Source organism: Procambarus clarkii, chromosome 14, assembly GCF_040958095.1.
Source record: "Procambarus clarkii isolate CNS0578487 chromosome 14, FALCON_Pclarkii_2.0, whole genome shotgun sequence".
Classification (NCBI taxonomy): Eukaryota; Metazoa; Arthropoda; class Malacostraca; order Decapoda; family Cambaridae; genus Procambarus; species Procambarus clarkii.
This window is the reverse complement of record NC_091163.1, coordinates 5,673,203-5,745,291: the sequence shown is the minus strand read 5'-3', so window position 1 is coordinate 5,745,291 and position 72,089 is coordinate 5,673,203. Positions and strand designations below refer to the sequence as shown.

At 44.4% G+C, this 72,089-nt stretch overlaps 1 protein-coding gene and 1 long non-coding RNA gene across 2 annotated transcripts; one reads left to right on the top strand and one right to left on the bottom strand.

The window, feature by feature from the left end:
• Positions 1-24,322: 24,322 nt before the first annotated feature.
• Positions 24,323-46,249, top strand: LOC123772386 (uncharacterized). The gene is made up of 11 exons (XM_069324270.1): positions 24,323-24,782; positions 30,324-30,459; positions 31,340-31,505; positions 34,468-34,582; positions 36,648-36,899; positions 39,304-40,158; positions 40,886-41,055; positions 41,664-41,818; positions 43,731-43,874; positions 45,147-45,316; positions 45,857-46,249. Exons 1-11 carry the CDS (start codon positions 24,768-24,770, stop codon positions 46,106-46,108), a joined length of 2,430 nt encoding a protein of 809 aa, XP_069180371.1. The 5' UTR covers positions 24,323-24,767; the 3' UTR covers positions 46,109-46,249.
• A 10,875-nt stretch (positions 46,250-57,124) lies between these two features.
• Positions 57,125-70,800, bottom strand: LOC138364576 (uncharacterized). Its single transcript, XR_011228442.1, has 3 exons — positions 70,378-70,800; positions 59,048-59,238; positions 57,125-57,773 (listed from the first exon to the last, which is right to left on the bottom strand). It is a non-coding gene; the product is annotated as an uncharacterized lncRNA (long non-coding RNA).
• Positions 70,801-72,089: the final 1,289 nt, after the last annotated feature.

Genomic DNA, 72,089 nt, shown 5'->3' with positions numbered 1-72,089 from the left:
AATTTAAAACGGCTGTCTTTGTCCAACTTGTCTATTCCCATCAATATCTTGAATGCCGTGATCATATCGCTTGTTTACTTCCTTCCTGTCCTATAAGGTTAGAAGATCTAGTTCCATTAGCCTCTCCTCGTAGCTTAACCCTCTTAACTCTGGCACCAATATTGTTGCAAACCTCTTTGTTTCTTTAGTCCAATTTTGGTTTTATGTTTGACAAGGTGCGGATTTCAGGTCGGTGCTGCACATTCCAGTATTGGTTTGGTAACACGGGACAGGGTAGATGTCTCTCTCTTGTCCACTACCCTGCCCGTAGATCTCTTAACTCAAAAGCCCCCAGAGCCCTACTCTTCCAGCCCTCAGTCCACGCCTCGTGATCTTACACGATTGACCATCTTAGATATTACAAACACGTGCACTTGTACTTACGTGTACTTTAACAAACGTTGAAAGATTAACTCGAAAGATTTAGACTTCTAAACGTTGTTCTAATGTAGACGAGGAGTCACAGTAACGTGGCTAAAGTAAGTTGACCAGACCACACACTAGAAGATGAAGGGACGACGTTCTAATGTCTGCCAGCGTTCCCATACGCTTGTTTATGAGAGCTTCTAGTTTTAGTGCTGGAAGTATAATGTTGACCAGACCACACACTAGAAGGTGAAGGGACGACTCTTCGGAAGTATATTCACTCTCAACTCTCTCTCTCTTTTCGATTCCTGTACTTGCTTTCCTTTATAGTGTAGCTGCCTCCTTAGTCTCCTATCTCCTTCCCCCCCCCCCATCTTCACTACCTTACATTTGTTGAAATTGAATTCCAGCAACCATTTGTTTGTTCACTCCCTGGGGGGGGGGGGGGTGTTTGTCAAGGTCCTCCTGTCATTTCTTCCAGTCCTCATTTGCTTTTCCCACTCACAATTACCTCGTGGTTGCATTACATGTCCTCAGAGTCTTCGACTTGCTTCAAGGTTGCAATGCGCAGTTCGTCACTCCTCGTCGTAAGCTCAACCAGAGTAACAGCGAGTGTCAACAAAACCCGGCTCTGTGTGTGTGTGTGTGTGTGTGTGTGTGTGTGTGTGTGTGTGTGTGTGTGTGTGTGTGTGTGTGTGTGTGTGTGTGTGTGTGTGTGTGTGTGTGTGTGTGTGTGTGTGTGTACTCACCTAGTTGTACTCACCTAATTGTGTTTGCGGGGGTTGAGCTCTGGCTCTTTGGTCCCGCCTCTCAACCGTCAATCAACAGGTGTACAGATTCATGAGCCTATCGGGCTCTGTCATATCTACACTTGAAACTGTGTATGGAGTCAGCCTCCACCACATCACTTCCTAATCCATTCCATTTGTCAACCACTCTGACACTAAAAAAGTTCTTTCTAATATCTCTGTGGCTCATTTGGGCACTCAGTTTCCACCTGTGTCCCCTTGTGCGTGTTCCCCTTGTGCGTGTTCCCCTTGTGTTAAATAGACTGTCTTTATCTACCCTATCAATCCCCTTCAGAATCTTGAATGTGGTGATCATGTCCCCCCTAACTCTTCTGTCTTCCAGCGAAGTGAGGTTTAATTCCCGTAGTCTCTCCTCGTAGCTCATACCTCTCAGCTCGGGTACTAGTCTGGTGGCAAACCTTTGAACCTTTTCCAGTTTAGTCTTATCCTTGACTAGATATGTGTGTGTGTGTGTGTGTGTGTGTGTGTGTGTGTGTGTGTGTGTGTGTGTATGTGTGTGTGTGTGTGTGTGTGTGTGTGTGTGTGTGTGTGTGTGTGTGTGTGTGTGTGTGTGTGTGTGTGTGTGTGTGTAGGGAGGGGGTGCACCTCCGCGTGGGCTGTAGCCAAGACTCGCGTGTCACAACACAACCTGAGAGGCTACAACATAAATATTTAAATACTTGCATAAAGCACATGTTTTTGATATGGATAAACGCATGTAATTAGGCCGCTTATCAATGAAAACTCAGTTGGTGTAATTAGATGTTAATATGAGGCATATAGAGATGTAGTATAGATGATAGACGACTGGTGATATGTATGGAGACACGCAGCTGTCAAGTGAATGATATGTAAGAACAAGAGATGACAAAGAAGCAGCTGAGTGCCCCTGAGTGCTCTGGCCGGAATATAGATGGCGCTGCCACACAAAGCAAATGCAAAGTAGTAACATGAGCTACTGACTAGCTATTGTCATTCCACGTCCAAGATTGACAATATATTCTGGAGCTGTAACCGCCCGGCTAGAGGTCATATACGCAGTAATCCCTTCATACCCACGAATCGTTTCAAGATATAACACTAGGCGTGGCCAGGATGACCTGCAGGATGCCTATGCCCACTCTCCCTCAATTATTTCACGCTCCACATATAATTAGGTAACCCGGGATGTTGACCAGACCACACACTAGAAGGTGAAGGGACGACGACCTTTCGGTCCGTCCTGGACCATTCTCAAGTCGATTGTGAATGGTCCAGGAATGTCCCAATCGACTTGAGAATGGTCCAAGACGGACCGAAACGTCGTCGTCCCTTCACCTTCTAGTGTGTGGTCTGGTAAACATACTTCAGCCACGTTATTGTGACTCATCGCCTGCATAGGTAACCGGGAGGTCAAAGATACACATAAAACTGCCGTGATAAGCGGTCAGTGGTGGAGGAAGTACACATGTACGGTGCCCCACATACCCGGCTCCCTATACCCTGTGGGTGGTGCTCCCTGGCAGGATAGGAAAAACTACCCACTTGGATGCTGCGTGTGTGTGTGTTCTGTACCAATACGGGCATAGTTGTGTGAACTATCCTCCCCACTTGCTGGCGGGCCGCGAGTCGTCAAACATTTACCTATCCACTCACCAAACCTGTACATCGTTCCACAATTATGGCGGCTTTGTTTACATGTATTAAACACTTTATGAGCTCCGTAGAACTACGAGGTTGTTTATAACAATAATAACCATGGTTACCTTGCGATGATTCCGGGGCTTAGCGTCCCCGAGGCCCGGTCCTCGACCAGGCCTCCTAGAATGTATACTAATGTAAACAAAGCCGCCATTTTATTGAAAGACGTACAGGTTGCGTAAGCAAGTGTTTGCGTTAATACTTGGTGAACGCAGGCTTCCCCACTCACCCAGATGGAAACAAACGAGCAGAGTTTCTTTCACCCTGATGCGTTTGTTCACCTAGCAGTAAATAGGTACCTGGGAGTTAGACAGCTGCTACGGGCTGCTTCCTGGGGGGGGGGTGTAACAAAAAGGTAAGCCTGGTCAAGAACCGGGCCGCGGGGACGCTAAGCCTCGAAATCATCTCAAGATCTCAAGAACAAGGGGCGTGGGTTCGAGGAACACATTCCAGGCTCCCGGATTCAATACCCGGGCAGGACAACAACGGTTCGCCACGTTTCCTTTGACCTGATGCCTCTATTCACCGAGCAGTTTAACAGGTCCCCGGGAGTTATGCAACTGTTGTGAGCTGCGGTCTTGGGAAGGTGAGTAGTGGGCCTAGGAAGGGTCTGTGATAAAGCCTATATATAGGCTCTCTCTCCCCACCACCACGGTAATAATACCACTCGCTCACTCACACAAGTACAAGTACGTTAATGGAGACAATACAACACATCTCAAAGGGATAGAGTAGATTAGGCTATTTCTACCCTCCTGGGGCCAGATTCACGAAGCAGTTACTCAAGCACTTACGAACGTGTACATCTTTGTTCAATATTTGACGGCTTTTGTTACATTTATTAAACAGTTTACAAGCATGAACATTTCCCAATCAACTGTTGTTAATGTTATAAACAGCCTCCTGGTGCTTCGGAGCTCATAAACTGTTTAATAATTGTAAACAAAGCCGCCAAAGGTTGAGAAAAGATGGACAGGTTCGTAAGTGCTTGCGTAACTGCTTCGTGAATCTGGTCCCAGGTCCCTCACACTCCGCTTGGCCAGGTGTCAGGAACACACAAGCCTGGGTTCAGCCACTCCCAACACTGACTACTGCCTCACTGCTTCACCTACTTAAACTATTATGGTAAATCAGTCCGTCCTCCTAAGGTCTCCCAACGTCAAGAAAACGGTACATTTAAAGTGTCCTCTCCTAACCTACCTGAGGACATGAAACAGAAAACGGGACAGTACGTCACTTTCGCCAGCCGCTTCTATTTTCTTGTACGACAATTTTTGGCCGTATGTAACGCATACGATCGAAATGCGACGTTCTTTGTAAGAGGACAGGTTGGGTAATTAGCCGTGATAATTATTTTTTCCCAGCTCTTTTTCCTTCCCATTTTTACCTCTAAGTTAGTTTATTTCATTTATTATGCACCCCATACCCATCTTGTGGGGGGTAGTGGAAGGGGTTACAGAGGCACATAATGGGCTCAGGGACTGAACCCCACAATTCATTTAGCTAAGCAAGTTACAATCTTGATGAGCTAGTTACAAAACTCAATAAAAGTCGTCACATCATCAATGGGTTCGAGATCGACCTCAAGTACAGGTTCTAAATTAAGCAACTGACATATGTGGAGATCTAGTGTCACAATTTTTACATCTAAAACGTCTAAATAGACATCTTAATGGTCTATAAACATGGGAATGTATTGATGTTGGCTCTTTTATCTCTTAAGGGTGACAAGTCTTCTTTCAGCTTATGAACGAATCCACAAGGGCCGTGACGAGGATTCGAACCTCGTTCTTTTTTTCAGCCTCTAAGTTCTTTTGTTCTTCTTTCAGCTTCTTTGCATTGGCTAGTTATAAAATACATTATGACTTGTGTTGTTGTCTCTCTTTTGTTTTGTTCCCAGAGTATTCTCTTAACAATTGTCTAACCTTCTCGTACTCACCATTATGGAACGTTAGTTTCCTACTCCCCTCTTCTCTTCCTCTTGGCACGGCCTTCATAACAACTACGTACTCAAAAGATTAGTACTCAATGGCCACAACTGCCTCCCCCCCCCCCCCTCCAATGTGGCATTTCATGCTCAATGTTCTCAATGTCTATTTCACTTTCCGTTCAATCTTGCTGGTTGGTCCCTCCCTCGTCTATGCGTTTCCTCACTAACAAACATATTAGGGATGTGTTTCAGTCGATTTAGGCAGCGTTTGGGATGCTCTCGGACGTAGGTTCGAATCCTCGTCACGGCCCTTGTGGATTTGTTCATATTAGGAAGTTTCTTTCTGCAACTTCTACCACTTTTGCTCATCATGTTCCTCCCCTCCCCCCTTGGTCCATTGATTCCCAGTCAATTTGTCCACGATTGAAATCTCCAATTACTAGTAGCTTTCTGCTCAATCAAAAGGATAACTCAGCCTCACTTCCTGTATGATATTTATACAAAATCTGTTTGTATTCTCGTATTCTTGTTTGGGGGTCTTCTATGATTCTCTGGGGAAGGTTATCTTGAGGTTATCTTGAGGTTGTCTTGATAGTGTACATTACACCCACAACCATTTCTTCCTTCCACTGAGACGATTCCTACGACTCCACTGAAAATTATTTCTTTCCACTGAAATTGCGTGTGCATGCACAAGTGTGCGTGTGGACGCGTGAGTGCGTGTGGCGAGTAACGGAAGTAACCAGGTCCCGTTACTCACCACCACCACCTGTCTACTTCTACCTTTATCTACTTCAAACCTCTTCTTATATTTATTTTATCTACCCTTATCTATTGAAACAGCCATTTATGCTGTCTATACCTACAGTTATCTCATCGTTGTATCTATCTTCCTTCAGCACTCTCTTAACTGCCGCTCCACCTTAAAATCAATTTTTAGGTAGACTTTCAGGTTCATATCCCTGTTTACTCTTCCCTGGAACAACCGAGTCCTTTTATGGGACCCCTTCCTTCAAGTCCTTTTATGGGACCCCTCCCTACAAGTCCTTCCCTTAGGACCCCCTCCCTTCAAGTCCTTGTTTAACTTGCGCGCAAGTTAGTTTTGATTTTAATTCAGTTCTGTAAATATGCAGGTCATAGCCATTCTAGGAGAGGCTGTGAACCATGTTAGAGATGTAAACACAGTGCTATGTACCCTCACAAACATAATGTACCTTTTTGTATATAAATAAATAAAAAATGTACGATTACTGAAACAGTCAGAACTTTTTTAGTGTCAGAGTGGATGACAAATGGAATGCATTGGGAAGTGATGTGGTGGAGGCTGACTCCATACACAATTTCAAGTGTAGATATGATAGAGCCCAGTAGGCTCAGGAACCTGTACACCTGTTGATTGACAGCTGAGAGGCAGGACCAAAGAGTCAGAGCTCAACCCCCGCCAGTACAAATAGGTGAGTACACCAAGATAAGTTGCTACGGAACTTCCTTTCATAAACAACTATCTTAATTGGAAGGTCAAACAATTCTTGTGTTCAACAAAACATCGCTCATCTGTTTATATTCATAATGTTATAAATTCATGGTAAGGAAATAGCTATACCTGCTTTAAGCTTTTAATATTTGTTTACATAAGTTATAGCTGAGAATGTCTGCTTCCAGCTCTTGTTATAGAAAATGGTTACTTTCGTTTTAAGCAATACTAAACAATTTATTAAATTCTTGATTTTTTTTTTATTTTTTTACCTGAGGCTTACCATCTCTCTAGTGGCCTCGACGGGGGCTATGAAGTCGGCGGTTTGTCAACGGTCACCACATTTTTACCAGGGATTTTTTCCAACTGAATTTTGAACTGTAGTAATGCCTTGCTACCTACGGCTTCAACGGGTAGGCGGTTCCATGGGTTTATAACCCTGTGGGTGAAACAGTATCTCTTCTTTTCTGCCCTCTATTGTGACTTGTTGAGCTTGAGGCTATTGCCTCTTTTGTGTTACATTTGACCTTTCAAAGAAATAGTCTGGATTAAAATCCTCTTAATATGTTCAGTATTTTAAAGATGTGGATGAGCTCAGCCTTGTCATGTCTGGTTTGTAGTAATTACCTAAGTGTAGTTACCTAAGTGTAGTTACAGGATGACAGCTACACGCTCGTGGTGTCCCGTCTTCCCAGCACTTTTTGTCATATTGCTGTTAGTCCCGTGAGCCTCAACCTTTCCTGGTATGAGAGTCGACTTAGTTCCTGGATGATTTTTGTTGCTGTGTTGAACTTTCTCCGAAGTCGATAAGTCCTTTTGAAGTCAGAGATTCGTTTGACTATTCCTATAGTTTGACATTTTTGTTGTTTGCAGCTCTCACCTTTTTGTTCAACTTCCAGTAACTAGTGGATCTTAAGTCCTAGGTCCTAACACACAGAAATCACGATTGCGTGATGCATCAAATGAACAAATCCACAAGGGCTGTGACGAGGATTCGAACCTGCGTCCGAGAGCATCCCAGACGCTGCCTTAATCGATTGAGCTACGACATGGTAAAACCCTGGTTTGTGTCTTAGACGCTGCAGGATCCAGTAAGTTCAGTAGAACTTCGGTTTCAACTCCTTTTGACCATGTCGTAGCTCAGTCGATTAAGGCAGCGTCTGGGATGCTCTCGGAGGCAGGCTCGAATCCTCATCACGGCCCTTGTGGATTTGTTCCTAGGTCCTTTTCTTCATCAATCATCTGCAGTGTTGTTGATTTGATACTTGTGATGAGTATTGTTATACTCAACATGCAAGGTCGTGCATTTTCAATATGTTACTGAAGAGGACTTGTCTGTCTTCCGACCATTTGAGTTCATGTCGATCTCTTTGTAAGACCTCATTATCGTTTTCAGTTTTGACTCTACAATAAAACTTCACCTGCAAATCTGAAGATGTGGCTTATAATATTGTTATGCGTGTCCTTGATGTACAGTATATGACATAAAGGGTTGGCGCCAAGAAGGATCCTTGGGGTACTTCCCCTTATCCCCCTAACTAACTATCCCCTTAACTCAGGTACTCTACTCACCACATTTCTCCAGACACTCGTTTCCGCTTAGGATAACTCTTTGCTTTCTTTGTTTTAACCATTGCTTTATCCATTCTAGTAGTCTACTGTTTATTCCACGTGCCTGTAGTTTCCTTCCCAGTCTTTCATGTGGTACTGTATCAAACGTATGGATTCCCTAAGGTCGAAGTCAGAAAGTCTCGACAGTTCTTCGAGGTACTGACTGGACCAGAGTTCGATTCCCAGACCCGTGGAGTCGAACTCGGGGTCTAGTCGGTTGTAAGCCAACTGAAGAAGCTCCGTTTTGTTATATATATAACTGTGACTCGGTTCTATTTCTAAGGGGAACTTGGCCAGTTCCCCTAAGAATCTTGTATGTCGTTCTCACGTCTCCACAGTTCCTCACTTCCTCCTGTGTGGTGACCTCCAGTAGGTTCATTATGACATAATATTCCTATCCTACTGCCGTATTGGTGCATGTTTATATACGTAATCTATTCCTCTCGAGATGTTTTAGTCATTCTATCCTTATTATTCCAGGTAGTGCTTTACAAGATATACCTATAAGGGACACTGGTCTGTTGCTACGTGCCTTCTCTCTCTCTCTCTCTCTGTCTCTGTCTCTCTCTCCACTTTCTTGGATATCAGTATTTTGTCATCTTCCAACTTTTGGGCAACTCTTCCCAGGCGGCTTCTTTCAACATCTATATTGTTGCCCTATTTCAATATTTCAAAATCCAAATTATGCGGGATGCATCATAGAGGTTCTGAGGGCTCCTGGTGTTACCAGACGCACCAGAGAGGTTCTGAGGGTCCCTGGTGTTACCAGACGCACCAGAGAGGTTCTGAGGGTCCCTGGTGTTACCAGACGCACCAGAGAGGTTCTGAGGGTCCCTGGTGTTACCAGACGCACCAGAGAGGTTCTGAGGGTCCCTGGTGTTACCAGACGCACCAGAGAAGTTCTGAGGGCTCCTGGTGTTACCAGACGCACCAGAGAGGTTCTGAGGGTCCCTGGTGTTACCAGACGCACCGGAGAGGTTCTGAGGGTCCCTGGTGTTACCAGACGCACCAGAGAGGTTCTGAGGGGCCCCTGGTGTTACCAGACGCACCAGAGAAGTTCTGAGGGCCCCTGGTGTTACCAGACGCACCAGAGAAGTTCTGAGGGCCCCTGGTGTTACCAGACGCACCAGAGAAGTTCTGAGGGCCCCTGGTGTTACCAGACGCACCAGCGAAGTTCTGAGGGCCCCTAGTGTTACCAGACGCACCAGAGAAGTTCTGAGGGCCCCTGGTGTTACCAGACGCACCAGAGAAGTTCTGAGGGCCCCTGGTGTTACCAGACGCACCAGAGAAGTTCTGAGGGCCCCTGGTGTTACCAGACGCACCAGCGAAGTTCTGAGGGCCCCTGGTGTTACCAGACGCACCAGAGAAGTTCTGAGGGCCCCTGGTGTTACCAGACGCACCAGCGAAGTTCTGAGGGCCCCTGGTGTTACCAGACGCACCAGAGAAGTTCTGAGGGCCCCTGGTGTTACCAGACGCACCAGCGAAGTTCGAGTTCTGAGGGTCCCTGGTGTTACCAGACGCACCAGAGAGGTTCTGAGGGCCCCTGGTGTTACCAGACGCACCAGAGAAGTTCTGAGGGCCCCTGGTGTTACCAGACGCACCAGAGAAGTTCTGAGGGCCCCTGGTGTTACCAGACGCACCAGCGAAGTTCGAGTTCTGAGGGTCCCTGGTGTTACCAGACGCACCAGAGAGGTTCTGAGGGCCCCTGGTGTTACCAGACGCACCAGAGAGCCGGCCGTCAGACAGTCATTATTAATTGAATTACTGTCGTTATTGTTGTCAGCGTAAGTGGAGCTGGAAGCGGTTGGGGCGTCACCGTCTGAATATCTCCTGGAGCCCCTCCCTGGGCGGGGTGATGGGCCCTTATTGCTCTCAGCCGAGCCGTGACAAGGAATTTTATAATAACGATGAAAGGAAGTGTCGACCCGTTGTTGTGAGGTGTCGACCCGTTGTTGTGACGTGTCGACCTGTTGTTGTGACGTGTCGACCCGTTGTTGTGACGTGTCGACCCGTTGTTGTGACGTGTCGACCTGTTGTTGTGAGGTGTCGACCCGTTGTTGTGAGGTGTCGACCCGTTGTTGTGACGCGTCGACCCGTTGCTGTGACGTGTCGACCCGTTGTTGTGAGGTGTCGACCCGTTGTTGTGACGCGTCGACCCGTTGTTGTGACGTGTCGACCCGTTGTTGTGACGTGTCGAACAGTTGTTGTGACGTGTCGACCCGTTGTTGTGACGTGTCGACCCGTTGTTGTGACGTGTCGACCCGTTGTTGTGACGTGTCGACCCGTTGTTGTGACGTGTCGAACAGTTGTTGTGACGTGTCGACCCGTTGTTGTGACGTGTCGACCTGTTGTTGTGACGTGTCGAACAGTTGTTGTGAGGTGTCGACCCGTTGTTGTGACGTGTCGACCTGTTGTTGTGAGGTGTCGACCCGTTGTTGTGAAGTGTCGACCCGTTGTTGTGACGTGTCGACCCGTTGTTGTGACGTGTCGAACAGTTGTTGTGACGTGTCGACCCGTTGTTGTGACGTGTCGACCCGTTGTTGTGACGCGTCGACCCGTTGTTGTGACGTGTCGACCCGTTGTTGTGACGTGTCGACCCGTTGTTGTGACGCGTCGACCCGTTGTTGTGAAGTGTCGACCCGTTGTTGTGACGTGTCGACCCGTTGTTGTGACGTGTCGACCCGTTGTTGTGAAGTGTCGACCCGTTGTTGTGAGGTGTCGACCCGTTGTTGTGACGTGTCGACCCGTTGTTGTGAGGTGTCGACCCGTTGTTGTGACGTGTCGACCCGTTGTTGTGACGCGTCGACCCGTTGTTGTGACGTGTCGACCCGTTGTTGTGACGTGTCGACCCGTTGTTGTGACGCGTCGACCCGTTGTTGTGAAGTGTCGACCCGTTGTTGTGACGTGTCGACCCGTTGTTGTGAGGTGTCGACCCGTTGTTGTGAGGTGTCGACCCGTTGTTGTGACGCGTCGACCCGTTGTTGTGAAGTGTCGACCCGTTGTTGTGACGTGTTGACCCGTTGTTGTGGCGTGTCGACCCGTTGTTGTGACGTGTCGACCCGTTGTTGTGACGTGTCGACCCGTTGTTGTGACGTGTCGACCCGTTGTTGTGAGGTGTCGACCCGTTGTTGTGGCGTGTCGACCCGTTGTTGTGACGTGTCGACCCGTTGTTGTGACGTGTCGACCCGTTGTTGTGACGTGTCGACCCGTTATTGTGACGCGTCGACCCGTTGTTGTGAAGTGTCGACCCGTTGTTGTGAGGTGTCGACCCGTTGTTGTGACGTGTCGACCCGTTGTTGTGACGTGTTGACCCGTTGTTGTGGCGTGTCGACCCGTTGTTGTGAGGTGTCGACCCGTTGTTGTGACGTGTCGACCCGTTGTTGTGACGTGTCGACCCGTTGTTGTGACGTGTCGACCCGTTGTTGTAAGGTGTCGACGCTTTGTTGTGACGTGTCGGTTAGGGACGGCCACAACTTAGAATAGAGTAAGGATTGGTTGGGGACAGGCGCAGCTTGGACGGGCATGCCCTCAGGACGGGAGGGAGACGGGCGCCTCTTGGACGGGCATAATCTGAGAACGGGTTCCAGCAACATGTAAAGTGTCTCTCATTCATAAACAATGAATCCGGATGCTTGACTGACGAACACTTGGCCAATATCTTAAGAACGTGTTATTCCCAAAGGGGCATCCGGTAACATTTTTCAACAAACAAATACACAGTGACATTCTCAAATACAAATTAGGATAGACTTAGGATGATTATAGGTAAAATTAATTTGAAAACTGTCCTACGAATATATGACAGTAAATGAAGACATGTGTGTCTTCACATGAGACCTCCGAACACTTCCGGAACAAGTGCTTCACTGACGACTTGTGTTCGAACCACAACGCTGTAAATGCTTCACCCACGTACTACAAATAATCGCCAACAGAACCTAAACACCTAACCTAACCTATGCCTATATATGCGCAATATGCTAATATATTATAATATTAATTTATATTGGAGAACAAACAGTCAGAGCTATCAGAGCTCTGACTGGCTATCAGAGCTATCAATCAGTGCTTTAATATACTTACTAATCTCTTTTATCTCATTTTTTTCTTCAATGTATCTGTTATCATTTTATTAATTCTGCTAGAATTTACCTACTTAAAATTATCTGTTAGATTAAGGACCTGCCCGATACGCTGCGCGTACTAGTGGCTTTACAAGATTGTAAATACTATGCTATGTATTCTCACAAACCCAATGTACCTTCTTGTATATAAATAAATAAATAAATAAATAAATAAATAAATAAATAAATAAATAAATAAATAACAGCATGTTAAAACTTATGACTGCGTCTGTGGGGTCGACCGCTGGATGGAATGGACTTGAGTCGAGGACGGGTTGGACGACCTCTGCTCGAATTGCAACTGTGCAAATACTTCACCCACGTACTACAAATACAAATAATTGCCAACAAAACCTAAGCACCAAACCAAACCCACGCCTAATTATACATAGAACCCTAATGTATAATAATAATATTAATTTACATATGAGAAAAGGGGCTAGATTCACGAAGCAGTTACGCAAGTACTTACGAACGTGTACATCTTTCCTCAATCTTTGACGGCTTTGGTTACATTTATTAAACAGTTTACAAGCATGAAAACTTGGCAATCAACTGTTGTTATTGTTATAAACAGCCTCCTGGTGCTTCGGAGCTCATTAACTGTTTAATAATTGTAAACCAAGCCGCTAAAAATTGAAAAAAAAATGTGCAAGTGCTTGCGTAACTGCTTCGTGAATCTAGCATAGTTTGGCGACTGGATTAATAGGCACTTGGCCTTTGTTCATGAGAACGGGCTGTAAAACTGCTGAATGCGTCTTTGGGTCGGCCGGGGCATGCCATGAACACAGCCTGAGGACCGGTTGCAGCTACAAATACTCTCCATTATAAACAAATACCTAACTACTGGGAGCCGGTCGGCCGAGCGGTCAGCACGCTGGACTCGTTATCCTGTGGTCCCGGGTTCGATCCAGGGGGCCGGTGAGAAGCAATGGGCAGAGTTTCTTTCACCCTATGCCCCTATTACCTAGCAGTAAAATAGGTACCTCGGTGTTAGTCAGCTGTCACGGGCTGCTTCCTGGGGGTGGAGGCCTGGTCGAGGACCGGGCCGCGGGGACACTAAAGCCCCGAAATCATCTTAACTAACCTGACCTGATCTAACCAGACCTATGTTACCTGTTAAGTGACTTTTCTATGGTTAACAAGGCCACAAGTGGACCAGGATTTACTAAGCATTAAAGTGTCCACTAACGAGAAGTTATCTTTCTTCAATCATGGCGACTTTCTTTGCATTTATTAACACCTTGTGAGCGTGGACACGCTGCAAGGTCGTCGTTGCCTCTAGAGCGGGTGTTGTCAGTGCTGCAGTCACCCTCACACCGTCACCAACCTCGTCAAACGTGTAATAAATAGAGCCCAAGTCACCGCTACGACTGAGGAAGGATGTACAGGTTCAGCTATGTTCTCTCTCCCCTCCTCCTCCTCCACCACCCCTGTATGTCTCCCCCCCCCCACCCGTTACACGCCTTGAGGGAGAAATTCTCTCCTTCCGTTGTTTCTTGCCACTTCCCCCCCTCCCTTTATCTCTCTCCCCCCATCCCCCCACCAGACCCCGCCACCTCCTCACCGTACTTGTGGTCAGCGCGGGAGTGCGTTCACCTGGGTGACGATGTCACCTGCTCAACTTTACTACCTCGCCGAATATTTCCACTTTTGAGGTCTGAAACTGTCCAGGAGACGCTAATGGCTTCTGACTACTATATTCCTTAATTGTGCTTGACGGCATCACTCTACCACTCAGTATGTATACACCAATTAATAAATAAATGTAAGTGTGTACTCCTCTGTTTGTGCTTTCAGGATTGAGCTTTCGCTCTTGGGCCCCACCTTTCTAGCCGTCGATTGTTTAATGTAAAGATTCCTGATCTATTTCCATATTATATTTGCTTTAAAAATTGTGAAAGGAGTTTGCTTTATCAACCCGTTCTTTTAGTTCATTCAATTTCCCGGCAACTCGTACGGTAAATGAAAACTTTCTAACATCTTTATGACTCATCTGAGACTCAAGCTTTCATCTATGCCCTCTTGTTCTATTGGTTCCATTGTAAACATTTTCTGTTTTTTCCACTCTTTCAATCCCCTTAAATCGTTTATTCGTCTGTCATGTTTCCCCCAAACCTCCCCCCCCCCTCTTTCTGTCTCTCTCCTCTCTGTCTCTCTGTCTCTCTGTCTCTCTCTCTCTCTCTCTCTCTCTCTCTCTCTCTCTCTCTCTCTCTCTCTCTCTCTCTCTCTCTCTCTCTCTCTCTCTCTCTCTCTCTCTCTCTCTCTCCCTCCCTCTCCCTCTCCCTCTCCCTCTCTTTCTCTCTCTCTCTCTCTCTCTCTCTCTCTCTCTCTCTCTCTCTCTCTCTCTCTCTCTCTCTCTCTCTCTCTCTCTCTCTCTCTCTCTCTCTCTCCTCTTACTTGCGTCGTCAGGTTTAATTCTTTCAGTCTCTCTTCATATCCCATGCCTCACAATTCTGGAACAAACCTCGTTGCAAACTTCTAAACCTTTTCGAGTTTCCTTGTGCTTTTTTAAGATGGGGAGTTCCACGATGGGGCAGCTTACTGGGTCATTAGTCGGTGTAAGTAATCTAAATGCCTCCTTATTCAGGATCCTGAAAATTGTTTTAACTTTTGTCTTTTAGAGAATGCTCCTGCCGTTATGTAATTTATATGAGCCTTTGGAGTTAGGTTTGGTATTATGTCCGCGTATCTTTTTCTCCAGTAGTTGCAGGGAGGTAGTTTCCCTTCATTGTGTACTGTTCTTGTCGTTTCCTGTCAAAATTTCCATCACCTTTTCCAAAAAGCCCAAAATTTCCAAAAGCCCCGAAATCATCTCAAGATAACCTTACACTTGGCTGTGTTGAAGGAGGGTGGGGGGAAGGAAGGGGTCTCAAGAAGTGGTAATATTTGTTAAAGCATTTAACTTGGAGCGACCTTGACCAGCCTAAGGTCGGTCCTGTACCCCAGACCTGGCCTCCTGCAAAGTTGGGTGTTGCTATTCCCAAGCGTTTGGTCTCCCACTGTGGACAGACAACCGCAAAATAGACATACTGGGTATACATATATAAAATAATAAACCTGAATGCACACAGAAATCTCAATAGCGTGATGCATCAAATGAACAAATTCATAAGGGTCGTGACAAGGATTCGATGCTCTCGGACGTAGGTTCGAATCCTCGTCACGGCCCTTGTGGATTAGTTCATAAACCTGAATGGTACACAGGCTGCATTTTAAATACTTGATAATTCCAAACACGCTTGCTAGGGCCGTTTAGTTAGTTAAGTCAAGCAGTAGTAATACCTAGAATGTTGCCAACCTTACTGGATGATCAACTGATGTCCGGTTCTTCCTGCGTAACAATGACGATAGCTGGAGTGACTGGCGTGGCGTGATGTGACGTGAGCTGGATCGCAGGAGACTGCATTCCTGGGAGTGCATTTTGTTTTCTCTCAAGTGGTGGCGAGGCGAGAGGGCGTGGAGGACAAGGGCGGCCGCCCGCCACACCCGCTGACGGCAGGTCACCACTGTACGCTGGCACACCTCTCCTCTCTACCACGGCTCACACCTCGGAAACAAACCGTACTAACATGAAATATATGTTACAGAATAGAAGTATTAACAGGAAAACAGAAACAGCATAAAAGGAGCTGCCGTCTGTCGAAAGACGTGTTCCCCCGAGGAAGAGATCAAGCTCCCGTCAGTCACTTGACACATCCATTGGGCTCAAACGTTGACCAATCCACTCACTAGAAAAAAAATGAAGGGACGACGACGTTTCGGTCCGTCCTGAACCATTCTCAAGTAGATTGTGAATGGTCCAGGACGGACCGAAACGTCGTCGTCCCTTCATTATCTAGTGTGTGGTCTTCAGCCACATTATTGTGACTCGTCGCCTGCATATGGCTCAAACGTCTTTTCCTAGCCAATGTTATATGTTTGTTTGGGACAAGAAAACTGCAGATGTCAGAAGGAGTTAACCATGAGATGCAGAATCGTTGCGAATGAGAATACAATTATAACAGCGGCAAGTGTCCGTCTGGAGTTGTGAAGATCACTAACAACTAAGGACCCCAAAGGGATCGGTCGTTCACCGCCAGACTACGAACGATGAAGACGTTCCCCCGTTTTATCAGCCAGGAAGTAAGTAAGTAATTATCAATAGAAGGCAGCAAACAGCCAGGAAGATTCCCAGCCACACCTCGAGTGGACGCCAGCCAGATGACACGGGTCTAGCCTGATGACGCTCCCAGGTTGTCTGCACATTGTACCAGTTTCTGACCCTCTTGTCAGCCACATATCTGTTTTAGGATAGATAATATTCCCATTTTCTTTGCCAGTAATTGTTTTATTGTGATTATTTGGGAGTGCACTAGGATACGTCAGCACTTTAGCCCTGTCCTTTTATAATACAAAAAATATGTATATACTGGTTAGAACGGTAATTTGTCAGTGTTAGATCATGCAGTCTGTGGACCAGTTCTCAATAACCCACTCCACTGTAGAGGTCTAACATTGTTGTTGTTACTGATTTAGCTACTCAGAAGGAAGTGTTCATGTAGCACGGGCTATGGTGAGCCCGTAACAAGGTGTAACAGACCTGGAGTGTCCTGGAGGGATGTGATTGATTGATTGATGAAGATTAAGCCACCCAAAAGGTGGCACGGGCATGAATAGCCCGTAAGTGGTGGCCCTTTTAAGCCATTACCAGTATCAAGAGCTGATACTTGAGATCTGTGGAGGTGCGAATGCACCCTGCGTGACGGGAGATGTCTCCCTTGTGAATGTGTTAAGATGAAGATGAAGCCACCCAAAAGGTGGCACGGGCATGAATAGCTCGTAAGTGGTGGCCCTTTTAAGCCATTACCAGTATCAAGAGCTGATACTGGAGATCTGTGGAGGTGCGAATGCACCCTGCATGATGGGAGATGTCTCCCTTGTGAATGTGTTAAGATGAAGATGAAGCCACCCAATAGGTGGCACGGGCATGAATTGGTAAGTGGTGGCCCTTTTGAGCCATCAGCAGTATCAATAGATGATACTGGAGATCTGTGGAGGTGCGACTGCACCCAGCGTGACGGGAGATGTCTCCCGTGTTTTAAACAGATGAAGAAGATGAAGATGAAGCCACCCAAAAGATGGCACGGGCATGAATAGCTCGTAAGTGGTGGCCCTTTCGAGCCATCACCAGTATCAAGAGCTGATACTGGAGATCTGAGGAGGTGCAAGTGCACTCAGCGTGACGGGAGATGTCTCCCATGAATGTGTCCAAGATGACGATTAAACCATCGAAAAGGTGGCACGGGCATGAATAGCCCGTAAGTGGTGGCCCTTTTGAGCCATTACCAGTATCAAGAGCTGATACTGGAGATCTGTGGAGGTGCAACTGCACCCTGCGTGACGGGAGATGTCTCCCGGACCAAGTGTCGGAGGGATGTGATGAGCGCTGACATAATATACGGGTTTCCTGACAAGATGTGAGGTGTGGCCGGCCTCCCAGCCTTCCTTCCCTATCCTCACACTGTAAGTCACGTCTTGGCCTCCAAATGTGAGAAACCTATTATGATTATTAAAGAAACGACAGGGATGTGCTTAACTTCTTACCTAACACGTCTTCCTGGATGCTTTTGTAGAACTAAGCTTCAGCTTTTACAACTGTGAGTTCTCTAATACAAAGACTCCTGATCCCTCTGTTTATTATGCCTGCTTGTAAAATCCACAAGGGCCGTGACGAGGATTCGAACCTACGTCCGAGAGCATCCCAGACGCTGCCTTAATCGACTGAGCTGGGCAGCGTCTGGGATGCTCTCGAATGTAGGTTCGAATCCTCGTCACGGCCCTTGTGGATTTGTTCATTTGATGCATCACGCAATTGTGATTTCTGTGTGCTTGTAAAACTCTGGTCGGAGATAGTCTCCACTATTTACCCGTCTCGTTCCTTCCACGTGACTGCTACTCTTACACTGATGAAATATTCCCTCACGTCCCTGTGGGTCATCTGCTGGTCTAGCCTTCGTACATGTCCTCAAGTTAAGCTACTACTCAATCTTAACCCCACCCTCTCTATCTGTTATTATTACCAGCAGAGTGTACTTTGTATGTCTGGGTTATGCCCCCTTTATTTCTGCTAGTTTCTAGTGTCATTAGGTACAGTTCCCTCAATATATTCTCGTTACTCAGTTCCTTCAATTCTGGGACCTAGTCTTGTGGTAAATAAGTGTCCATTCTCAATTTCCGTTGAAGCAGAAGCAGTCTCCTGGCCGGTATTGCCTATTCTACTCACAGGTTGGATATATGCTGCGTATAAGCGTTATGAAAGCATCCTTAATCTATGTTCATCAAGGTTATCCTGATGGTCGTCAACTCAGCTTATGATGCTGAGTGTTTTGTCTACTGCCAGATCCTCTTCCCTCACTGACCTTGGTAAATGCCTCTGTTTCATTATGTATTGTTCCTCCAGCTTTCTTTCACCTGTTCCCCTCCTCATGACCTTGCATTCATCTGAGGTGAAGTTCAGTAAGCATTCGTCTGACCAGGCATGCCATCAAGGTCTTACAGGAGTGTCCTACGGTCCTCGTTCGTCCTCAGTCTCTTCATAACTCTGCGTCATCAGGAAATAGTGTCACTAAATAGTCATGTTCATCGGCTAAGCCATTTTGGTACACTAGGTCTACGGGCTCACCATAGCCCGTGCTACTTGGAACTTTTTGTCCCAGGAAGCGAATCTTAAACAACAACAAACAACAACTGTACACTAGGAATAAACTGGGTCCTAGCTATGATATTTGCAGAGATCCGCTAGTAACATTTTTACCAAGGGGATATTAATAGGGTATTAAAAGTATCAACTCAAGACAGAACACGAAACTATGGGTATAAATTGCATAAGTCTAGATTTAGGAAAAACCAAGAGAAAATACTGGTTCGGTAACAGGGTTGCTGATTTGTAGAACCAACTACCACGTAACATAATAGAAATAGGATCCCTTGATTGTTTCAAGCGTAGGTTGGACAGGTATATGAGTGAGATTGGGTGGTTGTAGATAGGAGCTGCCTCGTGTGGGCCAGTGGACCTTCTGCAGTTACCTTCATTCTTATGTTCTCATTCCTCCAGGTCGACTTTCTCACTTTGCTACTTTTTGTGAGGTGTTGAGTGAGTGTACACGCGGGCAAGTGGGTCACCGCCAGGGTGTAAGACACCACCCAGTGGACACACCAGGGGCCAGATTCACGAAGTAGTTACGCAAGCACTTACGAACCTGGGGCCAGATTCACGAAGTAGTTACGCAAGCACTTACGAACCTGGGGCCAGATTCACGAAGTAGTTACGCAAGCACTTACGAACCTGGGGCCAGATTCACGAAGTAGTTACGCAAGCACTTACGAACCTGGGGCCAGATTCACGAAGTAGTTACGCAAGCACTTACGAACCTGGGGCCAGATTCACGAAGTAGTTACGCAAGCACTTACGAACCTGGGGCCAGATTCACGAAGTAGTTACGCAAGCACTTACGAACTGGTACATCTTTTCTCAATCTTTGGCGGCTAAGTTTACAATTATTAAACAGTTAATGAGCTCCGAAGCACCAGGAGGCTGTTTATAACAATAACAACAGTTGATTGGTAAGTTTTCATGCTAGTAAACTGTTTAATAAATGTAACCAAAGCCGTCAAAGATTGAGGAAAGATGTACACGTTCGTAAGTACTTGCGTAACTGCTTCGTTCCCCAGGACAGGAACACTGTACACCTCCTCCGTCTCACTCAACATTTAACACTTCCTATACATCATTAACCATGTCAACACAAAGGAAAAAAAAAAAAAAAAAAAAAAAAACATAAGACGAGTGGTGTTTCAAATTCGATTTCTCGAGGCTTTTACAAAGGTATAAACAAAGTACTTATATATTACTCAAGAAACCGAGAAGGTAAGTTTATAAGAGATCAGATTTAATTAGGAGTGAACCTAATCGCATCTGGCTTGAAAGAATTAATTATAATTGATTGACAATTTGGGCAATAAGGGGTACGTTCCCTTTCCATCAATGACCATGAGTTAACCTAGAATAGGCAGTACTCAAAGAGGGTTCGTGATGTTTCCCATTTTAAATTATGAGGAAAAAATGACGTTTCCCATTTTCAATTATGAGGAAAAAATGACGTTTCCCATTTTCAATTATGAGGAAAAAATGACGTTTCCCATTTTCAATTATGAGGAAAAAATGACGTGTCCCATTTTCAATTATGAAGAAAAAATGATGTTTCCCAATTTCAATTGAGGAAAAACATGACGTTTCCCATTTTCAATTATGAGGAAAAAATGACGTTTCCCATTTTCAATTATGAGGAAAAAATGACGTTTCCCACTTTCAATTATTATGATATGAGGAAAACCAATCTGAAACCTCCGGACTGACTGCGAGAAGTTTATCATCTGACGCACTAACCCAGTTCTGTCTCAATAGTGTAAATAAAGCTGAACGTATTATTGGGAGGTAATAACGATAAGACAAGGCTTATCCTATCGTTCTTCTGTCCTTGCTTGTTCGACAATTAGGCTTCAAGAGCAGACCATATGTCTGAAGACAGAGATTGCTATATTCCTTTTCATTAGGCAGCAATCAAAACTGTACATGTTGGTGCAACTACAACAAATAAAACTTATACAGTAGGTCGCAGTGTTGTATATTAGGCTGTAATAGAATACCAATAAAACAGGATGTGGATTTTTTGGTGCAGAAAAATGAGCTGAAAATTATACATGTGGCTCCTGTAAAGATTCCTGCAGACACAACCCTCCCTGCCTGCTGGACTATGGTGTTCCAGCAGACACAAACTCTCTTTGCCTGCTGGACTATGGTGTTCCAGCAGACACAAACTCTCTTTGCCTGCTGGACTATGGTGTTCCAGCAGACACAACTCTCCCTGTCTGCTGGACTATGGTGTTCCAGCAGACACAACTCTCCCTGCCCGCTGGACTATGGTGTTCCAGCAGACACAACTCTCCCTGCCCGCTGGACTATGGTGTTCCAGCAGACACAACTCTCCCTGCCTGCTGGACTATGGTGTTCCAGCAGACACAACCCTTCCTGCCTGCTGGACTATGGTGTTCCAGCAGACACAACTCTCCCTGTCTGCTGGACTATGGTGTTCCAGCAGACACAACTCTCCCTGCCCGCTGGACTATGGTGTTCCAGCAGACACAACTCTCCCTGCCCGCTGGACTATGGTGTTCCAGCAGACACAACTCTCCCTGCCTGCTGGACTATGGTGTTCCAGCAGACACAACTCTCCCTGTCTGCTGAACTATGGTGCTCCAGCAGACACAACTCTCCCTGCCTGCTGGACTATGGTGTTCCAGCAGACACAACCCTCCCTGCCCGCTGGACTATGGTGCTCCAGCAGACACAACTCTCCCTGCCCGCTGGACTATGGTGTTCCAGCAGACACAACTCTCCCTGCCTGCTGGACTATGGTGTTCCAGCAGACACAACCCTCCCTGTCTGCTGAACTATGGTGTTCCAGCAGACACAACCCTCCCTGTCTGCTGGACTATGGTGTTCCAGCAGACACAACCCTCCCTGTCTGCTGGACTATGGTGTTCCAGCAGACACAACCCTCCCTGTCTGCTGGACTATGGTGTTCCAGCAGACACAACCCTCCCTGCCTGCTGGACTATGGTGTTCCAGCAGACACAACCCTCCCTGCCCGCTGGACTATGGTGCTCCAGCAGACACAACTCTCCCTGCCCGCTGGACTATGGTGTTCCAGCAGACACAACTCTCCCTGCCTGCTGGACTATGGTGTTCCAGCAGACACAACCCTCCCTGTCTGCTGGACTATGGTGTTCCAGCAGACACAACCCTCCCTGTCTGCTGGACTATGGTGTTCCAGCAGACACAACCCTCCCTGTCTGCTGGACTATGGTGTTCCAGCAGACACAACCCTCCCTGCCTGCTGGACTATGGTGTTCCAGCAGACACAACCCTCCCTGCCTGCTGGACTATGGTGTTCCAGCAGACACAACCCTCCCTGTCTGCTGGACTATGGTGTTCCAGCAGACACAACTCTCCCTGCCTGCTGGACTATGGTGTTCCAGCAGACACAACCCTCCCTGTCTGCTGGACTATGGTGTTCCAGCAGACACAACCCTCCCTGTCTGCTGGACTATGGTGTTCCAGCAGACACAACCCTTCCTGCCTGCTGGACTATGGTGTTCCAGCAGACAACTCTCCCTGCCTGCTGGACTATGGTGTTCCAGCAGACACAACCCTCCCTGCCTGCTGGACTATGGTGTTCCAGCAGACACAACTCTCCCTGCCTGCTGGACTATGGTGTTCCAGCAGACAGAAGGATACACTAACAAAGACAGACAATCTACATATGGTTCCTATAAAAAAAGTCAGTGTATTCGAAGGTTTCTCATAAACTACAAAATAATATATATGTATTTGCACAACGTCCAGAGTAAGGCCAGGTGAATGTATGATAAACTGTACGATATTCCAGCGTTGCATATCGTACAGTTTCCCTCAGCCAGTGACGGCCCACGAAGGAATATCCCAGAGAAAAAAATCTAAAAGAACCTGCCTAAAGTTATTGCCAGGTTACTGAGGGTCAAAGAGAACTTAACAGGTAAGATTCGCTTTACTGGACACACACCGTGGCTGCTTGAGGCTTCCTCACTCCGTGTCTTGGCTCATTTCCAAGATGGAGAGCGACAGCCTCTTGCATGAACCAACTGTTTTATAGTTCTACCCTCCCTGTAGTGGGTAGCATGGAGCTTGTGTTTACGCTTCTCGACGTTCATCTTGGTCCACTACTGACCTTCCCCCCTCGATGATATTCCACAACAATTGCTTATCTCCCGGCTACCTATTTACTGCTCGGTGAAATAAAACTTGCCCAATCATTTCTGTCCCGTCCGGGAATCAAACGCAGGATCCTGGATTGTGAGCCGAGGACGCAGACCACTGACAGGGAGTGTAAGATGATAATAATTATAGCAGTCCCCCGTGGCGCAGTGGTAAAACACTAGACCCACGCATCGCCAGCGATTTGGCCTGGGTTCGTTCTAACCAAAGCTGTGTAGATGGCATTGAAAGAGCCCTGGTGTAGCAGGCGATGAGTCACAATAACGTGGCTGAAGTATGTTGACCAGACCACACACTAGAAGGTGAAGGGACGACGACGTTTCGGTCCGTCCTGGACCATTCTCAAGTCAATTGAGAATGGTCCAGGACGGACCGAAACGTCGTCGTCCCTTCAACTTCTAGTGTGTGGTCTGGTCAACAGCCCTTGTGTAGGTTTCTAAACGACGTTCTAATAGTAACCATCATTCCAATTGTAAATAAGGCACCCGTGTTCATGTGTACCTCTGGAGATAGTGGTGGAATTATACATCCATGCCCAATAGCCTTTTTCTCACTCAGACTCCTGCAGTTGCCCTTATGGTGCAGAGATCTCCTAGTCTCCTTTCTCACTCTCCCATCTCACACTCAGCACTGAAATGTTACAACCATTTGTTTGCCCCATTGCTGGAGTTGGTTAAGGTCTTCCTGTAACTTTCTGCAGTCGTCCTCTGTTTTTACATTCCTCATTTCCTTGGCGTCGACTGCAACCATTTGACATGTACGAGCTTACTGCTTTGGGCTACGTCATTCACATCAAGTAGGAACAGTATAGTGGCGCCAGGACCGACCCTAAGGAAGAACTCCACTTGTTACATTTCTCCAACTCGAAACCTCCTCTCATGACTCTGTTTTCTGTCCCTCAGGTACTCCCTTATAGCCAGTTCAGTGTCCTCTTCCATACTGTTCCTTTGTTACAAAGTTTATACTCTCCAGGAGTTCAATTATCTTATTCTAATTACTTTGTCTAGCACTTTACATGGAATATTTGTTAGTTCCTCTGGGGTAGTGGTGGTGGTGGTTGAGTAGTGGTTAGTTGTGGTGGCAGAAGGGGAGAGGTGGTAGTAATGGGGTAGTGGTGCAGGGTTACTGGTGGTGGTAGAGGGGTAGGTGTTGTAGTAGAGTGGAAGTTATGGTGGTAGAGGAGTAGTGGTGGTGGTAGTAGTTAGTGGTGTTGGTAGCGGGGTAGTGGTGTTGGTAGCGGGTTAGTAGTGGTGGTAGTGGTGGTGGTGGTGGTGTGGGAGAGCTGCCAGCTACCGCCAGTGAGGGGCAGTGACTGGTGGTGGTGGTGGGAGGAAGAGAGTGTTGTCCTGACCGAGCCGTGCGAGGAGCTCCTGCAGTAGGTCCACCAGCACCTCTCAGTCTCACTCCCAGCTCCCACACATGCACACACACACACGCGCGCACACCACTCACTCTCCACAACACATCTGACGGCTCATATACCTCCCGCGCCTCCACCGAGTGTTACAAGTGCCGAACATGACCTGTAGACAATGTGGCCTTTGCTAGGCAGTGAGAGGGTGTTGTGGTGTAGTACAGTGTGTTGAGGGTGTGTGTGCAGATGTGTGAGGTGTAGTGAGAGGTCTAGTGGGTGTAAGGTGGTGACTTCTCAGGTGTAGAGGTCAACACCCTCCGGCCTGCCTAGAAGAGGGACCAGCTCACGCTGGGTCTGACCAATGACACAATCTCATTGTCTCAAACTTCGGCCAGCTACCTAGTGTACATCGTTATTCAAATATCGCTGAACTTCAAGCTATTTTACGGTTATTTTTGCTCTATCGAAGGCGAGAGGACCTCGGGGAATATCGCCAAGCGTCACCGCTCTTCTCCAGACGTCGCCGACATCTTTTAAATCATCACAATGATCTATCTTCAGGTAGGTCGAATTCATTTGACATCTTGTCCACTTTTGTTTCAGATTTCTATTTCGGCGAATTCTACCTCACTCTCTCTCTCTCTAACTGTACTTGACATACTGACAAAATCTCAAAATACATATTTTGTCAGCGCGAAGCCGGGCAAAATGACACGTGTCACCTGCCTGACACTAGTGTGAGGAACGAGAAAGCAGCAAGCCGGGAGGACTGTGCAGCACAGTGACTGTGGCACAGTATTCACCTTCCTGGGGTGTGGTTGACACGGCCGGAACGAGACCACCAAAACAAAAGACGAGCGATGCCAAAGGTTTAACAATTGAGTTGATGTTTTATGTAAATTGGTGGCGCGCGTGCTAACCTAGATGTACTGAGAGGATCACGCTCCAGTAGTACAACAAGTACTTTACAAGGTTGTGCTTTATCTTGGAGCCACGGGAGACATCTCCCGTCACGCAGGGTGCAGTCGCACCTCCACAGATCTCCAGTATCAGCTGTTGATACTGGTAATGGCTCAAAAGGGCCACCACTTACGGGCTATTCATGGCCCTGCCACCTCTTGGGTGGCTTAATCTTTATCAATCATCATCATCATCTTGGAGCCAGTCTATCAGTGACTACGAGGACATGAGGTCTATAGCTCTTTATGTTGCGCCTAGCAGCCTTCTTCTTGTGCTACAGTTTTATCTCACGTTCGAAATCTTTCTCGGGTCTGGCCTTAAAGTTGTGGCTGGAGGTGGCTTCTACTACTTCTCTCAGTGCTTGCCACTTGTTCACCTCCCGCTGGCTACGAGTACTACAGTTTTTCGACTAAGTTATTTAAGTGTTTTTGTTACTATTATTTTTCTACCACAGACGTGGCCACACATTTATAATGGTAACCATTAACACATATATATTTTCTTCTATCCTCCAAGGACAGTTAGAGATCTGTTAAACATAGAGTTCAGTGATTTATTGAACCATCAGCCAAAGAACGTGATTGTAATTCTGTTAAAATATATAGATTTATGTCTGTTCTACATAAAGAGTGTTCGGGGTATGTTCTTTTATACATAGTGATTCAGGTGAACGGTCTTCACACCGGCTAGCGGCCGTTCTGGTAACACGTTCTCAACCGACCTATTTATTGCAACCCGTCCTCGACTCAAGTCCATTACATCCAGCGGTCGACCCCGCAGACGCACTCATAAATTTTTACATGCTGTTCATTCCAAACGGGAATTTTCTCAAATATAAATTAATATTATGATATATTAGCATATTGTGCATATATAGGCATAGGTTACGTTAGGTTCTGTTGGCGATTATTTCCATTTGTAGTACGTGGGTGAAGCATTTACAGCGTTGTGGTTCGAACAAAATTCGTCAGTGAAGCACTTGTTCCGGATATGTTCGAACGTCAGCAGTTGTGAGTCGTGTGTAAACCGTTTTTCATTCATAAACACCTGGGGGGGTTTGGCGGGTGGATGGAATCACTTTTGGGTCTTTGGAGGACGGGCTGGTCATCCATGGTCTCTTGTCCAGTGCCTCGATTGTCCCTCTAGTGTCATCAATATACAAGATCAATCAAGAGGGTCCCGGGGTAGTACAATCGGGTTCGGTCTCGACGCCCAATCGAGAATACGGGCTTCGAATCCCGACGGGACAGAAATGGTTGGGCACATTTCCTTTCACCTAATGCACATGTCCACCCAGCAGCAAGTAGGTACTCAGGAGATAGTCAGCTTGTTGTGGGGGGGAGGGGAGGGTTGCCTCCTGGGCGGGGTCAGTAATACACTCTGGCTGCCTGTCCCCCGACACAATGAATTATTATTATTATTATTATTAATACCTCTTGTCCCGGGACCAGATTCACGAAGCAGCTACGCAAGCACTTACGAACGAGTCCATCTTTTCTCAATCTTTGGCGGCTTTGTTTACAATTATTAAACAGTTAATGAGTTCCGAAGCACCAGGAGGCTGTTTATAACAACAACAACAGCTTATTGGCAAGTTGTCATGCTTGTAAACTGTTTAATAAATGTAACCAAAGCCGTCAAAGATTGAAGGAAAGATGTACACGTTCGTAAGTGCTTGCGTAGCTGCTTCGTGAATCTGGCTCCAGGTGTCTAGTGGCACGTGTGTAACTCTAGTGTCATCCACGGATGACACTAGAGTCACACACACGTGCGCCGTCTGTCACTCTAGTGTACCAGACGTGTTCTGGTGTCAAGTGGCACTATAGTGGCTATATGGTTGTGGGGAAGATATAGAATGGCTGGGAGGGGGGATTGTGGAGCAGGTAGGGGGGGGAGAAGTAGGGGGGGGAGAAGTAGGGGGGGAGAAGTAGGGGGGGAGATGTAGGGGGGGGAAGTGGGGGATAAGGGAGAGGGGGGCGTGTCCGTTATGCTGGACTACTGCTGCTGCTGCTGCTGCCCCCCCCCCCCCCGGGTAATGGCGGGAGAAGCAGCGGTCACCTGTAGCCGCTCTAGCTGACTATACCGCTGCACCCGATGTCGTTCTTAATAGTGGTCGTAGTTATTAGGGAAGTTGTTGTAGCAGTACTGGTTATAATCTATATATATATTAACACCAGTAGTGATTGATGCAGCGTAGTGGTCGGCACAGTCGGCTCACAACCGAGCGGTCCCGGGTTCGACACCCCAGGTAGGGACGAGATGTATCCCGTTTACATAAACAAAGGCCAAAAGTGATTCCATACGGCCACCTAACCTTCCCTGTTGATGAATGTAAACGGTTTACACACGACTCACAACTGATGACGTTCGAACACTTCCGGAACAAGTGCTTCGCTGACGAATTGTGTTCGAACCACAACGCTGTAAATGCTTCACCCACGCACTACAAATACAAATAATCGCCAACAGAACCTAAACACCTAACCAATGCCTACATATGCACAGTATGCTAAGATATAACAACATTAATTTATATTCGAGAAAATTCCTACTTTGAATGAACAGCATGTTAAAATTGATGAAATGCATCTTTGGGGTCGACCGCTGGATGGAATGAACACGGCCTGGGAACGGGTTAAGATGTGCGTTAAACTTAACTTTCCGTTCCACTCAGCTCTTCCTCACACTAGAAAAATCATATATTTCATTCTCACTTCCGAAGCTAAAATAAATCTGGAAATAAATTCACACGACTGAAAATCGCTACAAAAACTACAAAATACAAAATAAAAATACAGCAAATACAGCGTAATGCTGACAATTACAGGGGTTAAGACCTCAAAAATATTAAAGAGCTGCCAAACATCAGCGGTAAAATTTACACATTGCCAAGTCTGAACATGAAACAAAAGATTGACATTTATTTACATTTTGCTCCAGCAAAGACGCGTGTAAATACTTTGTTGTAAATACTGTGTTGTAAACACAGTTGCAGGTGTATGGAAGAGGTAGGCTGCAGGTGTATGGAAGAGGTGGGCTGCAGGTGTATGGAAGAGGCAGGCTGCAGGTGTATGGAAGAGGTAGGCTGCAGGTGTATGGAAGAGGTGGGCTGCAGGTGTATGGAGAGGTGGGCTGCAGGTGTATGGAGAGGTGGGCTGCAGGTGTATGGAAGAGGTAGGCTGCAGGTGTATGGAAGAGGTAGGCTGCAGGTGTATGGAAGAGGTAGGCTGCAGGTGTATGGAAGAGGTAGGCTGCAGGTGTATGGAAGAGGCAGGCTGCAGGTGTATGGAAGAGGTAGGCTGCAGGTGTATGGAAGAGGCAGGCTGCAGGTGTATGGAAGAGGTAGGCTGCAGGTGTATGGAAGAGGTGGGCTGCAGGTGTATGGAAGAGGTGGGCTGCAGGTGTATGGAAGAGGTGGGCTGCAGGTGTATGGAAGAGGTGGGGCTGATGAGTCCAGAGTCTGAACGTTTACCGTTGATGAGTGAAGAGTCTGAACGTTTACCGTTGATGAATGAAGTCTGAACGTTTACCGTTGATGAATGGTCTGAACGTTTACCGTTGATGAATGAAGTCTCAACGTTTACCGTTGATGAGTGAAGAGTGTGAACGTTTACCGTTGATAAGTGTAGTGTGAACGTTTACCGTTGATGACTGCAGAGTCTGAACGTTTACCGTTGATGACTGCAGAGTCTGAACGTTTACCGTTGATGACTGCAGAGTCTGAACGTTTACCGTTGATGACTGCAGAGTCTGAACGTTTACCGTTGATGACTGCAGAGTCTGAACGTTTACCGTTGATGACTTCATTAACTAAAAGTTCCCCATTTAAAGGTTACTCTATTATTACTTTTATTTTTGTTATAGAATGTGAAAAGAAACATAATACAACCCAAATGTTGTTGTTGTTAATTACTGATGTTGTTGTTAGTCTTCTTGTGGTTCTTGTTATTGTTGAAGCTGTTGTTAATGTTGTTGTGGAGGTTGTTAATGTTGTTGAAGATGTTGTTAATGTTGTTGTGGAGGTTGTTAATGTTGTTGAAGCTGTTGTTAATGTTGTTGTGGAGGTTGTTAATGTTGTTGAAGATGTTGTTAATGTTGTTGAAGATGTTGTTAATGTTGTTGAAGATGTTGTTAATGTTGTTGAAGATGTTGTTAATGTTGTTGAAGATGTTGTTAATGTTGTTGTGGAGGTTGTTAATGTTGTTGAAGATGTTGTTGTGGAGGTTGTTAATGTTGTTGAAGATGTTGTTGTGGAGGTTGTTAATGTTGTTGAAGATGTTGTTAATGTTGTTGAAGATGTTGTTAATGTTGTTGAAGATGATGTTGTGGAGGTTGTTAATGTTGTTGAAGATGTTGTTGTGGAGGTTGTTAATGTTGTTGAAGATGTTGTTGTGGAGGTTGTTAATGTTGTTGAGGAGGTTGTTAATGTTGTTGAGGATGTTGTAGATGTTGTTGAAGATGTTGTTAATGTTGTTGAAGATGATGTTGTTGGTGTTTTTGAGAATCTTGTTGTTAAAGTTACCGATGTTGTTAGTGATGTTACTGGTGTTAAGGATGTTATTGTTGCTGTAGTGGGAACCACCGGCCCCAATATAGCAATAAACTGTCAACTACACTACAGAGAAATAACCATTTCATTCACCTGAGCACTATAGGAGTCTCGAACCGTCGACCCACGAGCGTGAGCCAGAAGCTCTATATCAAGCGTGCTATGAGTGGCCTTAATAAGGAAGACTTCCAAGAAGCAACTAACAGCTATCCAGTTGGAATTTTCGACCTCTCCAGCTCAGAGCAATTAGTCACTAATTACTCTGAGCTTAAGTAGTTCCTTTGCTACATATAAACATACATATATATTAAGAATAAATGGAAGGGAGTACCACCACTGGCTGGACGAAAGGGGACCCTTAGCCTCGGAGAAAAGCACACATAACCCATTAGAGGGAATGTTTAGGTCCCCTACAATACAGTTCCTATCATTTTTTCCCCCTACTACCCTCCTAGGAGGCCTGGTCGATGACCGGGCCGCGGGGACACTAAGCCCCGGAAGCACCTCAAGGTAAGGTCCCCCCCCCCTTCCTCTTTTGTTGTGTTTTATTAGGTATTTAAATATATTAATTCCGATCATTTCTACCCACACAGGTGTGGTGGCGTGTGGCGGCGGCTGTGGTGGTGGTGGTGGGCAGTGGGGCCACCACCACACAGGTGTGGTGGCGTGTGGCGGCGGCTGTGGTGGTGGTGGTGGGCAGTGGGGCCACCAAGCCTATTGTCGACCCTGGTGAGTTAACAATAAATTGAGAGAAAAATAAGCAGACATTAAATGGACAAACGAATTGACAGATATGTCGTAGCGATACATTAGTCTTTAAATGTTTCAAATATATTATATAATTATATATATTACATATGACAGTGTCAGACCACGGAGGAAAATTGAAACAGGAATTTTCTTAAGTACTTTCGTATATTAATACTCCTTCTGAAGATGTATTAATATACGAAAGTACTTAAGGAAATTCCTGTTTCAATTTTTCCTCCGTGGTCTGACACTGTCACATCTTTAATCACGTGTTTATTTTCGTGATATACACATATATTATATATATCTGTGGTATGTTAGAGTTGTGGGATGTTAGAGCAGCGTCATTATAGAGCGTTGTAATGTTAGAGCTGTGTTAGTTTAGAGCTGGAACACATCTCAGAGATGTGTGACATATTGTAATTGTTACACATGTGTGGCGTTGATAGAGGTGCCACTATGGGGCACTATCCCCCCCACGAAAGGGGTGGTAGGGGGAGGCACCATTAGCATCTAGCTGGATCTCTTGCAATATGTCGCAGTCAATGTGTAAGACAGAATATTTAATCGTATTCACTTTTATCTGGCGACCTCTTTAAGTGCCTTGTTTACATCCGGGCGCTATCTTGTTATCACGGCTTTCCTCGAGCCGTGGTAATTATCTCCCGTTAACAGGACTGTTCCTGCTACAAGGGTGACGAGATGCACCCTTGGTAACATTACCTCCCGTTAACAGGACTGTTCCTGCTACAAGGGTGACGAGATGCAGTCTTGGTAACATTACCTCCCGTTAACAAGACTGTTCGTGATCCAGGGGGTGACGAGATGCACCCTTGGTAACATTACCTCCCGTTAACAGGACTGTTCGTGATCCAGGGGGTGACGAGCTGCCTCAACGGTACGGGCTACTGCATGCTGGGTAACAACTGCTCGGTGGACGTGGACTTCCTGCCCGACGCCACGGGCGGCCACTGTAAGGGACTCAGGGACGCCTTCACCCCCAACATCGACTTCGTCTGTTGCAGGTGACTGTACAGCTTGTCTCTCGCTGTTCACACACACTTGTGATGCACGGCCAGCATCCCTATCTCTCTCTCTCTCCCCACGGCCAGCATCCCTATCTCTCTCTCCCCACGGTCAGCATCCCTATCTCTCTCTCTCTCCCCACGGCCAGCATCCCTATCTCTCTCTCTCTCCCCACGGCCAGCATCCCTATCTCTCTCTCCCCACGGCCAGCATCCCTATCTCTCTCTCCCCACGGCCAGCATCCTTCCCTCTCTCTCCCCACGGCCAGCATCCCTATCTCTCTCTCTCTCCCCACGGCCAGCATCCCTATCTCTCTCTCTCTCCCCACGGCCAGCATCCTTCCCTCTCTCTCTCTCCCCACGGCCAGCATCCTTCCCTCTCTCTCTCCCCACGACCAGCATCCCTCCCTCTCCCCCCCCCGCCCCACGGCCAGCATCCACCCCCCAAACTCTCTCCCAAGGACACTGAACCTGGTTTTTTTTCCAGTTACTCCTCGTCCTATCTTCACTTATTATATAATCTTCTGACAAGATTATATTCATTACTTTTTCTTACCTTGTTGCTACTGTGTTTGCTTTTAAAGGAACGGCTTGATTTTGTATTTTCAACGTCGATTTTCTCTCTTGTTCTCTATCTCTCCAGTACCTCTCTCTCTCTCTCTCTCTCTCTCTTTCTCTCTCCCTCCCTACCCTCCTCTCTCACCACAAGCTATACCATTACATACAGCACAAAAGAGAAGTTTCTGACACACAACGGGAACACGACAATATAATCAACTACAACATTCATTATAGCCTTTATAAAGCATTCTTTAAATGTGTAAAAATTAAGACAACTTTGTCTTAAGACAAATTTAATTCATTTGCCAGAGACAAATATAATAAGCACAATTAGAGCTCCATTAGACAATGAGAGGTGGGGGGGGGGGGTGCTGGCTTGCAGGGTCGATTACAAGCTTTGAAATTCACTACTAAATCGATCTACTTTTGAAATGGTTTATTGTCAGCTTTTTATTATCTCTTTCGCTGTAGTTCATTGTGTGCGCTCACCTCCTGTATGTTAATTATGTTGATCTGCAACATTCCCGTGGTTTACCTGTGCCTCTCTCAAGTGTCCTCTCGTGCCTCCCTGCTTTATACGAGAGAGAGAGAGAGAGAGAGAGAGAGAGAGAGAGAGAGAGAGAGAGAGAGAGAGAGAGAGAGAGAGAGAGAGAGAGAGAGAGAGAGAGAGAGAGAGAGGGGGGGAGGGAGAGAGAGAGAGAGGGGGGAGGGAGAGAGAGAGGGGGGGAGGGAGATAGAGAGAGGGAGAGGGAGAGGGAGAGAAAGAGAGAGAGAGAGAGAGAGAGAGAGAGAGAGAGAGAGAGAGAGAGAGAGAGAGAGAGAGAGAGAGAGAGAGAGAGAGAGACAGACAGACAGACAGACAGACAGACAGACAGACAGACAGACAGACAGAGAGAGAGAGAGAGAGAGAGAGAGGAGAGAGATAGGAGAGAGAGAGAGGAGAGAGAGAGGAGAGAGAGGGAGGGAGAGAGAGAGGGAGAGAGAGAGGGAGAGAGAGAGGAAGAGAGAGAGGAAGAGAGAGAGGGAGAGGGAGAGGAAGAGACAGAAGCAGAGAGAGAGGAAGAGAGAGAGTTGCAAATTTGCAAATTTCGGCACCTTTTTGAGCTTTTTCCTTAAGATGGGGGCTCCACGATGGGGGCTCCACGATGGGGGCGGCATACAACTGGCCTCACATAGGTCGTATACAGTCATCTAAAATCCTCCTTATTAAAGTTCCTGAAGGATGTTTTGACTTTTGCCAGAGTAAAGTCTGCGGCTGATGTTATTCTAGTTATATGAGACTCTGGAGTGAGGTTTGAGGTCATATCCACTCCCATGTCTTTTTCTCTATTCGTTATAGGGGAGGTAGTTTCCCTTCATCGTGTACTGGCCTTTCGGTCTCCTAGCTCCTGATCCCATTTTTCATCACCTTACACTTGCTGGTGTTGAACTCTAGCAGGCATTTTTGGGGGGACCAACTCCGCAGCTTGTGTTAATTCGTCTTGGTGGATCTTACAATCCTCAACTGTCACAAGTCTTTCTTGTCAGTTTTCCATTGTGTACTACTGTTGTGTGTGTACTCACCTAGTTGTGCTTGCTTTCTTCACCTTCGGCATTTTGGTCCCGCCTCTCAACTGTCAATCTACTTGTGCACAGGTCCCTGAGCCTATTGGGCTCTATCATGTCTACATTTGAAACTGTGTATGGAATCTTCCTCGACCACATCACTTCATTTATTAACTATCCTGACCAACTAAATGAAAATAAGAATGAAAAAGTTCTTTCTAATGAATCTGTGGATCATTTGGGTACTCGGCTTCCATCTGTGTCCCCTTGTGCGAGTACTACCAGCGTTAAATAATTTCTCCTTATCTACCCTGCCAATTCCCCTGGAAACTTTGTATGTGGTGATCATGTCTCCCCAAACAATTTTGTCTTCCAGAGATATGAGGTGCAACTCACGCAGCTTTTCCTCATAACTCATGCCTCTTAGTTCTAGGCCTAGTCTAGCGACATACCTTTGAACCATCTCGAGCTTCGTCCTATGCTTGAGAAGGTATGGGCTCCATGCTGGGGCCGCATACTCAAGGCTTGGTCTTACATATGTGGCGTACAAGATTCTAAATGATTCCTTACAATAGTCTCTAAAGGCAGTCCTAATGTTAGCCGACCTTACAAACGCCGCAACGCTTAGCTCGCATCTATTATTTTTAGGAAAATAGTTCTTTTGTATTTATTATTTCCTTGAATTTCCTACATATTCTGTATATTCTATATAAGCAATTAATAAGATAATAAGAAAATATTAATTACTTATTTGGTTCAAAACAATTTATACAAGCATTTTTCAGATTATCTGAGCAACTTTTGTAATTTGATAACTTTATGTAAATTAACCGGTGTGTCTTGCTTCTTCCTGCAGATATAACCCGCTGGGGAAGGCGACGAGCGAGCCGCCCACCACCACCCTCGCCTCCTTCACCATCACCGACGCCTTCTCCGTCCTCGACGAGTACGTCCTCCAACAGCAGCAACAGGTAAACAACACACATGTTAAAGCCATAATAAAGACGAACTCTCACGATCGGCGACGACGTTCCAATTTCTGTACGTGCTCTATGCGAACTGGGCTGCAGGCGAGCTGCGAAACCTGCAGTGAGTGGACCAGTCATGGGGACTAGTTTCGTGATGGCGATACTCTAGCTGCTGCTACTGCTGGTGTCCCTGCTCCGTCCTTTCCTCCTTGTCTTCAGGTTCCTGCTGCTATGTCCTCTTCTTCTGCTGCCACGTCCTCTCCTTCTGCTGCTACGTCCTTTTCTTCTGCTGCCACGTCCTCTCCTTCTGCTGCTACGTGCTTTTCTTCTGCTGACACGTCCTCTCCTTCTGCTGCTACGTCCTTTTCTTCTGCTGCTACGTGCTTTTCTTCTGCTGCCACGTCCTCTCCTTCTGCTGCTACGTCCTTTTCTTCTGCTGCTACGTCCTTTTCTTCTGCTGCCACGTCCTCTCCTTCTGCTGCTACGTCCTTTTCTTCTGCTGCCACGTCCTCTTCTTCTGCTGCCACGTCCTCTCCTTCTGCTGCTACGTCCTTTTCTTCTGCTGCCACGTCCTCTTCTTCTGCTGCCACGTCCTCTCCTTCTGCTGCCACGTCCTCTCCTTCTGCTGCCACGTCCTCTCCTTCTGCTGCCACGTCCTCTCCTTCTGCTGCCACGTCCTCTCCTTCTGCTGCTACGTCCTTTTCTTCTGCTCCTGCTGCTCCGTCGTCTCCTTACCGTGAGAAAGTGAGGTGACATGTGCCCGCGCGCGCCACGAAAACATTAAATACCTCCGGACATTCAAGTTATACAGTGCCGGAAAACTGATCATAGATATCACCAAGTTTATTACGACATTCAAACAAAATACGGTGATTGATATTGAAACTTTGTTACAAAATCAATCCCCCTTATAACTCACCCATTTGCTTCTTGTAAATGAGGAAGGAGTAGTTCGGACAAAATCCAACAGCCAAATATATAGCTCGGGACATATAACATTCTCTGTAACTGGCTGACACTATAATTATAAGGTGTGTGAAGGATAGATGAATTTGTTAATGTAATAATCTCCGTTAAGGTCTGATAAAAGACCTTTTGTGCCCTCTGTAATCCTTTTTTGCGCTACCGCTCACAGGATGAGTATGGGGTGCACCATAAACTAGCCATCTCCGGGGAGACAATAATAATAATAATAATAATAATAATAATAATAATAAAACACTTGGTGAGCGTGGTGAGGTGCAAGCAGATCTCGGTGAGTAGGTGGAGTAGGTGTGAGGGTAGGGGCCCACCTACCCTCTCACTCAACAAACAATTATAATTATAATATAATTAACATAATTATAACATGTTGGAGAAAGAAGATCCCCATCAATTGTGTGAACATTTTTTTTTTCTTTAAGCTGATTTAAGACACATCCCGAGGTATATTTAGCACGCGGATATGAAAGATAATTGTTACGAGGTTGAACCACAACAAACGAGGCAAGTTTACTGTATGCTCATTCAACAATGTCAACAATGTCATTCTCATCAAATATCTTACCTAACTCAGCCGGAAGTGAAGAAAACCCATAATGACGAAGATAAATCATTCAAGACCACATACACGACTTGCCTTAACCGTGAGCTGAACTTGGCATTGATACAGCCTCACAAACAGGAGTTAATTACATATATTTGTCTTCATGTGGTACATATGTTGACACAGATGTAGCCTTTAGCAGGTCTTGCTGGAGACTTGTCTTACACTTCACGTAAAATACGCACTGTTAATCCCGAGGCCAGAATGTTGAGCCCGCACCTGTCCTGTAAGAGAGAGAACTTCATTGTTGTTAATTGCATTTTTAGCAACGTATTGCAGACGAGGAGTCACAATAACGTGGCAGAAATATGTTGACCAGACCACACACTAGAAAGTGAGGGGACGACGACGTTTCGGTCCGTCCTGGACCATTCTTGATCGACTTGAGAATGGTCCAGGACGGACCGAAACGTCGTCGTCCCTTCACTGTCTAGTGTGTGGTCTGGTCAACTTAGCAACGTATTATTATTATCTTATTTCCAGGAGGAATTAGACTATGAGAACCTCAACCCAGAAAACCTCATTGACATCGTGGGCGTGGTCACTGACTTCACCGGCATCATTGGCTTAGTGACACGCCCATGGACCGGCACCCTGCCCACCCGCGCCCCCACGCCCTCCACCACACCCATCACCACCACGCCCACCACAGCTGCGCCACTCTCCCCCGCCACACCACCAGACGGCCACATGGTTCACACTCAAACACCAGCAGAAGTCTTAGAGTCTGATCAGGTGTGAATGCTATCGTCCTCTAATTACCTCACTTTAGTTGCTATAACACTTTATTAACCTTAATGTTCCATTATTATCGCAGTTACAAACATGAGTTAGTAAACCATGTTGTAAATCCTTTATTAAGTCCACTCGTGGTTAACAAATTGACTCTTTCTTCCAGTATATTTCAAGCAGATAAATGTGTACAAGATTACGACATTCTATATCTTGACTTAGATAATGTACCTCACAAGACATTCAACAATTACAAGGTTTATGGTAAAGAGGGGGTGGGGGGGGGGGGGGGGGTAGTCTAAGTTGAAATAAGGCGTAGTTATTTACAATGAAAAAGGGTAAACATAAATGGAGCTATAAATTTATTGAGAAACCGCTCTAAGTGGAATCTCTACCAGATTTACAAACATGATCAAACAGTAATATTATCGTGAAATCAATTTAGAACATTCAAATTCGCTGTAAGATGATTTAAATAGGCTTTGCAAAGTGGACGAGGACTGCCAGCTGGAGTTTAACGCTGACAATCCTAGGGTCGTGACCCTAGATAATGATCCTAGAATGACTATACATATAAACTAAACATTCTTTAAACTGCCAAATCCGAATGCGAAAAATATCTGGAAGTCCTGATTAGTGGGGAACTAAGACCCAGAAATCACTGCAAAAATGTTGTAAATAAGTCAAATAGGACACTGGGTGTCATACTGGAAGTCATACTGCGAACCACACTGAGTTATACTGGAAGTCATACTGCGAACCACACAGTTATACTGGAAGTCATACTGCGAACCACACTGAGTTATACTGGAAGTCATACTGCGAACCACACTGAGTTATACTGGAAGTCATACTGCGAACCACACTGAGTTATACTGGAAGTCATACTGCGAACCACACTAAGTTATACTGGAAGTCATACTGCGAACCACACTGAGTTATACTGGAAGTCATACTCCAAGTCCCACTTTATCCTGCCCTTGTTGAGCATTAGGGTGTTCATTGGTGTTCTCCACACTGGGGAATGAACACATCCGCTAGAACACGTAACAGACAAGAATAACAAAGGTTATCCCCGGCTTCAGAAACCTTCCTTATGAAGAGAGATTAAGACAGCTTCATCAGCACTCTCTAGAAAGGCCAAGAGTCAGGAGGGACCTGTAACCCTAGTGCAGAATATATATATATATATATATATATATATATATATATATATATATATATATATATATATATATATATATATATATATATATATATGTATATATATATATATATATATATATATATATATATATATATGTCGTACCTAGTAGCCAGAACGCACTTCTCAGCCTACTATGCAAGGCCCGATTTGCCTAATAAGCCAAGTTTTCCTGAATTAATATATTTGCTCTAATTTTTTTCTTATGAAGTGATAAAACTGCCCATTTCATTATGTATGAGGTCAATTTTTTTTTATTGGAGTTAAAATTAACGTAGATATATGACCGAACCTAACCGACCCTACCTAACCTAACCTATCTTTATAGGTTAGGTAAGGTTAGGTAGCCGAAAAAAGTTAGGTTAGGTTAGGTTAGGTAGGTTAGGTAGTCGAAAAATCAATAATTCATGAAAACTTGGCTTATTAGGCAAATCGGGTCTTGCATAGTAGGCTGAGAAGTGCGTTCTGGCTACTAGGTACGACATATATATATATATATATATATATATATAATATATATATTATATATATATTATATATATATATTATATATATATATATATATATATATATATATATATATATATATATATATATATATATATATAACACAAAATATAACAAGAAACAATGGATACAAATACAGTATAATAAGTTTCGAATCAGTAAAGACCTGGGTAAATATTTGTGTGGAAAAAGGGTTATTGATTAATAAAACAAATTTACCGGGTTACCTTACCTAGGGTTGATTTCGGGGATCAACGACCTCGCGGCCCGGTCTTTGACCAGGCCTCCGAACATATAGGTATTATGTAATAATAGGGTAATATGGGTAAAATAATAAAAGTAATCTTTAGATTATTTCAAGTGCAGGTTAGACATGCTGGACGTGTGAATGAGTCAGGCTGGGTATAAATAGGAGTTGCTTCGTATAGGTCAAGACGTCTGCTGAAGTTCTCATGTATTCTGGTATTCTTACGGGCCACCTCTTTGTAATATATACCCGTTTGACTGAGTGCTTCAAACCTTTCCATAAATACATGTTTCCACCTCTTTGTAATATATACACGTTTGACTCAGTGCTTCAAACCTTTCCATAAATACAGATTTCCACGAGAGTATAGCAGGTGGTAGCGATAACAGTCCGGTTGTGGAAGTGTGAACGAAACCTTGACTCTTGACACCTCTTTCTTCTCTCTCCAGACGACGGAGGTGACGGAGAGCTACCACGAGGTGCCCACGGACTTGGAGGAGCCTCCCGTGGTGCCTGATGGGGACCACCAGTCTTCTGCAGTGGTCACCGAAGGCTCAACTCCCCACACTACAACTTCGCAGCGATCACCAACTCCACCTCCGAATGCTCAGACCAACAACGGAGCCGATGATATGAACGTCATCTACCTTCCTCAGTTTCCCTTCCTGAACAGACGTCCTGCAGGAGGAGACACACAAGCTGTTGAGGAAGTACCGGACACGGTGGTTCCTGATGGGAACTCACAGAGAGTACCGCAACCTCCTGCCGACGGCGGCTCTAATGATATGAACGTTATTGTTTTCCCAAAGAATCCTTCCGGGGTGGATAACCAAGCCCTGGAGCAGGCGACGGTGACGACAGTTCCAGACGGAGACTCGAAGACAAGCGCTGTGGAGGATTCCACACAGGTGGTGGAGTCGAACAGCATTCTGGAGGTCCAAGACGGGGGTTCGAGACCGTCGGGGACTGACGGACATGATGCGGGACAAGGAGTTGATGGCAGTGTGGTGGAAACGGTGTCGGGACACGGGAACGCTACTGAATTGCACGTGCCTGGAATGTCGGGCGTGGATGGGCAACAGTCTGGGGTGGTGGGTGTGGGCGGAGTGGTGCCTGGAGTGGGCGGGGAGATGCCTGGAGTGGGCGGGGAGATGCCCGGGGAAGTGGATGTGGGAGGGGAGGAACCTGGGATGGGAGGTGCTGGAGAGAACATCGACTACGACTACTACAGCCAGTACCCAGACCAGCTCCTCCTACAGCCAGTCAATCAAAACATCTGCGGCTTCAAGGGACTCAAAAATTACGTGAGTAATCCTCAAGGTACAGCTATACAGTATTTTTTTCCTTTCCCATAAGACACTAAATAAAAAAACCTAACATCCTAAGAAACTTAATTTAGAGGAAGGCTTATTGTATGAGGCTGGTAAATCCAATGGATTCCAGTTTTCCTCTGCCTGGGGGTGTCGAGTTCGCTAATTTCTAACTCTGTTGAAGCCTAAGTCACAATAACGTGACCTAAATAAGCCAACACACTCGTATGTGAGGTCAGAGAGAAAGTGTTGCAACTTCACTGTGGAAGGCTAATGACTCAAACTTGTATGTAAAGTCTGGCGAGATGAACGTACCAACATCTGCCTAGGAACTGCATACAAATCAAAATGGTCGAGGGAGGACTAAACTAGATACGAAAGCTATATTCTACACAAGGGGGGAAAAAGACTTCTTTAGTTGAGAAACCTCGTAAGTGATTAATATTTTGAGACTGAAGAAAATGAACAACTCTTTGAAGACACTCGAGGCAATCACTGATATGTGATTTCCAGGACAAATTAAATTTGAGTTAGGGGTTGTTAACTAAAAGAGTAGGGAAGACATAAGGGAGTATATACATACATACTTTCCTCAGGTGTAATAACTTTCATATTCCCATTGCTAGCCTTGTAAGAGGAGCCAGCAGGCGCCCCACGTTAGTACTGAGTGTCGCCACGAAGAAACTGCAGCTTGCTTTTAATAATAGACTACTGTTGGCAGGACCCGCAGCCGTCGAGCAGCAGGATCCTGGGGGGACTGGTGGCGTCGACGATCGAGTGGTGCTGGGTGGCAGCCATCATGGAGCGTCGACAGGGCGGCGACAAATACGTGTGTTCCGGCGCCCTTGTCGAGTCCAATCTGGTTATATCGACAGCAACTTGTCTCAAGAGGTCAGACTCCCTCCTGCCCTCCCTCCCGTCTACACTAAGACAAGAGCTTACAAGCATTTGCAACATGTTCCAAAATAAATACTGTAAACCAAAGATCTGTTAACCTAGAAATCTATTTAATAAGTTGATTTACATTATTGGTTAAAGGTGTATACTTTATACAACTGACGAACAATATAACTTAACCACAATTCTCAGCTACAACCACCGCTCACAAGGGTTATCTCCTCAACCCGTTTGCAATGTGGGTTATTAAACATAAGTCATTATTAATCACATTATTAATCACATAACATAATCACATTACGTTAGATTGATAAAACTGACAGTTCATTGTTGAGAAATGTGTTAACAAACAATATATCTGACTTATCAAGACTGTAGCTTGCTTAGCAAAAGGAACTTTATTAAAAGATCTATTCTTTTAATTAAAAGATTTATTAAAAGATCTATTCTTTTAATTAAAAGATTTATTAAAAGATCTATTCTATTATTCTACACTCACAACTTGCCCATAACATAACAATGTATGTCCCTGTAGTCTGGTTTTCCCCGTTATATAGAGTCATACCTGTGATCATGTATATTAAGCAATGACTAACCTGCAGGCTGGACACCCGGGACCTGACTCGATACCTGGTGGTGCTGGGGGACAGTAACCTCAGGGAAGACCTTCCCTATGGCATCCAATTCCACTCCCTGGCCGAGGTCGACACACACCCCGACTACTTCACCTCTGGAGGCGCCCACGCCAATGACATAGGTGAGTGCCAGAGACAAGACATCCGTCTGTGTTCCAGCCCTGACCGGGGAGGATTGACTGGGCAGCAATCCAATTCGTCCCTCTTAACAGTAATTGGTGATCTGGTTGTAAAGAACAGCCAGAACAACAAAGGCTACTCAGAACAAAAAGTTCCAAGCAGCACGGGCTATGGTGAGCCCCGTAGTGGATTTACCTGGCACGGGAGATGTGCGCGTGTTCACTTGTTAATGTTAGACCAAGGAGGAAGGGGTATAGGAAAGAGTCGGTACAAAGCAATGAAGATAAAATAAGCTAAGGTGACTATGAATGTAGCAGAGCAGGCAGACATGGACGTATGGTGGGCCAGCTGGTAAGGGCGAGGTTTTATATGATTGAACACATTATTAACATTTGAAGGTTAAACAGGATAAACCTTACCTCTAGGAATGTAACAGAGTATAAGGATACTCAGGTTTGGAAGTGGTGGGAGGGCATCCTGAGAGGATGTTGACCAGACCACGCACTAGAAGGTGAAGAGACGACGACGTTTCGGTCCATCCTGGACCATTCTCAAGTCACAATCGACTTGAGAATGGTCCAGGACGGACCGAAATGTCGTCGTCCCTTCACCTTCTAATGCGTGGTGTGGTCAACATACTTCAGCCACGTTATTGTGACTCCTCGTCTGCATCCTGGGAGAGGACAAGCCCAGCCAGGTCCCGCGGTGCCTCACTGACGCCCAGGAACCCAACACCGTCAACACGCCCTTGTATCACCGCTCTGTAAATGGTTCTTTGACATTATCTACTACAAATTACCTACATTTGTGTATATTAGAAATATAAAGAAAGACTTGACACTGACATTTAATATAAGTCCAATAAATATATATAATGAGAAATATGCAAAATAGTGTTTACAAATAAAGAAATAAGGTGAGTGGTAGAGGTGGTGGAGGCCCCCTGCACCAGATACATCTGATGACGTCTCTCCATGAAGGAACGTCTCCGTAGACGCCAGAGACGCTCCACAAGCATAATAACTAACTATACAGTGAGAGAAAATAAGGCTGTACGAACCTAACCAAAAATAACAATCACTCAAAATAGAGGAGTACAGCTGTGCTTGATATACTGAGTACCTTATACGTGGCGTTAGTTACTTCAAGTTTTGTATTGTTCCATTATAACCTGTAACTGGTTACAGGTTATACCAGTTGTTACTGGTCATAAACTATGTATTTAAAATATAGTATTATATTTCAGTTCGACTACAACATGTGTCATAGGCATTCCAAATAATTTTGTATCAAGACATCATTACATGAACAAAATATTAAGCAATCATTAAATTTTAAATATAGGCTTGGGGGGGGGGGTCAACACCCCCCTCCCCCCGTGACCCAAGGGGAGTCAGAGGTCACGAGGATTAGGCCTATTCACTGAGGTTATTGTGTAATTGAGGAATATTGTTCATTAAGTCTATATAAGTTTTTCGAATTAGCAGATATGTTATTTTAATCAAGTGTTTTCTTACTCATGTGTGGTAACAGATATTGTGTTAAACGGGTGTGGTAACAGGTGTTCTGTTACACAGGTGTGGAAGCAATAGGTGGTGTGTTACACAGGTGTGGGAACAGCTGCTGTGTTACACAGCTGAAGTAGCACTGCAGTGTTACCTGTTGCTGCCACACCTGTGGGGAACATGTGGTGTGTGTTACACAGGTGTGTGATAAGAGGTCATGTGTTACACAGGTGTGTGATAAGAGGTGGCGTGTTACACAGGTGTGTGATAAGAGGTGGGGTGTTACACAGGTGTATGATAAGAGGTGGCGTGTTACACAGGTGTATGATAAGAGGTGGGGTGTTACACAGGTGTGTGATAAGAGGTAGCGTGTTACACAGGTGTGTGATAAGAGGTGATGTATCCACAGGTATAGTACGGCTGGCGGGTCAAGCCACACTGAGTGACAACGTGTGTCTGGTGTGTATGGCCCAGCAGGACGCCATCTTCCCCGCCCACACCTGCACTGTCACAGGCTACGGCATCGGGCACGTCCCACACACCATGATAACAGGTCAGTGCAGGTCACATGGCATGATAGCAGGTCATTACTGCCACAGAACATATTTACAGGTCAGTATACAGTCCTCATTAACCCCTAAAACATTACAGAACATTACAGGTTATTGACTAGTTATTACAACTTGATTGCCGGTCAATACACCTCAATTCTGTACCAATAACATGATTACAGGTCAATATTTCTCATTACGTTCCTCATAAAATAAGAACAGGGCCATAATTGTATGAGTGTAGGTCAGTACTGCAGGTCATTATCGACAAAAATAATAATATTGCTGTTCATTAGTTTCCTAGATTCGTGGTAATATTACTGGTCAACACAGTCTCCTAGATTTGTAGTAATTAGGCCTAAGATGGCGTATATTAAGCCTAGAATGAGTTATTTAGGCCTAAAGTAGATTAAGGTAGTAGATGAGATGTAGACCTTGTCTACAAGGTAGGTTCATTGTTACTGTTCCACTTTTTGGCGAGGCTTTTTATATAATATTTCAACAGTACTCAACGTGAACGTCTTTGGTCGGTATAAAAGTTCATAATGTGTACATTTCATCCGTAGTAGCTCCATGTTCTATAATTGCTTCTGGATGATTTGATATAATAAATATATTATATACAGCATCAGAAAACAGCTAACAAGTACAAGACCCATTGAACCATTGCTCCCCTGACAGGCGTAAAAGAAATTTTTCAACAAAAAGAGATGTTGCAAAAAAATCATTTATGTCCTAAAATGATAGTACTTATAGTACCTATTTGGTACCAGTCTGTAGTGATGGAACACTAAAAAGTTCACTTATGTACTTAAATTTTATAGATCGGAAAAATAAATCTAGAAACCTAATCAGAAAAATAAATCTAGAAACCTAACATAAAACATTCCTAGGTCTAATTCACTGCGTGTATATATATTATATTAGGCGTATGATATTGCGTAGTTAGGCCTATGATTGCTAGGATACAGGTAAAGTTATATATTTGTTTAAATTATTTCAACTTGTCAGGAAGATCTAACCAAATGTGACATTTATAATTCTTTGAAGAATTTGTATGAAATCTCTACATATATAATTATTCATATTTATTTTTACATATTTTTACAAAATTCTCATAATATACATTTAAAAATGAAAACATATAAGCCATAATATACCGCATGTGGTCTATGTCCTCGACTGTGAATCGAGCGTCCCGGGTTCGATCCCAGGACGGAACCATTATAGTATGTGATTTAGATGCGCCATAACGAAGCTCGTTGTCGTGGCAGACGTGCGAGATGTGGTGCCATCAGATGGAGTCCTCCGTCAGCTGTCAGTGCCGCTGTTGAAGAAGGCAGAGTGCCGCACAGCTCTACACAACGTGACGGGGTCCACCATGCTGGCCTCCTCAGACTCCTTCCTCTGTGCCGGTGGCATGGACCAAACCTCCGCGTGTTACGTGAGTTACTTCTAATCTACTTCTACTACTTCTAATTTTAAAACCTACTCTGTGGTATGTAAATGTCTACATTTCTTCTCTTAGTTGCAAGTTTTGCGGCTTCGTCTGCAATGTCATTTCCTGTTATTCCCACATGACTTGGCACCCAGTTGATAAGTACCCGTCGGCCTTGTGAGTCATTTAGTTGCCTTCACGAAATAGTTTTATTACTGTGAATTATTAGCTACGATTCTTCTTCTCTTTATATTATATGCATAAAATGTGCTATCTGGTATATTGAAGAAAATTCAGAAACATTCAGGTTTCGTTACTTTTTGTCAATATATTCATGATAGACGAATTATATAGTGCCTGAGTCGATGGTTATCATACAATGTGTGTTTTATCACTCAGAATGTTCGGTAATATGTAATTGTTATGTGTCTATTTATGTTCGAACACGTTGTACTGAACGGGGTGAGGATAGCTTGAGCTACCTCATCCCTTTGTGTGTATTTTACCTCAATAAACATATTACAATTTCAACGTGTGTTCCCTCAGAGCACCATGGATGGAGGTTCCCCGCTAGCCTGCGAGGCCGGGGGTCGATGGTTCGTGGCGGGGCTGGTCTCCTGGTCGAAGGACTGCACGCAGGCCGGGACCCCCAACGTGTACACGCGGGTCTCCTCCTACACCAACTGGCTCCAGGCCACCTACCTCCGCATGCTGGGCTTCCTCACGCCCCATGCCTTCACCAGCAAGCAGCGCTGGATGTATCAACACCTCTACAACATCAACAAGGAGTTTGCCTGATGGGTCTACCTCATTCCTCAACATAGTTATCATATGCAGGCGAGGAGTCACAATAACTAGAAAGTGAAGGGACGACGACGTTTCGGTCCGTCCTGGACCATTCTCAAGTCGATTGTGTCTTGAGTCGACAATCGACTTGAGAATGGTCCAAGACGGACCGAAACGTCGTCGTCCCTTCACTTTCTAGTGTGTGGTCTGGTCAACAGTTATCATATCTCATTGTATCAACATCATCACATCATTATGGAGATCTCTTCATGTTCCTGCCTTTTCCCAAGAATGTATTAGTACATCTACACCTCTACAACTTCATTAAATATGATGTATATTGGTGTTAATTCTCTCTACTAGGGCATTCTGTAATTATTATTTATAATTCTGCTTTGAAAGTCATTACTTCTTAAGAGATTCAAGTCACATTGTCTACCAGACGGTTCGCCCACGGATTTTAAAGCCTACCTAACACAATGCAAAAATAAATAAACCTAACCTAACCCAACCGAGCCTGGCAATAGCCTAACCTAAGCCAACACAGCCTAACCGAACCATGTATATGATTTAAACAAATGAAAAACGCATTTTATCGAACCGTCTTGTAAACGATTGGAGCATAACTGCTTTTCAATGATCATTTTTGCTACACCTATTTGCTTCAAAAGAGCTACATAACCTTGTAAAAATATTTATCAGTTACGTTATTAGAAGTCAACATCATAGCCGCCTGAGTTGTAAGTCAGCCCGTGTTATATTACCAAATATCAAAATACATATGTATTCTGTGATTATATCCGTGATGAAGCTGAATAATACAGTATTACATGTAAGGACCTCATGAGGTGACGTAGTGCACACATCTATATTTCGTTGTGTTAATTATATGGTAATAATTGTGTGTAGACTCATCAGTAAGATGTTTACACACACGCCAAAGTTCAGTGCCTTGCCGCTAGGTGGGACTTCAGGCATCTAACATTAGTGGATTTATAGTGTGAAATAAAGTGCGAGCAATGGGATACTTGAGAACTAATTAGACATCATCAAGACACCAGAGAGGCTTGTGGCGTGGAGACGGGCCAAGCAACAGGTATGCAGACGGCCAAGCAACAGGCGTGGAGACGGGCCAAGCAACAGGCGTGGAGACGGGCCAAGCAACAGGTATGCAGACGGCCAAGCAACAGGCGTGGAGACGGGCCAAGCAACAGGCGTGGAGACGGGCCAAGCAACAGGCGTGGAGACGGGCTAAGCAACAGGCGTGGAGACGGGCCAAGCAACAGGCGTGGAGACGGGCCAAGCAACAGGCGTGGAGACGGGCCAAGCAACAGGCGTGGAGACGGGCCAAGCAACAGCCGTGGAGACGGGCCAAGCAACAGGTATGCAGACGGCCAAGCAACAGGCGTGGAGACGGGCCAAGCAACAGGCGTGGAGACGGGCCAAGCAACAGGCGTGGAGACGGGCCAAGCAACAGGCGTGGAGACGGGCCAAGCAACAGGCGTGGAGACGGGCCAAGCAACAGGTGTGGAGACGGGCCAAGCAACAGCCGTGGAGACGGGCCAAGCAAAAGCACAAACTTTGAAGATCAGTAACAGCAGTCACAGGAGGACAAGACTCCAACATGACCACAACCCTTCCCAACACACACACACTTCTGAAATATTAATGACACGAGAACATAAGAATGAAGGTAACTGCAGAAGGCCTACTGGCCCATACGATGCAGCTCCTATTTATATCCACCCAATCTCATTCATATATATGTCTAACCTACGCTTGAAACAGTCAACGGATCCAACTTCTATTATGTTACGCGGTAATTGGTAATTGGCCAATAGGCCTTAACTGCGTCTGTAGGCTGGTTCTACAGTATACTGCACCTATAGTATGCTACATCTGTAGTATACTGCACCTGAAGTATGCTACAGCAAGAAATATACTGCTTTTGCAGGTTGTATAATGAACATTTTGATTTCATTTCAAGACGTTTTAAAGAGGTATTTTATGAAGTTTTTTTGCATAATGTGTTGTATGACTATCGTGTTCCATCGCTGTATTTGATAGTCTAGTGATTGTTGTATATTTATAAACTCATTAATTAATAACACACATTACAAGATAATAATTATTAGTTTTTGCTTGTTGTATTTATCTGATCTGTTTTTGTTGTGTATATATATATGTTGTCCTATGTTGTTGACTGTTTGTGTGGCTTGTTTGTTGACTGTTTGTGTGGCTTGTTTGTTGACTGTTTGTGTGGCTTGTTTGTTGACTGTTTGTGTGGCTTGTTTGTTGACTGTTTGTGTGGCTTGTTTGTTGACTGTTTGTGTGGCTTGTTTGTTGACTTTGTGAGCCTTGTTGACTGTTGGCATTATTTACTGTTCACCTTGTTTTGTTATTTGATTGTTTGTTTATTGTGAGCTCTGCTGATTGTCTCAGTTGATTGTGAGTTGTTTATTGTGTGCTCTGCTGATTGTAAAGTGTTTATTGTGAACTTTTTGTGTGCTCTTCATTGTAAACTATTTATTGATAACTTTGTTGATTGTATGTTCTGTTAATTGTAAACTGTTTTATATATTTGTTTATTGTAATCTGTGATCCGATTTGTTTATTGATTATTTGTTTATAATAAACAATGATTTGTTTATTGCTGTGTGATCCGTTGATTGCAAGCTGTTTATTGTAAAAATTTTAATTGTGTGCTCTGTTCATTCTGTTATTGTGAATTGTGTTGTGTGCCGTGTTGATTGTGAGGTTGGTTCTTTGTTCGTGTGTGGGGGTCTTAATATATTATCTTGTAACCTTGTTTTGTTATCTGTAATTACGCCACCAATTGTATTTTTGCTGTGTATTATTTATTTATTATCAATAAATGCGAATAAAACATGTAATGTCTTACTGGGGCGTGAGAGAGAGCCATTCTTACTCCTCAAACTAACACTACACTCTCATCATATATATGTCATGTCCTCCAGTACAATATATTTTCCAAAACTAAATGGTTGATGAGATTGAGGGATGCGGCTTACCTTGGAGGCTGCCGAGGCAAGGTTCCCTTAGTTAAATGAACCTACAAGGGCCGTGATGAGGGTTCGAATCTACGTCCGGGATGATCCTAAATGCGCCTTTAGTCGATTGCGAAACGACACGGTCAAAAGAATTCTGGATTTGGTCATTTGATGTATCACGTTATTGTGATTTCTCTGTGTGTATTTCCTTAGTTACTTTACTAACAACGGCTGAAATATGTCATTATCAACAAGAGGCAGCAACCTGGGAGGACAATTGTTGAAATAAGTTGCTGCAAATGCAGGCGATGAGTCACAATAACGTGGTTAAAGTATGTTGACCAGACCACACACTAGAAGATGAAGGGACGACGACGTTTCGGTCCGTCCTGGACCATTCTCAAGTCGATTGTGATTCTCATCCTCACAATCGACTTAAGAATGGTCCAGGACGGACAGAAACGTCGTCGTCCCTTCACCTTCTAGTGTGTGGTCTGGTCAACAAAGTTGCTGCAAAATATCTTAAATTATTGCTAAGGTAAGAAGCTGCGAGTTGTCTGAACCTTGACATTTTCACAGATCTCACCCACAGACAAGAGCCGACGAACCTCACTCTCTGGAAGCATCGTTAAGGTCGAGGTGACAACAAACAACAGAGAAATAAACAAATCCACAAGGGGGCCGTGTTGAGGGTTCGAACCTACATCCGAGAATGATCCCAGACACGCCTCAATCGATTGGGCCACGACATAGTCAAAAGAATTGCAACCGGGAGTTCATTTGATGCATCACGCTATTGTGATGTCTGTGTGTAACAGAGAAATACATCAGTAATTGTCATGGATGCTGGCTGCCGTCGAGTACATTAACATAGTTAAGTAACAATTATGACCAATATGACCTACACAATACCCAAACCTCGACTTGGGGAGCTCGCAAACTTGACGGAATTGACAAAAGGTTAAAAACGTCGTTGTCCGGTGTCTTTGTTTGATGTCTTTGTGGCAGGTCCTCGCAGGCGGCCTTCTGGCCCGCCCTCCAGGACCCGCCCTTCAGGGCCAGCCCTCCACGGCCCGCATTTACTCTGGATGTCAAAGTGCACCTCTTTCACTCGGGATACACATCACTGCCACTATTGTAACCACAAAGGGCGAGTTTATTGGGCAGCGTCACTTATCCTGCGAGTTAACATACATAGCAGCGTATACAACACTCCCCAATAAGAAAGATCCCACTCCGTTGTTTATTCTGTGAATAAACTTACAACACTTCCCAATAGGAAGAAAACCCGCCGGGTTGTTCATCTTGTAACTTGCACCCAGATGGGACTTATCTGTCTCAAGTGGACAGATCGTTATTTAAAGACATTAACATTTACCAACCCTTAAACTTACATGATCTTCCAGGTACAAAGAGAGAAAATCCTTTAAGAGCAATATCAATATTTGACAGTGTTTTCCTAAGTCAAACAAGGTAGGATTTTGTATATTAACATATTTACGATGTCTATGATGGTCACACTCTCAGAGGTCCAGGCACTGTTAATTTCCCGCTTTGCAGATTCTGCAAGTTCTTAGCTGTCATAAGTGCAGATAATAAGCAAATGGAATAAGGAGGAAGACGAGATGGCACAAGTCACTTACACTCACAGTCTCAAGAAGCACAACAGAATACTAGAACGTCGAGAGGCATATATATCAATGCATGACCATAATAGCAATGAGCTGGGACCCAAGAACTAGAATCTGCTCCCTGTAGACAGTGAGTTAAGTGCATACAAACATCCATCAACAGATCATATTACATCACCACATTTCCCGATTCTTTTTTTCCTAGGAGAAAGTCACCCTTCCCCCAGCGAGGGAGGTCAGAGAGGATGGTCAACGCCACACTCTAGGCCACCAACTAGGCATTAACCAATAACGTGGCTAAAGTTGACCAGACCACACACTAGAAGGTGAAGGGACGACGACGTTTCGGTCCGTCCTGGACCATTCTCAATTGAGAATGGTCCAGGACGGACCGAAACGTCGTCGTCCCTTCACCTTCTAGTGTGTGGTCTGGTCAACTAGGCATTAACCCTTATACTGCTATAACAGATTATTTGCTCCAATCCCTTCTGGAATTCTCGAAATCTCGAGAAGTCGAAGTCTCGACTTCCTCCTTTGCTCCAATTCCTCTAAGTCATTTTATACCATTTAATTTGCTATCTTTATTCACGCGCACCTCAATCTTTCACATTTAAACAGCTCCGCAGTTCAGGGGTTAACATCAACCGTGCAACTTGCATATTAATATGTAAATTAAATCACTCAAATCTAATCACATCTAAACTTTCTGTTCGATATTTATCATGGAGAAGTGCGTGACGTTTGTTACACGGGCGGCGGCGGTCTACAGGACCGACCTCCAGCACCTCCCAACCTCCAGTGGGGCCCCAACACAGGTCCAGCGTCACCGCCAGCACCGAATTCACGTCCAGACACTGAATTCAATTTTTCTTTATTATGCACCCTATACCCATCCCTCGGGCGGTGGTGTAAAGGGTTACAGAGGCACATAATAGGTTCAGGAACTGAACTCTCTAGTCCGTTTAGCTAATAACAATCTTTTGAGGCTAGTTACACAATTATTAATGTTATATAGTTTGTGTGGTTCAGTTTTGATTCCCTCTTTGAGACTATCTTCTTGAGGTTATCTTGAGATGATTTCGGGGCTTTAGTGTCCCCGCGGCCCGGTCCTCGACCAGGCCTCCACCCCCAGGAAGCAGCCCGTGACAGCTGACTAACACCCAGGTACCTATTTTACTGCTAGGTAACAGGGGCATAGTGTGAAAGAAACTCTGCCCATTGTTTCTCGCCGGCGCCCGGGATCGGACCCGGGACCACAGGATCACAAGTCCAGTGTGCTGTCCGCTCGGCCGACCGGCTCCCATATATATACATGTACACAGACTGCAGGGTGAGCAAAATGGTGAGAGGTGGGAGAGAGGGCGTGAGGGGGTGGGTAAGAGGGCATGAGTGGTGAGGGAGAGAGTGAAGTATGAGTAAGAGACGGGAGAGGCAGTGAAAGGTGACGGGGAAGAGGAGGGTGACGGAGGGGAGTGAGGTGAATGGAGGATGTGGTAGAGGAAGTTCCACTCATCCACCACAATCACCAAAACTCATCTCAAATATCTATCTATCCTTCACGTATCGATATTTAACGTCATGTCCAAACAACAGATACAACAATGGCGGAAAACGAGCTTAAGCGGAGAACAAAATCAAGACAATTACTAATGGTATTCATTTGATGAAATGGTGAAGAGGTAAACACAGGTGACTCGCTGGTCTCTGCCGTGACGTCACTAGTGAAAGTTTAGGCCAGGGGTTCCCGGCGCCTCTGGGGGCGGCCTGACCCCCTCGGAGGAGAGAGGGAGAGAGGGAGAGAGGGAGAGAGAGAGAGAGAGAGAGAGAGAGAGAGAGAGAGAGAGAGAGAGAGAGAGAGAGAGAGAGAGAGAGAGAGAGAGAGAGAGAGAGAGAGAGAGAGAGATATGAGGTCACACATGACCTACCCATCCTACACTCCACTACTACAGGTTACAAAAGAACAGAGATGAGCACAGCCAAACAGACACATATTCCCACAATGCACCCATTCCTGTCACTCAGGCTCCACGGGGAAATATTTGGAAATGCAATTTGACATCAAAGCAGAAATGTTGAGCCTATAATTTCCTAATACTACTACCACTACCACCACTTGGATTACCAGTACTGATACTACTACTTGTGCTGGTACTGTTACACAAGGCCCTTACCTCTACCTTAGTTAGAGGTTAGACATGCTCAGGTATACAGCACCACCCGCACTGTTTATATATTTTTAATGGACGTTTATAATCCCCAAATACCCGACCCTTCTGAAGGCTGTGTTGGACAGACGCCCGCAACATCCAAGGAAAATTTGTTTAGTGTGTCAAGGCTTTCTAAGTATATAATCCCTTCTCCATATTTGTATTCAATCAACGTCGTCCTCTGAATTTCATAATGTTATTTGCTATTGCAAATTAGAAAAGTGAAATACCCCATGAGTATAAATACAGGTAAAGGACATACATGAATATACACATATATACGTAGATATGTAAATATACTCAAATAATTAGATGCAGATGCTTTTTCTTAAGTTACGTGTAAATAAAGACTTCTCCTTGACTTACCTTTTATATTTTGTTTACTAACACACCTGGTACACACACACACAGCACTGTGCTGCTAACCTATGCAATGTGAAGGATTACATAGTATTAAGCAGTTCCCGTGGCGAAGTTAACACACATTCGCCTGGCGTTTCGCGAGCGCTGTGGCCCGGGTTCGAATCCTGGGCATGGGAGGATTTAATGGGCGCCAATCAACTGTAGGTTCTGTTCATCCAGCAGTGAATGGGTACCTGGTTGTTAAACGATTTGGCGGGTCGTATTCCGGGGAACATAGGATTAAGGACTTGCCCGAAACGCTATGCGTGCTAATGGCTGTACAAAATGAATAAACTCGAATATATATAAATAAATAAATAAATAAAATAAATAAGACTAATAAATAAATTTAACACTAGCGTTAAAAACAGCCACAATTCTGCATGCACTCAATCATCTATTTTCATTGTAAACGTCAGCTGCAAAGGATGTATTTTAAATGGCATTTATCAGCCCAGAACACACTCTTGGATGAGCGAGTTCTGCGCTTCTGTACACTGAAGGGAAAGCGTAGAATGCCTTTGTCAGTCAAGCCCCCCATCTCCAGTGATAACGTGAGGCTCATACACTGGCTGGACTGAATCTCCAGCCAACTGGACGACCCAGCGAGCCAAGATGGTGGGTAGGTCATCACGTGTGAGAGCTGACTCATCACCCATAATGCATCCCGCTTCTCTGAACAAAAATGACAGCTTTGCCAGACATGCAGAATGATTAGCTCTGGAGGCTTGCTAAACCTTTCTTCATCTCTCGTCATCAAGATACGAATTACTGACTCGGTTATGAATCAAGCTGTGCTTAAGCACCTTATAAATGCTCAAAATATTCTAAAAGCAACCTCACGGATGATCGCAGTGGGTCCACACAAAAGCTTGCCTTTGTGTGGACCCACGCGGAAAATTTCATCCACTCCCATACAATAAATAATTCAGAACCTCCTCTCTGACAATCCTTATCTGTCCTATTTGTTCCCTTGAATATTCTGTAAATGGTGATCATACCTTCCCTGTTCACTCTTCTAGTAACAGTGTATTGGTATAATGTTTACTAATGCCTCTCTAATGTTTTAACTGCATCTCAGCTCTGATACTAGTCTGTTGGCGTACCTCTAAGACTTTCTCTGGCATGATGCTCTGTTTAAGGCAAATTCTTGTGTTGGCCAACTTGCACGGGTGCCTGATGATTCTGGGCTGTCGTGGGCTGCGAGAGACAAGTTTCTTCAAGTCAAGACCTTTCTATCAGACTACAAAAGGATTTTCAAGCAAATTTGTTTGGAACTTCTCGTGTCACCTCGAGAGATAGGCTAGGTCTCGGGTGAGGCAGACCGCTGCTGTGACCACCGGAGACTGAGGCAGACCCTGCAGGTCTCGGTCTTTTAACCTGCCTCTGAGGCAGGTTAGAGAGGGACCAAGCTCTCAGGCGGCACTTATTGACCTACAAACTGCTTTTGATCTAGCAAACAGATAAATAATCTTAGGACAACTAGCCTCTTTAGGAGTTAAGGGAAGACTGTTGACATGGCTCAGGGGTTACCTGAGTAACAGAACCGTCTCAGTCCTTTTCAAGGGAGTCAAAACTAAACATTGTGCACCTTTTGAGTTTGGTACACCCCAGGATGGAGTGCTAAGCCCAACGCTGTTCAATGTTCTGATGCACAAATTAACAACTGATATTCCCACACTACCTGACGAAGCCGTCATCTGTTATGCCGATGACATATGCATTGTTGCATATACCCAAACTAGATTATAAGCTCTACTGGATTCACTCGCTGCTAAAAGCATTGAATATGGTCTTGTTATCTCTATAACTAAATCCAGAGTTCTCCATCCCCAAGAGGAAACTCATGTCCCCCTAACTTGAAAAAGTGAAAAGCTGGTATAGGGAAATGTCCGGGTTAAGGCATAACTCCTTCGCTTTCTTGCTTGTGTGCCCCTGGACACGAGCACCTCATTATAGTCTGCTCTCACTGTCATCACCAGCCGCGGCTTGTGGTGACTAGTTTTCAGATCTTTGATGGTCTTTGATGTTTTCTAGTGTGGTCTGGTCAACTTATTTCAGCCACGTTATTGTGACTCATCGCCTGCACATCAGCTTTACTCTTATGGTTCTGTTCAGTATCCGCGCGTATCAGCATTACGCTTCAGAGAAAAACACGTTGCATTCAGGTTTACGCAAATAGCAGCAAGCACTAAGGATTCGAAGTCAGAGATAATTAAGTTTTCTATAGCGATGGCTTTAATATGTTGTTGTTGTTGTTGTTGTTATAGATTCAGCTACTCGGAACAAGTTCCAAGTAGAGTTACGGGCTCACCACGGGCTATGGTGAGCCCGTAACTTACCTGGCACAAGAGCGGGGCAAGTAGCACGGGCTACGGTGAGTCCGTAGTGGACTTACCTGGCACAGGAGCGATGCTGAATCCTCCCTTCAATATGAAGTTCTGTCTGTGTATATACTGTGGGAACAGTCGTCCAACATCCAAGTTACAACACCGCTCCTGTGCCAGGTAAGTCCACTATGGGCTCACCATAGCCCGTGCTACTTGGAACTTTTTGTTCCGAGTAGCTGAATCTTATCCAACATCCGGGAGGAGATGAGGTGAAGGTTGGAAAGCCCCGAGGCCCTAGACCACCACTAGCTCGTCTGGGCTCTTGACAGTAGGGAGGCGGAGAACACATTCTTCCTTCCCAAGGTCATGGCTACTAAACTCTCTTTTTTTTTCCCCTACACCACACGCCCTCCAGACAGGGATGATATATTTTCAACTGTTAATTCCCGTTGTCGTTACGGGCTCACCATAGCCCGTGCTACATGAACACTTCGTTCCGAGTAGCTAATTCTCAAACATCATCCCGTTGTCAGGGGAACTGGAAGTCTGTGCTTAGGTTTATATTGAGGTCCCCCCCCCCTCCTAGATTGAACTACTGATCTTCTCCAAGATGCAATACACAATAGTTGTGTGTCTCCCGGGTACTTATTCAGTACAACATGAACAATGCATCAGGTGAAAGGAAACTTGTCCAAGCATTTGTGAAGTGAGAATGTAGACCACTGTACTACAGGACCTATCAGATCAAATTGCCAAGAATTTCGTTATAAAATTCAGTATCTATTTTTTAATAACTTATTTATACTATCAATTTATGTAGGTTATCAGATATATACAGGATATTACTATATGGTCTATCGATTGGATATTTATTGAGAGAGAGAGAGAGAGAGAGAGAGAGAGAGAGAGAGAGAGAGAGAGAGAGAGAGAGAGAGAGAGAGAGAGAGAGAGAGAGAGAGAGAGAGAGAGAGAGAGAATCGTATTCCAGAGCGAAAGTTACATTAATTGTTAATCTTACAATTGTTTACACTGGGCTCGGCAAAAGCGAATTTAACCTGAAGGCCTTTATTAAAAATTTCTCCCAAAATATATAATTATAAAAAATCTAAACACAGAACATTTAGCAAGTCAACACATATAAATTTTACATAAATATTAATATCATGTTTAGTAATTTATCTAATTAAATGTTATACTAAAGTACATACACAAATATATATATACTGTACTATAAATTCCAATAACTCCTGCTTAGAAAAACTACATTCTTAACTAAGAAAAAAGTGACACTTTAAAATTATAGATTTTATAGACACCAGGTAAGGCAAGATAAGGGCGGCGGCCCCTCAAGCATTGGTGAGGGGGTGGAGGGGTTATGGAGGGGGGGGGGGGATGGTGGGTGTGGTGGTTGATAAGGGGGGGGGGAGGGCTGGCTAGGGGGGGGGGATAGAGGATAGTGTTGGTGAAAGCTGTGGATGGCTGACTCTCGGATCCTTCCACCACCACCACCACCACCATCTCTTCCTCAGTCCTACATTGCCATCCGCCACGATTAGTGCTCCTCCTCTCACACTACACCACCCACATTCACAAACTTTAACATTCCCACCCTAAGCATTATCAACAAACCTCAACGATCACCTTTGTATAACCGCTGACTTCCATTATCATAAATTTTAGATTCTCAAACTCGTGTTACCCAGAAACTGATCCCCCCAAAAACATTCACATAAGCCTGTTTCTTAATCTGGTAAAAGTCAAAATTAATATTTCTCGCGGCTACCGTAACTAGTAAATTGTGGAGAGCCGTATAGGAGTGTGTGGTGCAGAGGCTGTGAATGGTGTGCCAAGTGCCTGAAGGAGATCCAGGTCGTTTAGTGAGCGAGGAGCAGGATTTAGCCTAGTACAGCAACCAGCAGTTTAACGCCCTCCCGAGTAACGCAGACACACCAGGTAAGGTCACTGCTCTCTGTCTGTAAGTTGTACACAGTGTACTCTGTCTCTTGCACGTTGTACAGACTGTACTCTCTCTCTTGTATGTTGATGTGTTGCTCAGCTTTTGTTTATGCTCGCTTTCTAAGCAGCAGCAGCAGCTACTAAGAAAGGATTATTACTATTTGTTTTTACTACATAAATTATTTTATATCTTGCCGTTCACACTGTTTAATATAATGCCTAATTGTAATTGGTGTTTTGCCTAACAACACGTATACGAACCTAGGCCAATTCACCTGACCAATCGAGCTGTTGGTGTTTGTAACTATAGTACTGCTGGTTCTTCTGTTATCTATTACAGTGCGGAACTAGCTTCCACATGTACCATGCTAAGTTTAACAGGGTGTATAATACTCGACATATATTGAATTACATTTTGTGTCGTTAGACCTTCTTTGAAAAGATGTTTTTAATACTTCATGAAATACTGATTAGGAAGGTAGAAACGCACAGTATTGGATGATATACCGGTACTTAAGTTGGATTTGTGTATGGTTACTTAAATGGGACGGAACTATTAGGGAAAAGCGCAGAGCCATTACGACCATATAGCACTTGGAAGGGGTCAGGATAAGGATTGATCCCTCATGAACAGACAAATAGTAAAGTATGAATGGGAAACCGTTGTAAGTGGTGTGCCTCAGAGCTGTCCTGGGACCTCACTTGTTTATCATATAATATAAAATTAGATATAAAATTGAACAACATCATTAACAAATTTGCCAATGAGATCAGGTTCATACGCTCATGGTTTGACTAAACTATTTTAAATTATAAGCTGTCTAATCGTTAAATAAGGCTCAAAATGTAATGTGACATAATAACAACAATAAGAATATAAATAGGCTCACTCCCTCATAACTAAAAACACAAGATGAAAGTCTCACTTGATGTATCTTGCCTACAGCGAGACCAAAGAGCCAGAGCTCAACCCTCGCAAGCACAACTAGGCGAGTACCTCGCAATACTGCTTCTGGTAAATATTATTCCTTATCATAAACACTACAATTTCTGCATTGATGTTCAACAGCATTACCAATCCTCAGATCATCATAGTTCGATGTGATAAGTGATATAATTTCAAGATCACGAGTGTATTAATAGAAATAATATCTTTCATAACTATGAAATAATTAGTCAACAGCTACATGAACAAAGTATTACACAAGTATATATAGCCGGTCACTCTATAAGGTGCAAGAAACACTACATAGCAACAGATAATGACAAGGTGTAGAATAAAATCGTCACAATGCCAGAAGCCTCGTCACTAGACAATTCACATCCCCCCATTGCTACGATTTAACCAGATTTTGGTGGTACTGCATAAGTCAGACTGGCAAGCTCCCTACACAGCGTGGGCTCTAATCCTTACCTGTAGGAATTAAGAGGCCTAGGGAAGGACCGGGCCGCGGGGACGCTGAGCCCAGAAGCCATCACAAGGTAATAAGATAGTCGTCCTTGAGTGCAAGCATTCCCCGTTCACCACTTTCTCCTGCAGTGATCCACAAGCACCTTGCGTGTTACTGCAGTCTTTGCCACACTGTACCAATTGATCACCCAAACCTGAAATAATTATGTACATGAAAATACAAAGTATATTAAATATATACATAGATGCAATGGCCAGTTCAATAGCTTTAGCGAACCTGCTTTAATGATTACACTCTTAGTGCAGTAGTCTACGTTCTCGATTTACAATGGGATCCTTGGTTTGATTTCCGGGCGGGACAGAAATGGCAAGGCATGATGTTTTCTTTTACATAATGCCTCTGTTCACCTAGCAATAAATAGGGACCCGGGAGTTAGGCAACTACTTACGTGGGGGGTTACATCCTGCGGAGTCAGTAGTTTGATCTTAGGTCAAACTCGATACAAACTCTGACCTCGATATAAACCTAAGGTGCATATTAAATTCAATTATTAATTAATAGATTCGGGACTGTTTAGTATAATTTACAACCTAATGTGAGCAATAGTGATTGTGACAACAGGGAAACCTCTGTGGGAGAAATTGCTGTTGGTACTGAATAGGCTACCCATCGTAAGGGATCACAATGTTACTGGTCTATCATGTTATTACTTCTTAATATACCATTTCCGGTTAATGCGAAGCAAGTCACTTACCATAAGCTACGATAAGCTCTCTCTCTCTCAGCCAGTAATTACCATAACCCGTGGGCAATGGCCAATGATGAAAAGTCTCTGGCAGCATGATCAGTCTCACCTGATGGACTTGCAGACGAGGCTGCGGCCTCTCAGTATATCAAACATGACTGGTAGACGAGGCTCTGGTTGTGGACTCTCCAGTATGGGAATGCCCGTAATTCAGTGGTCATTTACCTTTCACTGCATAGTGGGATCACATCCGTTTTCCAACAGTCTTGTTGATTCAGCTGCTTTTTCTCGTATGCACTGTGAGATCTTTATCAAGATGCATTATATTTACTTGATTTACCTGAGGGACATTACCACTAGTGGCCTCGACGAGGATAGGAAGCCGGCGGCTTGTCGAAGGTCCCCCCCCCCCCACCCATTTGCCTTGATAATCTTTTCCAGTTTGATTTTGAAATTCAAAAGTCTTGGCAGTTACGGCTTCGGCGGGTAGACTGCTCCATAGATTAATAACCTTGTGGGTGAAAAAGTATTTCCTGTTTCCAGTTCAACATTGTGACATGTCCAGCCTGAAACCGTTGCTTCTTGTTTGTGTCACATTAGACCATTTGATTACATTTTCCGGATCAACATTCACTAAACTGTTCAGTATTTTAATATTTTCAATGAGATCCGTCGTCATGCCTGGTTTGCAGCGTTGTTAGCCCTGTGGCCCTCAACCGTTCCTGATAAAGAGATGACTTAGCTCTGGAATGATTTTTGTTGCCCAGTGTTGCACTTTCTCCAGAGCAGCTACGTCCTTCTGAAGATGGGGTCTCCATACTTGGATACAGTAATCCAAATGAGGCCGCACCAGAGATTTATACACTTGAATCCCCACCTTCCTTTCCTTAAAGTTAAAGGTACGCTTGATTATTCCAAGGGTTTGGTTAGATTTTTGTTTTATACTCGCTACAATGATCTCTCTAAAACCGGAGAAGTAAATTCAAATAAATTTCCCAAGACTATTTGTTTGGTAAATTTATCTTCCATATTAATGAGATAATTTGCAGATATAAAAGTGTTCAACTAACTTATAAGAGCTTATTTAAGTCAGGCTTTCATATTCTTGACATGGAAGCTCCTAGTCATGTCTAGTTCAAAGATGGCAGCACAGTGGCTATCAGCCCGTTCTCGCTAGCGTCAAGAAACTGTCGTACTGAAGTGCCTTTTCCTAACCTACCAGAGGACCCACGAACAGAAAGCGGGACATTGTCAATATCGTGAGCCGCTACCTTTTTCTAGCACGACAGATTTTATCCTTAGGTAAAGTATACGTCAAAATGCAACGTGCTATTAGGAGGGCGGGTTGGGCTATACAACTCTCAGACTAATACCCTTCGTACTGCTTCCACACACATAAGTGTTTTAAATGCTCCCCCAAAACACTCTTCGTGTTGCTTCCAAAAGGTATTACAAACTTTCGGGTAAAAATCTCCTCTTTTATTTGCCATTAGAAGCCTGGTGCTCTCTCCTCATAATTACCTTGCCATTAGAGGAAATTCCGCGATAAGCGATCCATTATTTGTCTGAATAGAAAACCGAGGCAAATTGTGCTGTAATAAACAGGTAGCCACCAAGGCCACACTCGCCAGCCAGTTCCGGATGGTATGTGGTATTACCTAATATTGAAGCTTCTCTTCCCCAGTTCCCTTTATATGTTGTCAGTTTCTCAGTTTCTATTATTATATAGTTTCATTATTATTTTGTTCTGTTAAATTTGGAAGGGATCATGGATGAATAGACTACAACAGGCACAGAACCGTGTATGTGCGTACCACTACCAATAATGATGTCTTAAGTGTATTTGAAGAGCAGTGATGTATGTGGGTACGTGTTTGTACTCTCCTATTTGTGTGTGTGAAGAGTTGAGCTTCAGCTCCAGAGTCAGTGCAGTGTCAATGACTCCCGACACACACTTTGTTATGATACTAACGTCTGATACTTTGAATGACATCTGCCTTCACTGCTCTCCCTGGGGTTCGTTTCACTCACTACTCTTAGGCTAAGATGATGATGAAGATTAAGCCACCCAAAAGGTGGCACGGGCATGAATAGCCCGTAAGTGGTGGCCCTTTTGAGCCATTACCAGTATCAAGAGCTGATACTGGAGATCTATGGAGGTGCGACTGCACCCTGCGTGACGGGAGATGTCTCCTGTATGTCTTAGGCTAAGAAAGCGTTTCCTTACATGCTAGAGCGATGAGAGGTATTGGATACACTGTATGACCGCATTATAACCACTGTCGTCAGTATAACGAGATGCTTCCACCTCTCAACGTTTACACTTCTCATAGTCTAGAGTTCTCATGCTCTAGAGGTCTCATGCTCTAGTGTTCTTATGGCTTAGAGTTCTTATGGTTTAAAAGCCTCATGGTATCGGCAGGGTATTATCCAAGTTATGACACAAATTGACTATGCTTGCTCCAGTACCTGAAAGAATGCCGAGTTTCTTTCACCCTATGCCCCTGTTACCTAGCAGTAAAATAGGTACCTGGGTGTTAGTCAGCTGTCACGGGCTGCTTCCTGGAGGTGGAGGCCTGGTCGAGGACCGGGCCGCGGGGACACTAAGGCCCCGAAATCATCTCAAGATAACCTCAAGATTGTAGGGGTGTGAAGCAATGCAAAATAAAGCCTTAATATGATGAAGATGACTTTATATATATATCCCATGGGTCAGGGATCGTCTTACTAAAACTGGTTCAATAAAACAGGTAATCTAGAGGAAGATTTTTGTAGAAATGGTGGATGACTGCCATCTTAAACCACATATTATAGAACACGGGAAAACAATATATTAGACTTGGTTCTGACTAACAGGGAAATACTGGTAAATGGCATTACAATATGGAACATGTTAGGGGGCAGTGGTTATAAGGAAGTTAGATTTAATTTTGCATAATAAAGTTTGTGAGAATAAACAGGGTACCAGGTTACTGTTAAGCAAAAATATGAGAGATTGAGAAGTTTCTCTGGAAGGGTAGATGGCCCGATCTACCTGACCTGTACATGCAACCCGTCCTCCTGTTTAAATTTAAAGTTAAATTTAAAGTAATTTAAAGTGTCCTCACATTGGCAACAGGATGCTGCTTCTGGAAACTTTCCTTAAGACTACTCAACAGCTCGGTCGATTGAGCTTCGGCCTCACACATGTGAGGTCCGTGGTTCGAGTCTCCTAGAGCCCCAGATGAATGGAAGTATACATGAACAACAGATGTGCGAAAATCCAGGTAGATCATATATTCCCTTGCAACAAAAAGTAATTTAAAAAAGGATGTTCTTAAGTAGATGCACAAGTAGCCAGATGGGAGCCCATAAGTCGGTCAGATAATGTGGCGCATCACGCGGGAAAACTTATCCAAATGTTTACTTTGTCGTGCGCCATTTGGCGGGAAAGTTATCACGTGATCATAGCTCCGCCGTTGCAATTCAATTTCTTTCTTTATCATGCACCCCATACCCATCAGGTGGGCGGTGGTGAAAGCGCCGTTGCTGTTTTATCATCGTCCTTATATATCCTTATTATCAGCGTCCTTATTTATTTATCCGTCCTTAATAAACATAAAAACTTTTACGGTTTGTCCAAAAAGTCTACTTTCTGGTGGTCCATCACAACATATTTGAACTTTCGACCACATCATTACTATGAGTACATTCATTTTACGAGGATGGGCTAATATTGCATAAGTATTCCAACTTTTGTCATAGCGTATCACGAATAAGTAGTGCAGCACAAAGGATTATTATTTTAGTTTGCAAAACTCACCTTTGACCTGACCTGAAGTTGACCTGAAACTTAGACCATGAGATGACCCATCCACATTTTGTAAATAAACATCTTCCATAGAAATTTAAGAACATTTGGTACTATTTTTACTTCACTGAACTTGTATTAAACTCCCAAATATATCTACAATTTGTATGCGTTTTTAATCCTTTCATAATACAATATACATATCAGTAAATTTATACAAAATCTTTAGAATTTTATGCGATTTGAAACATTATTCAATTTCCAAACAATGCAATACTGAATGTGTGAAATAAAATACAAATTTAAACAAAATGCAGGATTGTTTAAGGTTTTAAGTGAAATAAAAATTGTAGAACTCTGATTTCAGCACCAAGGTTCATTATTAACTTGCTTCCTCCCCGCCTGTTACACTCTCCCGTCACAGATACACATTTCAGGTGGTTATCTTAGGATAGCTGGGGCCAGATTCACGAAAGCACTTACGCAAACACTTACGAACCTGTACATCTTTTCTCAATCTTTGGCGGCTTTGTTTCCAATTATTAAACAGTTAATGAGCTCCGAAACACAAGGAGGCTGTTTATAACAATAACAACAGTTGAATGGGAAGTTTTCATGCTCGTAAACTGTTTAATAAATGTAACCAAAGCCGTCAAAGATTGAGGAAAGATGTACTCGTTCGTAAGTGTTTGCGTAAGTGCTTTCGTGAATCTGGCCCCAGAAGAGGAAGTAAAAATAAGTGTGAGAACAGAAGTGTGTCAGCGTGTGTTGTCTTACAGGTTTAATAAGTGATAATGCAATACTTGAAGTGTCCTCCATTCTGTTAGGTGCTGTCAAGAGATTCTGTACACATTGTTCTAATGTTGTTTGTTTTTGTTTTATGAGTTTGGCGGCCGTAAAGTTTACGTGGTGTTGCTCTTCCCTTTTTTGTGTGGTTAAATTGTTGGTGTATTATCCACACGGCAGGGATACTTAGATGCCCTAGAGCCTAGTCCAAGATATGAATGTTTATCCCCTATTTGAGTTCTGGATGTTTTCCCTATCCAGGTTCTGGATTATTATCCTATGTGTACTCTGGCACAATTACTACAAGGTCTCTGGAACACGTGTGTCTTGGTGGATGTTGTTGTTAGTTGTGCTAGTGGCAAGGCTGTTGACTGCAGCGATGTCTTGTGTACAACCTCTGCATGGGCGTTAGTGATGTTTGCTGTCTGTCTGTCCTCTTGGAAAACAAGGAATTATCAACAGAAGGCACCAAGCCATCTTGGAGAACAAGTCGTTCTGGTTCCACATGGTTGTTGATACTCTTGATGATTTGCGTTCCTCGCTTTCTACATTCGCTAATGAAATGTGCATTGTACTTATGGATTCGGAATGAATCGCGAGATACTGCCAGTCTTTATGGAACAGCTGGCAATATGTCCTAAAATCGTGGAGATTCAAGTTCAAGTATGTTTATTGAGACAAGAAAAATACATCTCAAAGGGATTGAGTAGCTTAGGCTATTTCTTCCCCCCTGCCTGGAGATTGAATCCAATCACTGCCTCGGTTCGTCCTATTATCGAGGTGAAAGTAAAAGTGAACCAGGGCATTGTTGTAGCCTTGTTTCCTGAACACTCTGGTCTCTCCCCGCCTTTCATTATTAGCTTGTGTAATTACCTGAGTGTAGTTAAAGGATGTGAGCTACGCTCGTGGTGTTCCGTCTTCACAATTATCTTGCTCATATGAAGCTTTGAAGCTTCCGATCGTTGTTGCATGCAGTTACAGCCCCGCTCCTGTGGTTGGTAAGTCCACTACGGGCTCACCATAGCCCGTGCTACTTGCAACTTTTTGTTCAGAGTAGCTGAATCTAAAACAACAACATTTCGATAGTTGGCCAATCACCTTTTTCTTCACATTTAAATGATTCTATATCCAATTATGTTACCAAAAGATACATTTCGTACATTTCTTTGGCTCCTTTCTTTTCTTGGCTTGAAGCTATAACCTCTTTGTTCTCGAAGTTGTTAGTTTAACACAAACTTCTCTCCTACTTCTACTTCTACAAAGTCTACAAACTTCTAGCCTCCTACTTCTCTCATAGTGAATGTGTGTTTGTGTACTCACCTAATTATGTTTGAGGGGGCTGAGTTTCGGCTCTCTGGTCCCTCCTCTCAACTGTCAATCAATTGGTGTACAGATTGATAGAACTTGTTGTGCTCTATCATATCTACATTGGAAACTGTGTATGGAGTCAGCCTCCACTTCACTTCCTAATGCATTCCATTTGTTGACTACTCTAACAATGAAAATATTTTTGTAATATCTCTGTGGCTTATTTGGGTACTGAGTTCCCACTTATGTCCTCCGTTGTTCCTCCATGCTCCCGGAGAGCTCTCAGGCATCTCCCATGGCTCTAAACACAACTTGTGCCATGAGTTTCTCGGGATTGTTAGACGTCCCCGGGGGCAGCAACTCTCGTGAACCCTGGACGACTCTCAAGGACCCCAGGACCTTAAGCTTGGAGGATGTAGATGTTGTGTTAGGTGTATCTCTATCCTAGGAACGAGTGTTGGCAGAGCAGGCGCAGTGCACACACAGGCAAACACCCAACGCAACCATGAATTTTTAAACGTAATTACGTTCTATTAATGTGTTCAAGAGTATAATGCTGTGACTACGTTGCATGTACGCTGGGAATCTGTCGAAGCAGAGGATGGGAGGGAGGGATGACGGAGGGTATTATTGGTAGTTACAATGAAAACAGCGCGAGATGCGGACGGGTTGACCGCACTTGAACGGGTCGTCTTCCCGCGCTGCCCAACACAGGGGGCACGGACGCCTTTCCCTGCTGCCCACCTCACCATCAAAGACGGACTTTGACCCTTGCCCCGATTACATCACAAGTTGTGTGAAAGTGTGTGTCACTTGCCACATACAGCAGCCACTCGTGTGGGCGGACAGGCTGCACTAATGCCTTCTCTCAGCCCCCTCACTCTCTTGTTTCCATTTTTACCTATATAGTGCCTATATCTGGCTAGATTCTATCTCGCCTTTCTCTCTCTCTCTCTCTCTCTCTCTCTCTCTCTCTCTCTCTCTCTCTCTCTCTCTCTCTCTGAGGCAGTCAAAAGGAAAAGAGTGAAAGTCTCGTTTTAGATAGTGCACTATCACACCTAACTGACCCAGGAAATGAGCCCACAGCCACACACACACACAGACACACACACACAGACACACAAACTTCTGGAGCATCTGGAGCGAAGGAACTTTGTAACACAGCATCAACATGGGTTCAGAGATGGCAGGTCCTGCCTCACAGGGTTACTTGAATTCTACGACCAGGCAACAAAAATAAGGCAAGAAAGAGAAGGGTGGGCAGACTGCACATTTTTGGATTGTCAGAAAGCCTTTGATACAGTGCCACACAAGAGGCTAGTGCGAAAGTTGGAGATGCAGGCTGGAGTGAGAGGGAAGGTACTCCGGTGGATAGAGGAGTACCTAAGCAACAGGAGACAACGAGTCTGTGTGAGGGGTGAGGTCTCAGATTGGCGAGACGTCACAAGTGGAGTCCCGCAGGGGTCAGTCCTTGGACCTATACTCTTTCTGGTATATGTAAATGATCTCCCAGAGGGTATAGGTTAGTTCCTCTCAATGTTTGCCGACGATGCAAAAATTATGAGGAGGATTGAAACAGAGGATGATAGTAGGAGGCTATAAGATGACCTGGATAGACTGAGTGAATGGTCCAACAAATGGCTGTTGAAGTTCAACCCGAGTAAATGCAAAGTAATGAAACTAGGCAGTGGAAACAGGAGGCCAGGCACAGGATACAGAATAGGAGATGAAGTACTTAATGAAACAGACAGAGAGAAAGATCTAGGAGTTGATATCACACCAAACCTGTCTCCTGAAGCCCACATAAAGAGAATAACGTCTGCGGCATATGCGAGGCTGGCTAACATCAGAACGGCGTTCAGGAACCTGTGTAAGGAATCATTCAGAATCTTGTACACCACATATGTAAGACCAATCCTGGAGTATGCGGCCCCAGCATGGAGCCCGTACCTTGTCAAGCACAAGACGAAGCTGGAAAAAGTCGAAAGGTATGCTACTAGACTAGTCCCAGAACTAAGAGGCATGAGTTATGAGGAAAGGCTGCGGGAAATGCACCTTACGACACTGGAAGACAGAAGAGTAAGGGGGGACATGATCACAACCTACAAAATCCTCAGGGGAATCGACCGGGTAAACAAGGATGAACTATTCAACACTGGTGGGACGCGAACAAGGGGACACAGGTGGAAGCTGAGTACCCAAATGAGCCACAGAGACGTTAGAAAGAACTTTTTCAGTGTCAGAGTAGTTAGGAAATGGAATGCATTAGGAAGTGATGTGGTGGAGGCTGACTCCATACACAGTTTCAAATGTAGATATGATAGAGCCCAATAGGCTCAGGAATCTGTACACCAGTTGATTGACGGTTGAGAGGCGGGACCAAAGAGCCAAAGCTCAACCCCCGCAAGCACAATTAGGTGAGTACAATTAGGTGAGTACACACACACACACACACACACACACAGACACACACACACACACACACACACACACACACACGTACACATAACTACCAATAAAAGGCCAGCTTGAACAATAATCAGAACGCAGCATAAATGGTTCACAGAATGAGGGCAGAACACCTAATTACAGGACACTTCAACCATAAGGAAATAAATGTAGAAGTCCCCGTGGAACAATGGTAAAATATTCGCCCCGCGCTTCGCGAACGATTTGACCAGGGTTCGTATCCTGGCCGGGGAGGATTAACCAGGCGCCAATCCTTAACTGCACACCATCCGTTCACCCAGTAGTGATTAGGTACATGGTTGTTAAACGATTTGGCGGGTCGTATTCCAGGGAAAAGTAAGGTGGAAACCGCATATGTGACTAATTACACAAGTAACGATATACAGGCGAGGAGTCACAATAACGGGGCTAAAGTAAGTTGACCAGACCACACACTAGAAGGTGAAGGGACGACGACGTTTCGATCCGTCCTGGACCATTCTCACAATCGACTTGAGAATGGTCCAGGACGGACCGAAACTTCGTCGTCCCTTCACCTTCTAGTGTGTGGTGTGGTCAACACAAGTAACGAGATCTGGGGGAAGAGCTACTGTAGCTGCGAGACGTCTGGGTGCGTTTCCTTCACCTGGTGTCACTAAAGGATTAATTATGTTACCTAAAGTCAACAACAAGAACGAGGGAAAGTCTTGCCTGATCAGTGCTATGATTAGACAACAACAATCATGTAGGAAAGAGGATGGAGTGATTGTATTTGTCTACACTGCTAGTATCTGGCAGCCCGTTTTCGCGAGCGAGAACGGCTTGAAAACTGCAAAAAGAGAACTCGCAGTTTTCGCAAAAGTTTTGCGAGAACTGCAGAACTCGCCTCACCCACGGTGTCTGTGCCTCGAGATTTACTACCCTAAATTACCCCGGCCTCTAATTGCTCAACATAAATCAGCAATTAGAATAATAACAAACTTTAGTCCCAGAAATCACTCAGCTGCCTTACTGAAATCTTTGAATATGTTAAGTATCAAGTCACTGTAATATTCTCAAGTGTATTACTCTCAACTACATCCATAAAACTCTAAACTGCAGTGCTAATCCTGACCTTGAGCGCTTCTTAGAGAGCCGTTGCAAAACTCATGGGCACCATACAAGAAACGAATACTGTGTATTTTATATTCTTACTGTGAAACTCAAGCAAATCATTTCAAATAATTTTTACTTTGCAAAGCAAGCAAAGTAAAAATGACTCTTGTTGTTTGAAAAGACGAGGCTAACCCTTGCTTGCTTTGCAAAGCAAGCAAAGTAAATCAAGGGTCCCAAATTGTGGAATAACATCACAAATGTAATTAAAAGCTATAAGTCACCAACTAGTTTAAAAGAGACTAAGAAATATCTACTTAACATCTTGTAACAAATTTCAAATTTTATTTACTAAAACTGTACGCCTTTCATAACTCATCTAATGCATTTCTTTTCTCTAAATTGCTTATTTAAGTCATGTATGCTATACATGGCACAGAAATCACAATAGCGTGAAACATCAAATGAACAAATCCACAAAGGCAATCGACTAAGGCGCGTCTGGGATCATCCCGAACGTAGGTTCGAACCCTCATCACGGCCCTTGTGGATTTGTTCATGTATGTTATCTTCTTGTTTATTATTCAGTTGTTTACCTTGTTATTACCTTCACGAAAAAATCTAAGAAGCGTTGTAGTGACATCTTTCGCCCTTACGGAGCCTCAACTCAAGGCTTAGGGGTAAAACTCCGTTCCTAGATACACCTGGCACGAACAACTGGTTAATCCCAACAGTAATCACTTTTACAAGTAACACCGGTCCTCATAAGTACATTATAAACACTACTGACTTTATATACTTCCTGTCGGTACTGTAATCAGAAATGGAAGTCTCGATGTGTCAGTGACAACTGAATCATCTTAGAATATCTAGAACTATATTTATTATATAATAAAGTAATGTAGAAATACACTCCTAGGAAAATGAAAAGCTGTACAAATATTGGGACTGGAGAGCACGAGCCCACAACACAACACAGGCGACCAGCTTGAAAATTAATGACGATAATCTAACATTACGAAAATAATTGAATTATGGATCAAATTTATAATATAAATAATTTTTAGCAGCTAACTGAAATGTAATTCGTTAGCCTCGTCTCTTCAAACATTCAAGCAATAATAATATAATGGATGGACTGGGGAAACTATTAAGAATCTTACCGAATTAGGCTACGGGATGTCCTTGTCATTATGGGTGACCAAGTCAACACTACACTCAGGATCTTCCCAGATTGTAGTTAGCTGTCCATGAAGATGAACTACAGGCCCAAAACAGCCTATTCTGCCTTGGAGAATTCAAACTTGCCTGGAGTCGAGCCCACAAAAGCAGTTTCAACCAGGTTTAATAACTCACACAAGTATGAAATAACTTGTTGGTTTCCCCTACATATAGCACTGTTCGTGTCTCTAGGTCACAGCTCACAAAGATACCTTCACGCGGACACACACAGTTCAAATCCAATCGGGCGTCTGCATGAAGTCATGTCGCCAGCGAACTCACGACTTCACTAACCCGACTTCTAGCCTTCTCGAAGTCCTGTTCGCCATGAACTCTCGATACTCTGTTGTTGATCCTCATTAACAACAGCCTGTTCCCATAAGTAAATGCCAAATGCTCGTTAATCCAGCCCCCCAAACTCCCTGTTCAACCCGTCCTCACACTAGGCTGTTAAAAGCAGCGGCTGTCCTCCCCAGACACATTCACTAATTTTAACATACTGAATATTAAAAATTGGTACTGTTCTTATATATAAAACAATATTATTATACATAAAAATTCTATGTATAATTAGGCGTAGGTTATGTTAGGTTAGGTGTTTAGGTTCTGTTGGCGATTATTTGTATTTGTAGTACGTGGGTGAAGTATTTCAGCCCGTCCTCCAAACAAAGATCCAAAAGTGATTCCATGCACCCGCCAAACCCCCTGTTTATGAATGAAAAGCGGTTTACACACGACTCACGACTGCTGACGTTCGAACATATCCGGAACAAGTGCTTCACTGACGAATTTTGTTCGAACCACAACGCTGTAAATGCTTCACCCACGTACTACAAATACAAATAATCACCAACAGAACCTAAACACCTAACCTAACCTAACCTATGCCTATTTACACACAATATGCTAATATATTATAATATTAATTTATACTTGAGAAAATTTCCGTTTTGAATGAACAGCATGTTAAAATTGCTGAATGCGTCCTTGGGGTCGACTGCTGGATGGAATGGACTTGGTCTGAGGACGAGTTGGGTTGAGGACACAGGTGGACGACATCCATCATCTGCCCACTACCTGGCTCCCCAACCGGCTCTCCCACACAACTTTCCCTTCACCAACACTCCTAGAGGTGCAGTGGCTAGTCACTCTGCTCCTTCAACATAATAAACATTTTGATTTCTTCCATGCATTTACTTCACAACTTGTTCTAATCTTCCTCTGTACTCATACATATATGGTATGGATGAAGGGGAGTGAACTCCTTCCAGATATCTTACTGGTGCTCCATAGAAGGTACAAATATTTGAGTAACAGCTAGATACTTCACCACTTCCTTCTTATCAGCATCCTGCATAGAAATGTGACGGTGAAGCCGTCTCCGTGTCTTGATCAGGATACAGCCTTCACTTAGCATGACTGGATGATCACACAGTAGTATCCCTGTATGACTGGGTTAGGATCCTAGCCTTCACTCTGTGTAACTGGATTATGGTCTAGTCTTCACGTTGTGTAACTAGGTAGGGTCTAACCTCCTCCTTCACAGGGTTGCCAGATTAAACCCGAACTGTGACGCCAAACAATTCATGAAAAAGGCATAAAAAAACGCCAATCATATTTAAATATGGTTCTGATACTTACATCATATAAAAAA

Excerpts from the sequence above, each read along its gene's own strand:
- LOC123772386 (XM_069324270.1), top strand. Across the intron at positions 34,583-36,647 it reads TCCTCCAACAGCAGCAACAG|GAGGAATTAGACTATGAGAA; the intron begins GTAAACAACACA and ends TCTTATTTCCAG. Across the intron at positions 40,159-40,885 it reads TCAAGGGACTCAAAAATTAC|GACCCGCAGCCGTCGAGCAG; the intron begins GTGAGTAATCCT and ends TACTGTTGGCAG.